The sequence below is a fragment of the Amblyomma americanum genome, chromosome 3, assembly GCF_052857255.1.
Source record: "Amblyomma americanum isolate KBUSLIRL-KWMA chromosome 3, ASM5285725v1, whole genome shotgun sequence".
Classification (NCBI taxonomy): Eukaryota; Metazoa; Arthropoda; class Arachnida; order Ixodida; family Ixodidae; genus Amblyomma; species Amblyomma americanum.
Window position 1 is genome coordinate 111227901 of NC_135499.1, and position 61556 is coordinate 111289456.

Sequence of the window (61556 nt, forward strand, 5' to 3'; positions counted from 1 at the left end):
CGCCCTTGCAGTTGAGCGTTACTCTGATATTATTTCCGAAATACCTGGCCTGGGTTATGTAGGAAAGTCTTTCCACCCCTTCAATTCACGGTAAATTTCAGCGAGTCTTGCAACGTGTATGAGCTTCATCCATTTTGCTGTAAGGTCCAGCATTACGCTCACTAGAGTATGCCCTGCTACAATGCTTGTGTGGGCGCCTAATACAAGCATATGAAACACTCTCGTGGAATAGGTGAGGGCCTGCCTCTTGCGCTTGGTGAAAGCTCGTGAATATTAACGCGATATAGTTAAAATCAGGCCCCTTTCTCCAGAAAATCTGGTATTTGCGTTGTCGGCGTCGGCGCCATGAGAGAAAAAAACTCACGGGCATGGCTCTGGCAGGTGGTCTCGAGAGAGCAATGGGTTGGAGGCTGGTGGGCCACCTAGGTGACGGTAAGGGGTACGCTATCGCATCATACCTTTAAGGCGGATATTGTGTCCCTCCAATTTTTCTTAGCGGTGAATGAATAAAATCCGCGAGTATTCAAACATGTAACATCTTTCCTGGGCTCATTTGATCATGTACAGATCACGAGAATGTCTTTCGACGTAGTTGTGTGCAGCATTCGTGTGCATGTCTTATGTTATTCGTATGTTCCCACTAATGTTTTGTGACCGCTTTAGTTCGCGATGCTCCCTGCGCGGGAAGCTGTGTTGTCAGCGTGCAAGCTGGCAATTTGAATCAGTGGCATAACTCTATGCTTGCATGTTTTTTTTTCAGGTCTTCAGCAGCAGGGCTGACTGGCAGCACCCTTTCTTTTTTTTGTGTGTGTGCAGTGAAATTCAAGAATACTTGATGCTCTTTTAAGTCCAAAATACCGCCACTGCATTCCTCGCTCCTCAACCCGGTACGGAAAGCGCACACGCCATTACTATGTACCTGCCTGTTTCAATAGCTTGCCACCTACTGTACTCCGCATGAAAACTGAATACACCCTGAAAAAAACTTTGCGGTATGTCTCCGCGCTGCTTCCTGCCCCGTAGTTATTTCATCTATTTACTGTATTAATTTAAATTACTGTAATCTCTCTTGATGTTGTAATAGTTATATATTTGTTTCACTATGTTTGGTGACCTTTTTCTTTTTTGCAAAGTTCATTGCAACGTCTCTATTTTCCTTTGTTTTGCCAACGTTCGCTGTCTGCCAGGCGCTGCCACTCAAGCCCTTTGAGGCTTTGGTAGGCCTGATTTATGTTGTCTGGCAATTGACATGAATAAAAGTTCTATCTATCTATCTATCTATCTATCTATCTATCTATCTATCTATCTATCTATCTATCTATCTATCTATCTATCTATCTATCTATCTATCTATCTATCTATCTATCTATCTATCTATCTATCTATCTATCTATCTATCTATCTATCTATCTATCTATCTATCTATCTATCTATCTATCTATCTATCTATCTATCTATCTATCTATCTATCTATCTATCTATCTATCTATCTATCTATCTATCTATCTATCTATCTATCTATCTATCTATCTATCTATCTATCTATCTATCTATCTATCTATCTATCTATCTATCTATCTATCTATCTATCTATCTATCTATCTATCTATCTATCTATCTATCTATCTATCTATCTATCTATCTATCTATCTATCTATCTATCTATCTATCTATCTATCTATCTATCTATCTATCTATCTATCTATCTATCTATCTATCTATCTATCTATCTATCTATCTATCTATCTATCTATCTATCTATCTATCTATCTATCTATCTTTGTTGTTTTTTGTTTGAACTTTCAAATAAAGTGACATCTGCTTGTTGCATCACTGCGTTGTTTTATTCTCAAATTAATGACAGTAAATGAAATGACTCCAGTTCGGGTGAGCGATAGGGACAGGGAGTAACAGTATGTAAATAATGGAGTAATCATTCAGCATCATCTGTAGCCATATGGCTGCTCTTGTGTGGATGCTAATAGGCAAATTGCCTAGCCAGCTGCAACGCCATTTCCTTTCCTCAAATCCAACCTTACTACACCGTTCCTACAAACTCCGTTCTCTTCTCCCACCCTTCCCTGCTGTCCTGGTCTAGGTTAGCTCTGAACACCGGATGTTTCTTCATAAACAGCGGGGTTCCATGGTTTCATTACTTTTTAGCCGGAAGGATGCGCTTGGGTGGATACTAATGTGCGATTAAACCTTCAAAACCTTACTCCACCTTTGGGAATTGGGCCTGCAACTATGTACAACCTCTGTCAAGGCTGTTGCTTTTCAGCAGTTTACAAAGGTCTGTTGTAGCACAAGTCCCCATACAAAAACGTCCTATGGGCGTCTATGGAAGAAGCTATGTCCGTCTATGGCCTTTTATGAACGACTATAAGCACCTACAGAGGTGCTTATTGCTAGCTGTTGAAAAATCTATGCCACTAAAGCTATAGCTTTGGAACCATACAACTGTCTTCAGCTCTCTATAGAAAAATATATCAGCCTGTATGTACAGCTATAGATAGAAATAGAAAAGGTTTAGAGCTATTTGGGCCAAATGTCTATAGCCGGCCATAGGACATTTTTGTATTGGTCCACACGTTATGTGCTGCTCCCGCTTCCTCCAGGTAAGTGATCTACGTGCACAATATTGCTACGTGGCCCGAAGTCTAGGCAGGCAGACGGACGACCGGAGCACAGGGCACAGAGAACACTGAGCGGATAGCGCGCACACACCGGGCACTTCCTCCACGTCGTCTTTACGAAGATTATCCGTTGCGCGGCCTCCCGGTCGAAAAGGCACCATCCCGGTGTACATCACGACAGTGAAAGGGATTGCGAGACATATCGAAATATCAGGCTCATGCTGAGAGGACCTGGCACCGAGGAAGGCCGCATCGATCTCATAAGTGTCTGCGGTGACTTGGCGCAGCACACGGTACGGTCTGATATAGCAGGACAGAAGTTTTTCAGAGAGCCCCACGCGGCGAGATGGCGAGGTACCCAGGGGAGAAGGAGACCACACGGTGAGGGCGGTTTTAGACTTCCTGCTGAGAGCTCTGGGAAGCGAGTAGCCGGGAAGCAAGTAGCAGTTGAAGTGGGGAGCAGCGTCTCCAGAGGCAGTAGGGGCTCGCGGCCGTACAAAAGATAAAAAGGGGAGCAGCCGGCAGTGTCATATGGCGGGAGAATTGTAGGCGAAGGTCACATAGGGTAGAGCGATATCCAAGTCGCGGTAGTCCGGAGAAACGTACATAGCCAACGTTTTGGTGAGTGCGGTTGAGGCGTTCTGTAAGGCCGTTTGTCTGCGGGTGGTAGGCAGTGGTGAGCTTATGGTTTGTAGTGCACGGCCGAAGAATGTCCGCGACAACTCTGGACATGAAGCATCCGCCTCGGTCGGTAAGAAGTTGACGGGAAGCACCATAATGTAGGATGTGGTCAGTCAAAAGAAAATCGGCAACATCATTAGCAGTACTGGTAGGAAGTGCCTGCGTGATTGCGTAACGAGTAGTGTGTCTGTGGCAACAGCTACCCATCTGTTACCCGAGGTGGATTGCGGAAACGTTCCCAAAAGGTCTAAGCCGAGGCGTTGGAATGGTTCGGGTGGGACGTCAATCGGCAGAAGCAGACCGGCCGACAGAGTGGTGGGGCGTTTCCGGCGCTGGCACTCCTCGCAGGCAGCAACATAGGGGCGTACACAGAGGTAGAGGCGGGGCCAAAAGAATCGACGACGCACGCGGTCGTAAGTACGGGAGACACCCAAGTGGCCAGCAGTGGGGAGATCATGCAGCTCTCGGAGGACAGCAGTGCGGAGGTGTTTGGGCACAACGAGGAGGAGGTCAGGGCCAGCTTGGTTAAGGCTCCTACGGTATAAAACTCCATCACGGAGCACAAAGCGGCGCTTCGGAGGGTCTAATAGGGTGGTATGGAGGTGGTCGATAATTGAGCGCAGCACGGCATCGTGGCGCTGTTCTTCGGCCATGTTGGCGAGGGCAGAGGGAGAGCACAGGGCGTCCTCGCTGTCAGTGCCAGGATTGTCACACGGGCGAACAGGGTAACGGGAAAGGCAGTTAGCATCGGCGTGCAAGCGACCAGACTTGTAGAATACACAGTAATCGTACTGCTGCAGGCTCAGTGCCCAAGGCGGAAAATCTTCAAGCGCCGACCAATCGTTAAAAAGGATGACGTTTCGGCCCCGGCTTACGGGGGCCTTGTTCATAATGAAAGAAATACAGGAGTGAAGGTAGGTTATATAGGTTTCATGGTATGACGCAAGCAGCGGGAGTATATCGTGGGTAGATTGCCTTCGTTGCGATTGAGCGTGTTTGCCGTCGTCTGAATATAAAAAGATTCTAGGTAAAGCCTTGTCGTCTTGCGCTTTTCTTTTCCTATCCGCCATGAACATACCCGACCAGACGGGTTTCCGTCGAACCCTGGATTTCAGCTCAGTGCCCAACGACCTAGCCGTCCTGTAGGGTCTTTCAAGGAAGAGACCCTGCACAACGCATGGTGGTCAGTGACAACTGTAAAGTAGCGGCCGTATAAATATGGGCGGAATTTCCCAACCGCCCAGACAAGGGCTAAGCACTCACATTCCGTAATTGAGTAATTGCGCTCCAGGGCTGAGAGGAGGCGGCTGGCGTAGGCGATGACACGGTGCTGTCTGGATTGCCTCTGAGAGAGGATTGAGCTGATGCCGTAGCCCCTAGCGTCAGTGCGGACTTCAGTGGGAGCGGTCACACCGAAGTGTGCCAGAACTTGCGTGGTAGTAAGCTTCAATATCAGGGTGGAAAACACTTGTACTTGGTCGAGACCCCAGATGAAGGTGGCGTCCTTTTTCAGGACGTCGGTGAGGCGGCTAGCGATGTCGGCGAAGCCTTCAACAATTTGACGAAAGTAGGAGCACAGCCCTAAGAGGCTTCGGACGTCGTTACAGGAACGTGGCTGGGGAAATTCTGACGGCTCGGTTCTTATCAGGGTCAGGATGGACCCCCGTGTTGTCGACCACATAACCCAAGATGGCGAGCTGACGGCGCGCGAAACGGCACTTAGACGAGTTGAGGTGCAGGCGGGAACTTGACGAAAGAGGGAAATGATTTGGGAAAGGTCAGCGAGGTGAGAGGAAAATGTGGGCGAAAAGACAATGACTCATCGAGATAGCACAGGCAGGTGGACCACTTAAAGCCTTGCAAAAGGGCATCCATCATGCGTTCGAATGTTGCTGACCCGTTGCATAATCCGAAAGGCATAACTTTAAATTGATAAATGCCATCAGGGGACACAAAGGCGGTCTTCTCACGGTCCTGGTCATCTACAACAATTTGCCAGTAGCCCGAGCGAAGATCTATGGATGAGAAGAATTTGGCACCATGGAGGCAATCAAGTGCGTCATCGATGCGCGGCGGGGGGTACACGTCCTTTATAGTGATTTTATTCAAGTGGCGATAATCAATGAGAAAACTCCAGGAGCCGTCCTTCTTCGTGACAAGTACGACGGGTGAGGCCCAGGGACAGTGTTAGGGTTCGATAATGTTTTTCCCTAGCATTTCAGTAACTCCCGCATTGATTACCTAGAGACCCGGTAGAGACCCGGTAGGGGCGGCGGCGGATGGGAGGGGCATCGCCGGTTTCAATGCGGTGCCTGACGGCGAGAGTTTGACCCAGCATGGTGTTGTTCACATGAAAATCAAAAATATCCGAAAAATACACGAGAAGGGCACGAAGCTGGGCAATTTGGTCGGGACGGAGGTCGGTAGCCATCATGGTCGTGAAGGCGTCTGTCGACAGAGGAGACTGCCGGCGCGTGGAGGCGGTGTCTTGAACAGGGGTGGCGGCCAACGTAGCGACCTGGCAAAGAGCGATAGGGGACAGCGTAGCCACGCAGATGCCGGACTGGAGCACTGAAGAAGAGACGCCGAAGTTGAGGGAATGCAGCGAGAGGGCGTTGGCTTAGACGATGGCGATGGTATGAGGTAGGGCGACGTTACGGGTCAGCAAGAGGTCAAGATTGGGAGTAACGAGATAGTCGCCATCAGTAACTCGGCGAGGTGGGGTCAGTGGAACGAAAGAGGCGGTTCGGGATGACAGGAGAGAGTATTTGGCACTGAACAGTCGCAGTGATACATCGACTGGTTCTGAATCCAGCAGTGGAAGTTCGAGGTGTAGGGCACCCTCCGAGCAGTCAATAAAGGCGGAATGTTCAGTCAAAAAAATCCAAGCCGAGGATAAGGTCATGCGCACCAGTGGTCAGCACGGTGAACTGAACCGGTACACTCTGGCCGGCAATAGTAACCTGCACGGTACACATACCGTCCACAGCAGGTATGACGCCATCTGCGATACGCACACGGGACATGCCAGGCGTGAGGACTTTGCGGAGGCGACGGCGGAGGGCAGCACTCATCACTGATACGTGGGCACCGGTTTCAGTCAGGGCGCGCACAGTAACACGGTCGATAGTGACGTCCAGGAGATTAGGTCGAGTGGTCGAGAGACGATTTGTGTATTGTATGGTATTGTAGTGTATTGGGATTCTATATGGCGCATAAGCTACTCAGGCTATCATGCGCCAAACACATGGTATAATTTATTTCAAGAATTGGGTGTCCTCAGTGAAAGTCCTTGTCCGGACAAGGACTCCGAGGAGCCCGACTAATCAAATGTATACCTCAGCCGCCTTCTCAGGCCTGATAAAATGAATGAGGTGTATCGTAAAATGCGTCAAAGCATAGGGTAAGAATTTTTAGAAATAATAGTTCTGTGATATTATATTTTGTTTAAAATCGCTGCGTCTTTCCGAAAACTCAAAACAGATGAAATTCTTACAGATGGATTATCTCCTAAAAGTAAATTGGGGTGGAAGGGAATGCGTTCATTGTAAAATACGGTAAATATTTTTTTTTCCTTTGCCGCTCGAGTAGTGTGCACGAGAATAGCACGTGATTTATTGTGAGCTCATCTCCACATTTCTCACATAAAGGTCTGTCTTGTTTTGTCATTAGAAAGATATGTTAGGTGCGTGTGTCCATTATGGAGACGGCATAAAATAACTTCGATGAAACGTTTTTGCTGTGAGCATGACTTCCATTATTCTATTAAGGGTTTTACTAAGTGTAGCTTATTATTTCTTTCAGTGTTCCATTGGGACTGTCATACCTGATTTTACACTGTACCAGCTTCATGCCATCTTTGTATGGAATGTTCACGTTCTTTATTTCTTTGTTCCGAGCTTTTGCAGCACATGCATCCGCCTTCTCCTTGCCTGTGATTCCGATGTGGCTTGACACCCAGCAAAATTTTGTGTTTTACCTGTGTTTTAGCTCTTCTTATGTTATGAATGATGTCACCGATTAGTGGTCTAACTGTATTTTTGTGGTGAAGAGAGGTGAGTACGCTCAGAGAATCAGTGTAAATGATGCTATTCACAATGTGCTCATTTATCATTTTTTCTACAGCTCAGACACTGCGTAACACTCTGCCTTGAAAATGGATGCGTACTTAGGCAGCCGTATTGTTTTTCTCAATTATTTTGAACCGCAGCACTTGCGACGTAGTGTGGAGATTTTGATCCATCAGTATAAAATGCCGTATATTCCCTGCATTATTCGTTTACGGTTAAGTATTCTTGTAATATTGCCACAGTACCAAGCAATCCAGTGGCGCCATACCGCGGCCGAACTGTTTTAGATGGGATTTTTGTCATGCCTTGCGCACTCGAATGGCTAGGAGATTCGTATTCTTCGCGCACGCCGGAAACCCCGGAAACGAGGCCGCCAACGCACAAGATCGAGTTAAAGCCGGCCGAGCAGTAGACGGTCCGAACCCGGAGGCAACCGGTGAAGCGCTAACCTCCTATCACGATCACACCACCCATTTTAGACTCGCACGTAGGCAGTTCCCGCCGCCGCCCCCCTCACTGTCAAGGGAGCAGCAGGTGGCGTAGAGAAGACTACAAACCGACTCTTTCCCCAACCCAAATGTGTACTCGCACATATTTATTACAACCTCCAGCCCTAACTGCCGCTTCTGCGGTGCAAAAGCTACTTTAGACCACATAATCTGGGACTGTAAAGCACATCCCCCACCCCCAGATCTCATGGCTGCTCCCTCACCTGACGCGTGGCTTTCAGTAAAGGTCAGCGACGACCGAGGCACTCAAGTCAAGGCTGTCGATTGGGCCTGTGCGGTACGAGACCTACATGGCCTGGACCTCACTTACTGACCACGAATCTACACTTTCTTTCAATAAAGATTTTACTCACTCATTCACTCCCAGCACGTCTAATTAAACCTGGTTTGAGTGTTTCGCCCGTTTGTCGGTGACATATTTGGTGGAACGGCTGGGTAACGGTCCATGTACGCTTACCTGGAGGACACTCTTGACGTAAGTTCTCAACGCGTGGCTACAACACCAGTCCACAAGGCCTGCCGCCGCCTGCGAGGCCTACAGCCAGAGTTCGGACAACTCGCAAGACCAGCAAGGGCCATGACGTCCGCTACGGCTAGCCAGACAAGTCAGCCTTCCGGGAATGCCCCGCCATTCGTCCTTCACACGCCTCGGTCGCCCCCATCATTCCACGGTGAGAGGTTTGAGGACGTCGAAGACTGGTTGGCCAGCTTTGACCGACTGGCGGGTTTCAATGGGTGGGACGGCGAGCGCAAGCTGCGCAACGCCTACTTTGCGCTGTAGGACTCGGCCAAAACGTGGTTTGAGAACCACGAAGCTTCCTTTACCACCTGGGAGGCTTTTCGTCGAGAGCTGCTAGCGACATTTACCAGCAGCGAAAGAAAAGAGACGGCTGAAATCGCCCTGCGCTCAAGATAACAGCAGCCGAATGAGAGCGTCGCGATGTTCATAGAGGACATGACGCGACTGTTCAATCGGGCCGACCCGGCTATGCCTGAAGCCCAGAAGCTACGCCACTTAATGCGTGGCTTAAAAGAGCAGCTATTTGCCGGAATGGTCCGTGACCCGCCACGAACAGTGTCCGACTTCACCAAGGAGGCAATGGGTATCGAGCGCTCTCTGCAGGAACGAGGCGCCCACTACGGACGTAAGGCTATACTGTAGCAGCCGCTTCCCAGTACACGCCTACGTCGCTGTCCGCCGAGGATCTTCGGGAGCTTGTAAGAAGCCTTGAGCGCGAGGAACTGGCGAAACTTCGCTTTGAAGCTCCACAGGTCAGCGTCGCTGCCGTAACGGACGTGGTCCGCGAATAAATCCGACGAGTTGTGCAGCCAACCAACAGCTCCACACCCGGCGCCCTCCGTTATGACGTAGAGCGAGGTGCTACGAAGTCCCGGGCCAGCGATGCGAGCCTTTTCCCCCGTCTCTCCTGTGCCATACCTGCAGGAGCCAGTCGCAACTGTACCATCCGTGCAGCAGGAGTTCAGGCCACCCGTGAGCAAAGCGCACGTTTGGCGTACGCCAAACAATCGGCCGCTCTGTTACCTCTGCGGGGAGCCCGGCCACATCATCCGCCACTGCCCTTACCGCAGAATGGGTTTAAAGGGTTTTTCACCTGACGCACCTCGACCACGCTACGGTGAAAGACCACGGGATATCGAACAGTACTTGGCAGATAACGTGCAATATTCGACCTCGAAGCGACGCCAGTCCCGATCGCCATCCCCTAGGCGGTTCTCTTCACCCGGCCGCCCGTCATCCTCTGGCCAGCTCAGAGGCACGTCCCCACGTGGGGAAAACTGAAGACGGCGTCCTCCGGGGGTAGGGCTGCCGCTACAGGACCGAGTCAAGAGCCTCCACCCGATGATTCGCCGCGACGCTCCGACCGACGACGACCTGAGCCGACGACCTCGACGACGCGCTCCGACCGATTGGTCTCCGCCGAAATGCCGGTATCCGCCGACAACCACGACGTTAGCGCACTCGTGGATACCGGCGCCGATTTTTCTGTAATGAGCAGACGGTTAGCCACGGCCTTGAGGAAGGTTCTGACCCCTTGGTCTGGGCCGCAGATCCGGACAGCTGGTGGCCACGTGGTAACTCCGATCGGTGTCTGCACTTCGCGAATCCAGATCCGCGGTGTTACTTCCCTGGCTGCTTTGCTGTGTTACCCGAGTGCTCCAAAGACCTCGTGCTTGGTTTGGATTTCCTTCAGGAGTACGGTGCCCTTATCAACCTCCAGGAGCTAATATAGTGTCGTTTTCCACCCAAGGCCCTGTCGACGACGATACCGAGCCACGCAGGGCTAAGTTATGCGTCTGTGACGACCACGTATTGATCCCGTCCAGAGCCAGCATGTTTGTTACCGTCGAGTGTGATAACAGCCCCAGCATTCGTGGCATCGCTGAAACCAACATCTCACTGCTTCTGGGTCGGCAGGTCTGTGTAGCTCGCGGAATTATTGAATTGAACTGTGGGCGAACCGAACTTTTAGTGACCAATTTTGGTTCTGAACCCCAGTGTTTGCCTGGCAAAACAGCTATAGCGTATTTCGAAGAACTTAGCGAGTTCGCGGGACAGCACTCGCTGTCCCGCGAATTGTCAGAGAACACGGTCTTTGAGGCACTGTTCTACAGCCCCGCCACTTACACGTATGTACAGTTTATGTAATTAGTAACCAGAATACATGGTTTGCCTCTTAGTTGAACATTTGAGAACTTCTCTCAACCCGAAAGCTCTAAATCGCTGTAAGGTAAGGACAGCCCTGGTCTTCACCTTTTAAGACTTGATCTTTACGGAAGCTGTAAGAGCTCTAATATATAGGAGCGAGAACAAGAACATGCAGCCTAGTTATTTTGGCAGAGACTGTACGTACTATCGCGCCCCTTGGAGAGGAAAGAGAATACCAAACGGAAAAACTTCCATGTTAAACTCGCTTGTTCCCCTTGGTTATAAGCTTCTAATCGCAGCTTATGAAGTCGTTTCCCTTCTCCACCCGCCGTGACGCCATGAGCGAAAGTGCGGAGCCACACGGGACCGCGCCGGCCGGCCACTACGTTTGCAAGACTGTTAACCGCGGTCCGAGCGCTAACCGTTGCAACCTCACTTCTTCTTGACCAAATTATACCTGCGAGACGAAGACGACGAAGCGCATACCGCGAGCTGGTGGCACGACCACGCGCGGTCGGCCCTGCACCGCTCCCTCCCTCGTCTGTGATGTCATCAGCACGGGTTCTACTCTGGCTCGCTCCCCCATTGGCCCGGCCCTGCGGCCGCGCCTATCCGGGCCGGAGGTTAGGCACGAGGCACGTTCCGCCGAGCTCGGGCCCGAAAGAGCTGCTTCATCGGCCGGCCGGTCGCTGCGACATCGCTGCTCGAGTGCCCTGTCCCCCCGTCCAGGAGTCCGGCTTGACGTCGCAAACCGGGCCTCCCTCAAACGCTCCTTGAGGCCAATGGAGTCCACCCCGCGGTCGCAACGACGAAGCTGCGGAACAGGTGAGCGCTTTCCTTGGCCCGCCATTGCCTGTGATAGAGCGCAGCGCTCCGGCGGAGCCTATCGCGGAGGCGCTTTCCATGGCTCGCCGTGCCCTCCGTGGTAGAGCACAGCGCCCCGCCGCGGCCTACCGCGGAGGTCACGGGTCAGCCATCCGAATCGCTGGCTGTAGGGCCACCGCTCTGACTGGGTGGCTTAGGATGACGCCACGACCGCAGACTGTCACCACGCCGCCCGGTTCGTTTGGTACGGCGCGGCGGGCTCTGGGCGTGGCGAAGTCATGATGTCCCGCGCGCGATGCCGCTTTTAGCTTGAGTGGCGATTCGCTTTAGACCGAAGCTGATTAGGTCTTCGGTTTTCGCGATGCCGATGTTCTTCCGCGAGATTTCTTCAGCGGAAATGAAAATTGCAGATGGCGTTTTTTCTTTCGCCACTAATTCTAGGTCGGCTTGCGGGAACGCACTACGCCTAACCCCTAGGTTTGTGCTACTGGCCTGTCACACGACGCTTACGCGATTACATCTTGCCTAGAGGCGCGCGATCCTTGTTTGGTCGCGGTGAAGCGACGAGCTTTGCCGTGCACTTTTTCGTTTAAATTCGCGTCTTTGCCGCTGCTCCTGTGCGAGCCCGCTACAATGGGTGAAAAGGGAGTAGCAAGTCATGTTATTTGCGCTCGAGTGTAGCCGAGGTAGCAGTTATTCCGACGCGTCGGATGGTGTTAATTGACGCATATTGGTTTTTGGATACAGAGCGTCTCGAATCCCCGAGTGGGTTGGTTCACAATGGCTGTGTCGACTAGTCTTGCCTCCTTGCCATACATTAACCACTGCGGGGCGTGTCGCCCGATACTTCCGATCAGGACCCTGCTACCTTGCTCTCAAAGCCATAATTCGTTCGATAGGCTTACCTCATGGATGATCTCAATCATTTTCAACAACCTTCTCTCGCCTTTCCCCGATTTTTATTTGGTTTTCAGAACATAATTAATCTGAAGCCAAAGTGCGCTTTGACCGAATGCAAGATCTAGTGTATTTCCGATGTGTCTCTTCAAGCCCACAGTGACAGGATTTGAGGGCGTAGGCTCCTTTGTCAAGCCATGCAACCTAGCAATCCGAGCACCCTGCCGGGGCATAGCTTCTACTTATTTTGAGAAACGGCTGAGTAATCATCCTACAGCGGGAGTCGAACCCACCACCTCCAAATCCAAGGCGGGTGCTCTACAGAAGGCGGGATTATCATGGCTTCAGCGACGTAACATATACATAGCCCATTCTTGCAGGTGCGCAATAGTGGATCGCCTGTTAGTGCTCGGAGCTGTTCGGTCATGCCATGTTGGCAAAACTGGTCACGCATCGGTAAGCCTTGTCGATATCGTTGATGCTAACTTCTTCCCTTTGGTCTAGGGCGGCCTACTGGACGCTCGCCGGGCGCCCCATCGGCGCTTTCGTTCGCGCAAGCCCTGCAGCAGCGAGTGGTCAGAGCGGCCCCACCCCAGATTCTCTCCAGCACTGCCGTCGGAACAGCCGTCATCACCCGCGCAGAGGGAACCAACGGCAACGGGGCTCACACTGTGGCGCCCACCGAAGGCGTGCCCACCACCTCGACTTCGCCGACGGCCGCGCCCGTGCAGGCCCGCAATGGTGCCGGCAACACCAAGTCGCAGAATGACGAGCTCAGCTTTCAGGTGAGCGGCGGCTGCTGCTGCGTGCCCCCACGGACGTGTCTGAACCCTGTGGATGGGTGTGGGCGGCAATGCCGTCGTAGCATGCCAGCAGATAGTTTGCCAGACCGCGTACCGCTACCGCGCATGCGCAGTTCGCCCTGAGTTCGCCAGATGGCGCCACATTCTCGTCAACAGCGCGCCTGCCTGGGCACGTTTGCGGCTCTTGATAGTTGCCAGACTGCAAACCATGGCTTGGTGAGCGGTGTTTTCAGTGACCGTGCATGCACCGTACTGCATCGAGGTTCCATAGATTCCATCTCAGGTTGCATAGATTGCGCCGAAGGCGCGTCTCAAAAAAATTTCAAGCGCAGGCGTTACGCTGCGCAGCAAGCGAAAGTGAAACTTTGTTAGCAGCTACCGCTGCCTTTTCACGTGGGTGCATTTCCCATGAGGTTTTCCATTATACGTTTTATGACTAGGCTTCAGAAATGTCACGTGATGCTAACTCTACTAACGCCCCTCAGCGGACAAAGGTAGCGCACAATCCCCTCTTCTGATGCAGATTGCTGGTCACTGGCCAAAGTCAAAAGATGAAAAGACGTTTCGGGAGCACTACGGCTCCCTTGTTCACTATGAAGCAATCGGCGCACGGATACGTTCTTTTGTAGCACCCAGTAGCGTTTTTAAGTATTTAGCATAGATAGGATGTAGAGTTACGTCGTTCCTGTTTAATGTGTTAGACGATGTCTGTATGTTAAGGGACTCAAGATTCTGCCGTGCTGATGTGTTCTTTTCTGTTGTGAATATCTTTACTTGATCCCAGTCAGCTCGTGGCCGGATTCTTGCACGTGCTCGGCGATGGCGTTAGATGCTGCTTTCTTGTTTAGGACGTCGTTCTGGTGCTCTCACAGGCGTCTCCTGAAGTCCTTTGTTTCACGGATATATATTGATGAGCAATCGGCGCAGTCAATCTCATACACAACACCTGGAAATCTTTCACGAGGGAGCTTGTCCTTCCCATTCACCAGTTCTATTCGCACCTTGCCAGCGGGGACGTGCGCGATGTTGACGCCATGCTTGCGGAAAATACGAGCAAGCTCTTCGCTAATTCCCGCTACGTATGGGACAGCAGCTCGTTTTTCTTTTGGTTTTTCTGTGCTCTCGCGTCTGTGTCTACCTCCGAAGAACGCGATAGCAAAAAACCAAAAGAAAAACGAGCTGCTGTCCCATATGTAGCGTGAGCGAAGCGCTTGCTCGTATTTTCCGCAAGCATGGCGTCAACATCGCGCACGTCCCCGCTGGCAAGGTGCGAACAGAACTGGTGAATGTGAAGGACAAGCTCCCTCGTGAATGATTTCCAGGTGTTGTACGTGTATGAGATTGACTGCGCCGATTGCTCATCAATATATATACCGGTCAAACAAAGGACTTCAGGAGACGCCTGAGAGAGCACCAGAACGACGTCCGATGTGTTCCAAAACGGGGACCACAGGATAGTAACAAAATTTTAAGGCACCCAAATTCATCATCATCATGAATATTATCAGCCTAACTATGCCCAGTGCAGGGAAAAGGCCTCTCCTATGTCTCTACAGTTACCCTGTCCTTTGACAGCTGCGGCCACCGTATCCTGGCAAACTTGCCAATCTCATCCGCCCACCTACCTTCTGCCGCCCCTTGCTACGCCTCCCTTTTCTTGGAATCAACTCCGTAGCCCTTAAGGACCAGCGGTTGTCTTCCAATTCGCATTACATACCCAGCCCAAGCCCATCTCTTCCTCTTGATTCCTAAGTTAAGACTGCCTAAGTGTTGGCGGGGATGTGACGCGAGGTCTGTCGTCTACAACCAGGAGATCATGCTGCGATTCCGTGGGTTGAACCGGCCCCGTTGTGTCTGTGGTGCAGGGCACGAGCAGGCCGTCGCACTACTACATTTTGTGGGACGACTCGAGCTTTACGGCGGACGACGTGCAGAATCTGAGCTACTACCTCTGCCACACATACGCCCGCTGCGCGCGCAGCGTTAGCATACCGGCGCCCGTTTACTATGCTCATCTGGCCGCATGCCGGGCCAAGAACCACGTGATGAGCAAGGTGGACGTGTCAAGCTCGAGCAGCGACTCGTCTTGGGGCAGCGCCGACTCCGTCTCAACCAGTCAGTATGTGGAGGCTGTCAAGGTGCTCGAGTCCCTCAAGACCGCCATGTACTTCGTGTGAGGACCAACACTGCTGGGTGAGCGATGTTCAGTACACTGAGCTGTCATGACGTCATTGTACCATACTAAAGTATGGCATGGTGGGTGTGTAGCGTACCAAAGCGGCTCATGGGATATGGGGTAGTGTTGTGAAGGGCTCCGCATTGGGCTTGAACACCTGCTAGTTCCATAGCGTGCACTGCGATCGCATGGCACACGGCGGTCTTCCCATAGCCACTGTGCCACCACGGCGGGTCAGTTATAGGAGCTATGTAGGCTATGTGCATAAGAGCAAACGTCTCGCCATGAGGGCTCATTGACAAAAAACTGCGCTATACAGTGCCGCTAAGGAACTTGTCTCTGGCAAAAAAAAAACGCGGAACCTAAGGCATGGTCAGGCTGGTTGCCCAAAGTTAATGCCATCAAAGCTCCTCCATATCCCTAGCATTCTGGCCCATGCGCCTCAAAAAACCGGTCGCGCCATTTCGCGACAGCCGGCGGCGCGTAACTCAATGGCGATGAAAAAATAAAAATTAATACCTCGTCGCGCATAAAAGTTGGAGAATAGCTGTCTCGCCAAGATGTTAAATGCTTCTTAAAGTTTCTTTTAGTAGAGTTTCATCATTATAGCTTACATGCTGCGTTTACCATGCGCAATAAGCTACGATAGCATGGAGTCTATGACGAAGTCCTGAAAAGTACCCCACTTCACTTTATCGTTCACCACAGTTCTAATTTACAATATATCGACAAGCTCTTTGGAGCTTCAGGAAGCGTAATGTCCTACCTTGAAATAAGTATAAAGTATTTTACATTTGAATGAAGCAAAAGATTTCCTACGCTGTTTCTCTATTTGTCATGCAACCTTAGCATTGGCAAGAAACGTGTGGCGCCCTCTCTTGGTGTGTTGGCAATTCGCACGTCACCGCTGCAGTGTCCCTGCTTTGGTAGTTTGCTTTGGGAGGTTGAGCCGTGCTGTACGCATGCGCACTTTCAAAAGTGCCCCCATCGGAGTGAGGCTATGGCCATGGGCTGCTAAATAAAATGCTACAAGAAAGCGCGTGCCTTCTATGAGGTATACAGAGAAAATTATAAGGAGAATCTTTTGCTTGACAGGTACATTTTTTATTAAGCACGTACAGTGACCACACGGGCATAGGTGATAGTGGAATTGCGTGCGCATTAACAGTGCAAAGCAATGAAAATTCAAGGTACTTTGTTCAAGCAGTGAAATGCGTAATTCCCAGACGCTAATACTTAGAGCTCACTCACCGCTACTTGTACATGGGTCTTGCATTGTGCGTTGAAAATATTAAAATAGTGAATTAATGACTACATTTTAACAATTATATTATTAGGCTCAATAGCAGATAGCTCTTCGAAAGTTTTGTCGATGTGGTGAAAGAGCAGCACGGATGCGTTGAAGTGAATGTCGTAAGTGAGAGGCGGCAAACCTGATGCTGCGTTTTATGGCAGTAGGTGATTTGTCCAATGTAACAATTAGTATTGTGGTAGTTCGCAACATTTTTTTCTAGGTTGGTAAAGTGCATCTCGTGATTCGATCGTTCGCCGTCGATAAGGGCTTTGCCACTGCTGTAATCGATGCTAGTTTCGGCATTTATGTAAACCGCTAACGAACACTTCATAGAATGGCATGCTGGGAACTATTCTGAAGAGTGTGCCATCTGTTCGGGATGCAAGTAAATACTCCGTTACCCAGAGGAGCCATCAAGAGTAAAACGTGAACTATATGTTCTTGATTATAATTTAAATTTGGTGAAGAATGAACGGAAGTTATTGTCGGATAACACGAGGTTTCAATGCTTATACTGCGTTTCTCCAGCGGGGCGGCTGGGCGCTCCATCCAGACTGCTTGTGCAATGTGGCGGTCACATCATTAATTAGCTGACAGGGCGTTACGTGCGTGCGGCCCTGAATATGCAGTGAATTTACCGTGTTGCGAATGTGTGTAACAGCACCTATAGGCACTCTCGGACGAGTGGCGCGAACATATATTTTTTTTTGCGTATGAGGTGCAAACCAACCCCCGTCTTTTTTTTTTTTTTGCTGTCGCTCTCCTGTGTACTCCTCGGTATCCTCTCTCTTTGCCTTTAATTCTGCGGGTTGCAGTTCCGGTACTTGAGAGATTAGATAGCAATCGCCGGGCCAGCAACATTTTTAGCTTTCTTTTTGTATTTTCGTCGGTTGTTGCCTCTTAAGCGATTGGCAAACTACTAATTCTTCGACGTGTGGCTCCAGGGGAGTTGCACAGACCGCGGGTGTAAGAAGAGGGTGCCGTTTTCAGGGGACGATTAACATCTTCCCGCGACTTTTAAATTTGCCTTGATTAGTTTCCACAGCCTACGACAGCAAGCACTCGAACATGGTATTTTCCATACCACGCCTTAGGCCTTTTTTGTAGGATGACTATCTTTGAAGGGGCAGAGGAGGCGTCCGATAATGGTGGCCGTCTTGTGTGTAGTTTGCATCCCTTCCTTTCTGAGCATACTGGCCAAGGTTTCACTGACACCTTTTGCGTACGAACTGCATGCGCGTTTTTGCCACTGGCGTGTCCTTAGCGTAAGCATATAGAGTTGTTTGCGTTGCTTCCTTTTCGGTTTTGGATGATATATGGAGTAAAGAATCTTGGGTGTCCATATCTTAGAAATGTTTTCTTTTGTTAATAGTGCAGTGTTTTCTTCAACACTAGGTTAGGTGAAAGACCATTTTCCGAGCACTTCAACTAAAAAAAAACCAGGCGCCAGGCTTTGAGCAATCTTGTGCCCATTGGAAACCAGTGGGTACACGGCGGCACTGGGGAACGAATCACACACCCTCCTCGAGCAGCATGCTTAAAGCGATAAGTCATTGCTGTTGTCGCGGATTTTAAAACAAATAAGCAAGAATTGGGAATCGTCCCAACCAAAACTTGCTTGAATTTCACCCTACCCTTCAGACACAATTTTTTGGCAGTGTTTCTCCCACAAAGGCTACGAGAACAAGACCCACTGCTCGCAGCATTAAAACGGATGATGAGAAGGAAGGGGGGGGGGGGGGACGGTAACATGAAGGGCCAAAGATGTGAGCAGATGCATAGGTAGGAAAAAAAAATTTTTTTCAGGAGGTACACTGGCAGCCGGTTGCAGGGTGGTAAGGGGGAGGAAGAAAAGAACAGTGGAGAGGGGTCTCCTGCTGTGCCTTTGCCTGACTTTCTTTTTTTTCCTCCTTTTACTTTTCCGCGAATCGCGGAGCGCAGACTGTGGTTGCTTGTTGAATGAAAACTAAACATTTCGGCAGATTTCCTGTTTGGTTGGGTTTAAATACTTATATAAACTGCTAGCCTCCAACGAAAACCTTTACATTTAACCCAGCGTTTCGAAGCCGACTCTGCTCCTTCATCAGGGGTGACTGAGGGCAGTAGCTAGCGTCTTTAAGTATGGAGGCGAGGAGGGGGTCAAAGGAACGAAAGCTGTGATGCGAAAGACGTGGGGGAGTGGGGAAGGGGGTTCAGGCAACACCCTCTTGAGTTCTTTAGAGGGTGTTGCCAGTATCCCCCTCCACCCCCTCCCCTTCATAGCAACAACCACCACCGTCTCTCTTTCAAACCAGGGAGGAAGAATGTAAGAAAAGGAGGAGGAAGAGCTCAACTTATGAGGCACCGTGGTGGTGGCTTTGTGAACTAGCGGCGCATGAACCAGAATCCTGGCCATATGATAATTATGCGATGTTTGGACGGAATTTCGAAAATTCCTGGAAGTAAGGTGACGCGTCTTTGGAGAGGCGTTGCAATCCCTGCGGCGGCCCTTTTCGAATAGTCTACGCTATTTTACCGCGGTAGCAATTACTTTAGCTTCGTACTTCTCCAAAACGACGGCCACGTAGCTGGTTTCCACTTAGTTTTCTCGCTGCGCAATAGCGCAGATGGTTCGAATTGAACGCCGTAGAGATTGTAGCGCCTCGCCAGCTGACGTCGCATTTGCACTGTACTTCCCAGGCACATCGTGTGCTCTTGCGGTTTAGCTGGAAGTATTCGTCACTCTGCAGGGCATCCCCTCTTGCCCTTGGCTAGGAACTCGCCGTTGGCAGCAACCACCAGACTTTACTAAGAAATTTTTATTAGCTAGACAATTGATTTGGAGACTGATTCTCGCGGCTGAGTTCTCTCTGGTTAACATCTAGTATAACGACATCTTAAGGTATAAAAATTCCTTCATTTATTGCCCTCAGTTAAATCATGGTTGAGACATTCACTTAAACAATTCCGTAAACAACATCAAGTAATGGTCACGGAACGAAATTTTATTGGGTTTTATACTCGCGTAGAATACTGTAAACAAATTTCCGCGAGTTTTTATATTTCTTAAAAATTAGGCCAAAATGTCGACTTGAAATTGTCTTCAAAAAAGCGCATTGTTCCTACCTTCGGTTCCTGCCTTCGTAGGAAACACATTGAACGCCCTTGCAGTTGAGCGTTACTCTGATTTTATTTCCGAAATACCTGGCCTGGGTTATGTAGGAAAGTCTTTCCACCCCTTCAATTCACGGTAAATTTCAGCGAGTCTTGCAACGTGTATGAGCTTCATCCATTTTGCTGTAAGGTCCAGCATTACGCTCACTAGAGTATGCCCTGCTACAATGCTTGTGTGGGCGCTTAATACAAGCATATGAAACACTCTCGTGGAATAGGTGAGGGCCTGCCTCTTGCGCTTGGTGAAAGCTCGTGAATATTAACGCGATATAGTTAAAATCAGGCCCCTTTCTCCAGAAAATCTGGTATTTGCGTTGTCGGCGTCGGCGCCATGAGAGAAAAAAACTCACGGGCATGGCTCTGGCAGGTGGTCTCGAGAGAGCAATGGGTTGGAGGCTGGTGGGCCACCTAGGTGACGGTAAGGGGTACGCTATCGCGTCATACCTTTAAGGCGGATATTGTGTCCCTCCAATTTTTCCTAGCGGTGAATGAATAAAATCCGCGAGTATTGAAACATGTAACATCTTTCCTGGGCTCATTTGATCATGTACAGATCACGAGAATATCTTTCGACGTAGTTGTGTGCAGCATTCGTGTGCATGTCTTATGTTATTCGTATGTTCGCACTAATGTTTTGTGACCGCTTTAGTTGGCGATGCTCCCTGCGCGGGAAGCTGTGTTGTCAGCGTGCAAGCTGGCAATTTGAATCAGTGGCATAACTCTATGCTTGCATGTTTTTTTTTTCAGGTCTTCAGCAGCAGGGCTGACTGGCCGCACCCTTTCTTTTTTTCGTGTGTGTGCAGTGACATTCAAGAATACTTGATGCTCTTTTAAGACCAAAATACCGCTACTGCATTCCTCGCTCCTCAACCCGGTACGGAAAGCGCACACGCCATTACTATGTACCTGCCTGTTTCAATAGCTTGCCACCTACTGTACTCCGCATGAAAACTAAATACACCCTGAAAAAAACTTTGCGGTATGTCTCCGCGCTGCTTCCTGCCCCGTAGTTATTTCATCTATTTACTGTATTAATTTAAATTACTGTAATCTCTCTTCATGTTGTAATAGTTATATATTTGTTTCACTATGTTTGGTGACCTTTTTCTTTTTTGCAAAGTTCATTGCAACGTCTCTATTTTTCTTTGTTTTGCCAACGTTCGCTGTCTGCCAGGCGCTGCCACTCAAGCCCTTTGAGGCTTTGGTAGGCCTGATTTATGTTGTCTGGCAATTGACATGAATAAAAGTTCTATCTATCTTTGTTGTTTTTGTTTGAACTTTCAAATAAAGTGACATCTGCTTGTTGCATCACTGCGTTGTTTTATTCTCAAATTAATGACAGTAAATGAAATGACTTCAGTTCGGGTGAGCGATAGGGACAGGGAGTAACAGTATGTAAATAATGGAGTAATCATTCAGCATCATCTGTAGCCATATGGCTGCTCTTGTGTGGATGCTAATAGGCAAATTGCCTAGACAGCTGCTACGCCATTTCCTTTCCTCAAAACCAACCTTACTACACCGTTCCTACAAACTCCGTTCTCTTCCCCCCACCCTTCCCTGCTGTCCTGGTCTAGGTTAGCTCTGAACACCGGATGTTTCTTCATAAACAGCGGGGTTCCATGGTTTCATTACTTTTTAGCCGGAAGGATGCGCTTGGGTGGATACTAATGTGCGATTAAACCTTCAAAACCTTACTCCACCTTTGGGAATTGGGCCTGCAACTATGTACAACCTCTGTCAAGACTGTTGCTTTTCAGCAGTTTACAAAGGTCTGTTGTAGCACAAGTCCCCATACAAAAACGTCCTATGGGCGTCTATGGAAGAAGCTATGTCCGTCTATGGCCTTTTATGAACGACTATAAGCACCTACAGAGGTGCTTATTGCTAGCTGTTGAAAAATCTATGCCACTAAAGCTATAGCTTTGGAACCATACAACTGTCTTCAGCTCTCTATAGAAAAATATATCAGCCTGTATGTACAGCTATAGATAGAAATAGAAAAGGTTTAGAGCTATTTGGGCCAAATGTCTATAGCCGGCCATAGGACATTTTTGTATGGGTCCACACGTTATGTGCTGCTCCCGCTTCCTCCAGGTAAGTGATCTACGTGCACAATATTGCTACGTGGCCCGAAGTCTAGGCAGGCAGACGGACGACCGGAGCACAGGGCACAGAGAACACTGAGCGGATTGCGCGCACACACCGGGCACTTCCTCCACGTCGTCTTTACAAAGATTATCCGTTGCGCGGCCTCCCGGTCGAAAAGGCACCGTCCCGGTGTACATCAGGGCAGTGAATGGGATTGCGAGACATATCGCAATATCAGGCTCATGCTGAGAAGACCTGGCACCGAGGAAGGCCGGAGCGATCTCATAAGTGTCTGCGGTGACTTGGCGCAGCACACGGTACGGTCTGATATAGCAGGACAGAAGTTTTTCAGAGAGCCCCACGCGGCGAGATGGCGAGGTAGCCAGGGGAGAAGGAGACCACACGGTGAGGGCGGGTTTAGACTTCCTGCTGAGAGCTCTGGGAAGCGAGTAGCCGGGAAGCAAGTAGCAGTAGAAGTGGGGAGCAGCGTCTCCAGAGGCAGTAGGGGCTCGCGGCCGTACAAAAGATAAAAAGGGGAGCAGCCGGCAGTATCATGTGGCGGGAGAATTGTAGGCGAAGGTCACATAGGGTAGAGCGATGTCCAAGTCGCGGTAGTCCGGAGAAACGTACATAGCCAACGTTTTGGTGAGTGCGGTTGAGGCGTTCTGTGAGGCCGTTTGTCTGCGGGTGGTAGGCAGTGGTGAGCTTATGGTTTGTTGTGCACGGCCGAAGAATGTCCGCGACAACTCTGGACATGAAGCATCCGCCTCGGTCGGTAAGAAGTTGACGGGAAGCACCATAATGTAGGATGCGGTCAGTCAAAAGAAAATCGGCAACATCAATAGCAGTACTGGTAGGAAGTGCCTGCGTGATTGCGTAACGAGTAGTGTGTCTGTGGCAACAGCTACCCATCTGTAACCCGAGGTGGATTGCGGAAACGTTCCCAAAAGGTCTAAGCCGAGGCGTTGGAATGGTTCGGGTGGGACGTCAATCGGCAGAAGCAGACCGGCCGACAGAGTGGTGGGGCGTTTCCGGCGCTGGCACTCCTCGCAGGCAGCAACATAGGGGCGTACACAGAGGTAGAGGCGGGGCCAAAAGAATCGACGACGCACGCGGTCGTAAGTACGGGAGACACCCAAGTGGCCAGCAGTGGGGAGATCATGCAGCTCTCGGAGGACAGCAGTGCGGAGGTGTTTGGGCACAACGAGGAGGAGGTCAGGGCCAGCTTGGTTAAGGCTCCTACGGTATAAAACTCCATCACGGAGCACAAAGCGGCGCTTCGGAGGGTCTAATAGGGTGGTATGGAGGTGGTCAATAATTGAGCGCAGCACGGCATCGTGGCGCTGTTCTTCGGCCATGTTGGCGAGGGCAGAGGGAGAGCACAGGGCGTCCTCGCTGTCAGTGCCAGGATTGTCACACGGGCGAACAGGGTAACGGGAAAGGCAGTCAGCATCGGCGTGCAAGCGACCAGACTTGTAGAATACACAGTAATCGTACTGCTGCAGGCTCAGTGCCCAAGGCGGAAAATCTTCAAGCGCCGACCAATCGTTAAAAAGGATGACGTTTCGGCCCCGGCTTACGGGGGCCTTGTTCATAATGAAAGAAAGACAGGAGTGAAAGTAGGTTATATAGGTTTCATGGTATGACGCAAGCAGCGGGAGTATATCGTGGGTAGATTGCCTTCGTTGCGATTGAGCGTGTTTGCCGTCGTCTGAATATAAAAAGATTCTAGGTAAAGCCTTGTCGTCTTGCGCTTTTCTTTTCCGATCCGCCATGAACATACCCGACCAGACGGGTTTCCGTCGAACCCTGGATTTCAGCTCAGTGCCCAACGACCTAGCCGTCCTGTAGGGTCTTTCAAGGAAGAGACCCTGCACAACGCATGGTGGTCAGTGACAACTGTAAAGTAGCGGCCGTATAAATATGGGCGGAATTTCCCAACCGCCCAGACAAGGGCTAAGCACTCACGTTCCGTAATTGAGTAATTGCGCTCCAGGGCTGAGAGGAGGCGGCTGGCGTAGGCGATGACACGGTGCTGTCTGGATTGCCTCTGAGAGAGGATTGAGCTGATGCCGTAGCCCCTAGCGTCAGTGCGGACTTCAGTGGGAGCGGTCACACCGAAGTGTGCCAGAACTTGCGTGGTAGTAAGCTTCAATATCAGGGTGGAAAACACTTGTACTTGGTCGGGACCCCAGATGAAGGTGGCGTCCTTTTTCAGGACGTCGGTGAGGCGGCTAGCGATGTCGGCGAAGCCTTCAACAATTTGACGAAAGTAGGAGCACAGCCCTAAGAGGCTTCGGACGTCGTTACAGGAACGTGGCTGGGGAAATTCTGACGGCTCGGTTCTTATCAGGGTCAGGGTGGACCCCCGTGTTGTCGACCACATAACCCAAGATGGCGAGCTGACGGCGCGCGAAACGGCACTTAGACGAGTTGAGGTGCAGGCCGGAACTTGACGAAAGAGGGAAATGATTTGGGAAAGGTCAGCGAGGTGAGAGGAAAACGTGGGCGAAAAGACAATGACTCATCGAGATAGCACAGGCAGGTGGACCACTTAAAGCCTTGCAAAAGGGCATCCATCATGCGTTCGAATGTTGCTGACCCGTTGCATAATCCGAAAGGCATAACTTTAAATTGATAAATGCCATCAGGGGTCACAAAGGCGGTCTTCTCACGGTCCTGGTCATCTACAACAATTTGCCAGTAGCCCGAGCGAAGATCTATGGATGAGAAGAATTTGGCACCATGGAGGCAATCAAGTGCGTCATCGATGCGCGGCGGGGGGTACACGTCCTTTATAGTGATTTTATTCAAGTGGCGATAATCAATGAGAAAACTCCAGGAGCCGTCCTTCTTCGTGACAAGTACGACGGGTGAGGCCCAGGGACAGTGTTAGGCTTCGATAATGTTTTTCCCTAGCATTTCAGTAACTCCCGCATTGATTACCTAGAGACCCGGTAGAGACCCGGTAGGGGCGGCGGCGGATGGGAGGGGCATCGCCGGTTTCAATGCGGTGCCTGACGGCGAGAGTTTGACCCAGCATGGTGTTGTTCACACGAAAATCAAAAATATCCGAAAAATACACGAGAAGGGCACAAAGCTGGGCAATTTGGTCGGGACGGAGGTCGGTAGCCATCATGGTCGTTAAGGCGTCTGTCGACAGAGGAGACTGCCGGCGCGTGGAGGCGGTGTCTTGAACAGGGGTGGCGGCCAACGTAGCGACCTGGCAAAGAGCGATAGGGGATAGCGTAGCCACGCAGATGCCGGACTGGAGCACATAAGAAGAGACGCCGAAGTTGAGGGAATGCAGCGAGAGGGCGTTGGCTTAGACGATGACGATGGTATGAGGTAGGGCGACGTTACGGGTCAGCAAGAGGTCAAGATTGCGAGTAACGAGATAGTCGCCATCAGTAACTGGGCGAGGTGGGGTCAGTGGAACGAAAGAGGCGGTTCGGGATGACAGGCGAGAGTATTTGGCACTGAACAGTCGCAGTGATACATCGACTGGTTCTGAATCCAGCAGTGGAAGTTCGAGGTGTAGGACACCCTCCGAGCAGTCAATAAAGGCGGAATGTTCAGTAAAAAAAATCCAAGCCGAGGATAAGGTCATGCGCACCAGTGGTCAGCACGGTGAACTGTACCGGTATACTCTGGCCGGCAATAGTAACCTGCACGGTACACATACCGTCCACAGCAGGTGTGACGCCATCTGCGATACGCACACGGGACATGCCAGGCGTGAGGACTTTGCGGAGGCGACGGCGGAGGGCAGCACTCATCACTGATACATGGGCACCGGTTTCAGTCAGGGCGCGCACAGTAACACGGTCAATAGTGACGTCCAGGAGATTAGGTCGAGTGGTCGAGAGACGATTTGTGTATTGTATGGTATTGTAGTGTATTGGGATTCTATATGGCGCATAAGCTACTCAGGCTATCATGCGCCAAACACATGGTATAATTTATTTCAAGAATTGGGTGTCCTCAGTGAAAGTCCTTGTCCGGACAAGGACTCCGAGGAGCCCAACTAATCAAATGTATACCTCAGCCGCCTTCTCAGGCCTGATAAAATGAATGAGGTGTATCGTAAAATGCGTCAAAGCATAGGGTAAGAATTTTTAGAAATAATAGTTCTGTATAATATATTTTGTTTAAAATCGATGCGTCTTTCAGAAAACTCAAAACAGATGAAATTCTTACAGATGGATTATCTCCTAAAAGTAAATTTGGGTGGAAGGGAATGCGTTCGTTGTAAAATACGGTAAATATTTTTTTTCCTTTGCCGTTCGAGTAGTGTGCACGAGAGTAGCACGTGATTTATTGTGAGCTCATCTCCACATTTCTCACATAAGGGTCTGTCTTGTTTTGTCATTAGAAAGTTATGTTAGGTGTGTGTGTCCATTATGGAGACGGCATATAATAACTTCGATGAAACGTTTTTGCTGTGAGCATGACTTCCATTATTCTATTAAGGGTTTTACTAAGTGTAGCTTATTATTTCTTTCAGTGTTCCATTGGGACTGTCATACCTGATTTTACACTGTACCAGCTTCATGCCATCTTTGTATGGAATGTTCACGTTCTTTATTTCTTTGTTCCGAGCTTTTGCAGCACATGCATCCGCCTTCTCATTGCCTGTGATTCCGATGTGGCTTGACACCCAGCAAAATTTTGTCTTTTACCTGTGTTTTAGCTCTTCTTATGTTATGAATGATGTCACCGATTAGTGGTCTAACTGTATTTTTATGGTGAAGAGAGGTGAGTACGCTCAGAGAATCAGTGTAAATGATGCTATTCACAATGTGCTCATTTATAATTTTTTCTACAGCTCAGACACTGCGTAACACTCTGCCTTGAAAATGGATGCGTACTTAGGCAGCCGTATTGTTTTTCTCAATTATTTTGAACCGCAGCACTTGCGACGTAGTGTGGAGATTTTGATTCATCAGTATAAAATGCCGTATATTCCCTGCATTATTCGTTTACGGTTAAGTATTCTTGTAATATTGCCACAGTACCAAGCAATCCAGTGGCGCCATACCGCGGCCGAACTGTTTTAGATGGGATTTTTGTCATGCCTTGCGCACTCGAAAGGCTAGGAGATTCGTATTCATCGCGCACGCCGGAAACCCCGGAAACGAGGCCGCCAACGCACAAGATCGAGTTAAAGCCGGCCGAGCAGTAGACGGTCCGAACCCGGAGGCAACCGGTGAAGCGCTAACCTCCTATCACGATCACACCACCCATTTTAGACTCGCACGTAGGCAGTTCCCGCCGCCGCCCCCCTCACTGTCAAGGGAGCAGCAGGTGGCGTGGAGAAGACTCAAACCGACTCTTTCCCCAACCCAAATGTGTACTCGCACATATTTATTACAACCTCCAGCCCTAACTGCCGCTTCTGCGGTGCAAAAGCTACTTTAGACCACATAATCTGGGACTGTAAAGCACATCCCCCACCCCCAGATCTCATGGCTGCTCCCTCACCTGACGCGTGGCTTTCAGTAAAGGTCAGCGACGACCGAGGCACTCAAGTCAAGGCTGTCGAATGGGCCTGTGCGGTACGAGACCTACATGGCCTGGACCTCACTTACTGACCACGAATCTACACTTTCTTTCAATAAAGTTTTTACTCACTCATTCACTTCCAGCACGTCTAATTAAACCTGGTTTGAGTGTTTCGCCCGTTTGTCGGTGACATATTTGGTGGAACGGCTGGGCAACGGTCCATGTACGCTTACCTGGAGGACACTCTTGACGTAAGTTCTCAACGCGTGGCTACAACACCAGTCCACAAGGCCTGCCGCCGCCTGCGAGGCCTACAGCCAGAGTTCGGACAACTCGCAAGACCAGCAAGGGCCATGACGTCCGCTACGGCTAGCCAGACAAGTCAGCCTTCCGGGAATGCCCCGCCATTCGTCCTTCACACGCCTCGGTCGCCCCCATCATTCCACGGTGAGAGGTTTGAGGACGTCGAAGACTGGTTGGCCAGCTTTGACCGACTGGCGGGTTTCAATGGGTGGGACGGCGAGCGCAAGCTGCGCAACGCCTACTTTGCGCTGTAGGACTCGGCCAAAACGTGGTTTGAGAACCACGAAGCTTCCTTTACCACCTGGGAGGCTTTTCGTCGAGAGCTGCTAGCGACATTTACCAGCAGCGAAAGAAAAGAGACGGCTGAAATCGCCCTGCGCTCAAGATAACAGCAGCCGAATGAGAGCGTCGCGATGTTCATAGAGGACATGACGCGACTGTTCAATCGGGCCGACCCGGCTATGCCTGAAGCCCAGAAGCTACGCCACTTAATGCGTGGCTTAAAAGAGCAGCTATTTGCCGGAATGGTCTGTGACCCGCCACGAACAGTGTCCGACTTCACGAAGGAGGCAATGGGTATCGAGCGCTCTCTGCAGGAACGATGCGCCCACTACGGACGTAAGGCTATACTGTAGCAGCCGCTTCCCAGTACACGCCTACGTCGCTGCCCGCCGAGGATCTTCGGGAGCTTGTAAGAAGCCTTGTGCGCGAGGAACTGGCGAAACTTCGCTTTGAAGCTCCACAGGTCAGCGTCGCTGCCGTAACGGACGTGGTCCGCGAATAAATCCGACGAGTTGTGCAGCCAACCAACAGCTTCACACCCGGCGCCCTCCGTTATGACGTAGGGCGAGGTGCTACGAAGTCCCGGGCCAGCGATGCGAGCCTTTTCCCCCGTCTCTCCTGTGCCATACCTGCTGGAGCCAGTCGCAACTGTACCATCCGTGCAGCAGGAGTTCAGGCCACCCGTGAGCAAAGCGCACGTTTGGCGTACGCCAAACAATCGGCCGCTCTGTTACCTCTGCGGGAAGCCCGGCCAAATCCTCCGCCACTGCCCTTACCGCAGAATGGGTTTAAAGGGTTTTTCACCTGACGCACCTCGACCACGCTACGGTGAAAGACCACGGGATATCGAACAGTACTTGGCAGATAACGTGCAATATTCGACCTCGAAGCGACGCCAGTCCCGATCGCCATCCCCTAGGCGGTTCTCTTCACCCGGCCGCCCGTCATCCTCTGGCCAGCTCAGAGGCACGTCCCCACGTGGGGAAAACTGAAGACGGCGTCCTCCGGGGGTAGGGCTGCCGCTACAGGACCGAGTCAAGAGCCTTCACCCGATGATTCGCCGCGACGCTCCGACCGACGACGACCTGACCGACGACCTCGACGACGCGCTCCGACCGATTGGTCTCCGCCGAAATGCCGGTATCCGCCGACAACCACGACGTTAGCGCACTCGTGGATACCGGCGCCGATTTTTCTGTAATGAGCAGACGGTTAGCCACGGCCTTGAGGAAGGTTCTGACCCCTTGGTCTGGGCCGCAGATCCGGACAGCTGGTGGCCACGTGGTAACTCCGATCGGTGTCTGCACTTCGCGAATCCAGATCCGCGGTGTTACTTTCCTGGCTGCTTTGCTGTGTTACCCGAGTGCTCCAAAGACCTCGTGCTCGGTTTGGATTTCCTTCAGGAGTACGGTGCCCTTATCAACCTCCAGGAGCTAATATAGTGTCGTTTTCCACCCAAGGCCCTGTCGACGACGATACCGAGCCACGCAGGGCTAAGTTATGCGTCTGTGACGACCACGTATTTATCCCGTCCAGAGCCAGCATGTTTGTTACCGTCGAGTGTGATAACAGCCCCAGCATTCGTGGCATCGCTGAAACCAACATCTCACTGCTTCTGGGTCGGCAAGTCTGTTTAGCTCGCGGAATTATTGAATTGAACTGTGGGCGAACCGAACTTTTAGTGACCAATTTTGGTTCTGAACCCCAGTGTTTGCCTGGCAAAACAGCAATAGCGTATTTCGAAGAACTTAGCGAATTCGCGGGACAGCACTCGCTGTCCCGCGAATTCTCAGAGAACACGGTCTTTGAGGCACTGTTCTACAGCCCCGCCACTTACACGTATGTACAGTTTATGTAATTAGTAACCAGAATACATGGTTTGCCTCTTAGTTGAACATTTGAGAACTTCTCTCAACCCGAAAGCTCTAAATCGCTGTAAGGTAAGGATAGCCCTGGTCTTCACCTTTTAAGACTTGATCTTTACGGAAGCTGTAAGAGCTCTAATATATAGGAGCGAGAACAAGACCATGCAGCCTAGTTATTTTGGCAGAGACTATACGTACTATCGCGCCCCTTGGAGAGGAAAGAGAATACCAAACGGAAAAACTTCCATGTTAAACTCGCTTGTTCCCCTTGGTTATAAGCTTCTAATCGCAGCTTATGAAGTCGTTTCCCTTCTCCACCCGCCGTGACGCCATGAGCGAAAGTGCGGAGCCACACGGGACCGCGCCGGCCGGCCACTACGTTTGCAAGACTGTTAACCGCGGTCCGAGCGCTAACCGTTGCAACCTCACTTCTTCTTGACCAAATTATACCTCCGAGACGAAGACGACGAAGCGCATACCGCGAGCTGGTGGCACGACCACGCGCGGTCGGCCCTGCACCGCTCCCTCCCTCGTCTGTGATGTCATCAGCACGGGTTCTACTCTGGCTCGCTCCCCCATTGGCCCGGCCCTGCGGCCGCGCCTATCCGGGCCGGAGGTTAGGCGCGAGGCACGTTCCGCCGAGCTCGGGCCCGAAAGAGCTGCTTCATCGGCCGGCCGGCCGCTGCGACATCGCTGCTCGAGTGCCCTGTCCCCCCGTCCAGGAGTCCGCCTTCACGTCGCAAACCGGGCCTCCCTCAAACGCTCCTTGAGGCCAATGGAGTCCACCCCGCGGTCGCAACGACGAAGCTGCGGAACAGGTGAGCGCTTTCCTTGGCCCGCCATTGCCTGTGATAGAGCGCAGCGCTCCGGCGGAGCCTATCGCGGAGGCGCTTTCCATGGCTCGCCGTGCCCTCCGCGGTAGAGCACAGCGCCCCGCCGGGGCCTACCGCGGAGGTCACGGGTCAGCCATCAGAATCGCTGGCTGTAGGGCCACCGCTCTGACTGGGTGGCTTAGGATGACGCCACGACCGCAGACTGTCACCATGCCGCCCGGTTCGTTTGGTACGGCGCGGCGGGCTCTGGGCGAGGCGAAGTCATGATGTCCCGCGCGCGATGCCGCTTTTAGCTTGAGTGGCGATTCGCTTTAGACCGAAGCTGATTAGGTCTTCGGTTTTCGCGATGCCGATGTTCTTCCGCGAGATTTCTTCAGCGGAAATGAAAATTGCAGATGGCGTTTTTTCTTTAGCCACTAATTCTAGGTCGGCTTGCGGGAACGCACTAGGCCTAACCCCTAGGTTTGTGCTACTGGCCTGTCCCGCGACGCGTACGCGATTACATCTTGCCTAGAGGCGCGCGATCCTTGTTTGGTCGCAGTGAAGCGACGAGCTTTGCCGTGCACTTTTTCGTTTAAATTCGCGTCTTTGCCGCTGCTCCTGTGCGAGCCCGCTACAATGGGTGTAAAGGGAGTAGCAAGTCATGTTATTTGCGCTCGAGTGTAGCCGAGGTAGCAGTTATTCCGACGCGTCGGATGGTGTTAATTGACGCATATTGGTTTTTGGATACAGAGCGTCTCGAATCCCCGAGTGGGTTGGTTCACAATGGCTGTGTCGACTAGTCTTGCCTCCTTGCCATACATTAACCACTGCGGGGCGTGTCGCCCGATACTTCCGATCAGGACCCTGCTACCTTGCTCTCAAAGCCATAATTCGTTCGATAGGCTTACCTCATGGATGATCTCAATCATTTTCAACAACCTTCTCTCGCCTTTCCCCGATTTTTATTTGGTTTTCAGAATATAATTAATCTGAAGCCAAATTGCGCTTTGACAGAATGCAAGATCTAGTGTATTTTCGATGTGTCTCTTCAAGCCCACAGTGACAGGATTTGAGGGCGTAGGCTCCTTTGTCAAGCCATGCAACCTAGCAATCCGAGCACCCTGCTGGGGCATAGCTTCTACTTATTTTGAGAAACGGCTGAGTAATCATCCTACAGCGGGAGTCGAACCCACCACCTCCAAATCCAAGGCGGGTGCTCTACAGAAGGCGGGATTATCATGGCTTCAGCGACGTAACATATACATAGCCCATTCTTGCAGGTGCGCAATAGTGGATCGCCTGTTAGTGCTCGGAGCTGTTCGGTCATGCCATGTTGGCAAAACTGGTCACGCATCGGTAAGCCTTGTCGATATCGTTGATGCTAACTTCTTCCCTTTGGTCTAGGGCGGCCTACTGGACGCTCGCCGGGCGCCCCATCGGCGCTTTCGTTCGCGCAAGCCCTGCAGCAGCGAGTGGTCAGAGCGGCCCCACCCCAGATTCTCTCCAGCACTGCCGTCGGAACAGCCGTCATCACCCGCGCAGAGGGAACCAACGGCAACGGGGCTCACACTGTGGCGCCCACCGAAGGCGTGCCCACCACCTCGACTTCGCCGACGGCCGCGCCCGTGCAGGCCCGCAATGGTGCCGGCAACACCAAGTCGCAGAATGACGAGCTCAGCTTTCAGGTGAGCGGCGGCTGCTGCTGCGTGCCCCCACGGACGAGTCTGAACCCTGTGGATGGGTGTGGGGGGCAATGCCGTCGTAGCATGCCAGCAGATAGTTTGCCAGACCGCGTACCGCTACCGCGCATGCGCAATTCGCCCTGAGTTCGCCAGATGGCGCCACATTCTCGTCAACCGCGCGCCTGCCTGGGCACGTTTGCGGCTCTTGATAGTTGCCAGACTGCAAACCATGGCTTGGTGAGCGGTGTTTTCAGTGACCGTGCATGCACCGTACTGCATCGAGGTTCCATAGATTCCATCTCAGGTTGCATAGATTGCGCCGAAGGCGCGTCTCAAAAAAATTTCAAGCGCAGGCGTTACGCTGCGCAGCAAGCGAAAGTGAAACTTTGTTAGCAGCTACCGCTGCCTTTTCACGTGGGTGCATTTCCCATGAGGTTTTCCATTATACGTTTTATGACTAGGCTTCAGAAATGTCACGTGATGCTAACTCTACTAACGCCCCTCAGCGGACAAAGGTAGCGCACAATCCCCTCTCTTCTGATGCAGATTGCTGGTCACTGGCCAAAGTCAAAAGATGAAAAGACGTTTCGGGAGCACTACGGCTCCCTTGTTCACTATGAAGCAATCGGCGCACGGATACGTTCTTTTGTAGCACCCAGTAGCGTTTTTAAGGATTTAGCATAGATAGGATGTACAGTTACGTCGTTCCTGTTTAATGTGTTAGACGATGTCTGTATGTTAAGGGACTCAAGATTCTGCCGTGCTGATGTGTTCTTTTCTGTTGTCAATATCTTTACTTGATCCCAGTTAAGCTCGTGGCCGGATTCTTGCACGTGCTCGGCGATGGCGTTAGATGCTGCTTTCTTGTTTAGGACGTCGTTCTGGTGCTCTCACAGGCGTCTCCTGAAGTCCTTTGTTTCACGGATATATATTGATGAGCAATCGGCGCAGTCAATCTCATACACAACACCTGGAAATCTTTCACGAGGGAGCTTGTCCTTCCCATTCACCAGTTCTATTCGCACCTTGCCAGCGGGGACGTGCGCGATGTTGACGCCATGCTTGCGGAAAATACGAGCAAGCGCTTCGCTAATTCCCGCTACGTATGGGACAGCAGCTCGTTTTTCTTTTGGTTTTTCTGTGCTCTCGCGTCTGTGTCTACCTCCGAAGAACGCGATAGCAAGAAACCAAAAGAAAAACGAGCTGCTGTCCCATATGTAGCGTGAGCGAAGCGCTTGCTCGTATTTTCCGCAAGCATGGCGTCAACATCGCGCACGTCCCCGCTGGCAAGGTGCGAACAGAACTGGTGAATGTGAAGGACAAGCTCCCTCGTGAAAGATTTCCAGGTGTTGTACGTGTATGAGATTGACTGCGCCGATTGCTCATCAATATATATCGGTGAAACAAAGGACTTCAGGAGACGCCTGAGAGAGCACCAGAACGACGTCCGATGTGTTCCAAAACGGGATGTGTTCCAAAACGGGGACCACAGGATAGTAACAAAATTTTAAGGCACCCAAATTCATCATCATCATGAATATTATCAGCCTAACTATGCCCAGTGCAGGGAAAAGGCCTCTCCTATGTCTCTACAGTTACCCTGTCCTTTGACAGCTGCGGCCACCGTATCCTGGCAAACTTGCCAATCTCATCCGCCCACCTACCTTCTGCCGCCCCTTGCTACGCCTCCCTTTTCTTGGAATCAACTCCGTAGCCCTTAAGGACCAGCGGTTGTCTTCCAATTCGCATTACATACCCAGCCCAAGCCCATCTCTTCCTCTTGATTCCTAAGTTAAGACTGCCTAAGTGTTGGCGGGGATATGACGCGAGGTCTGTCGTCTACAACCAGGAGATCATGCTGCGATTCCGTGGGTTGAACCGGCCCCGTTGTGTCTGTGGTGCAGGGCACGAGCAGGCCGTCGCACTACTACATTTTGTGGGACGACTCGAGCTTTACGGCGGACGACGTGCAGAATCTGAGCTACTACCTCTGCCACACATACGCCCGCTGCGCGCGCAGCGTTAGCATCCCGGCGCCCGTTTACTATGCTCATCTGGCCGCATGCCGGGCCAAGAACCACGTGATGGGCAAAGTGGACGTGTCAAGCTCGAGCAGCGACTCGTCTTGGGGCAGCGCCGACTCCGTCTCAACCAGTCAGTATGTGGAGGCTGTCAAGGTGCTCGAGTCCCTCAAGACCGCCATGTACTTCGTGTGAGGACCAACACTGCTGGGTGAGCGATGTTCAGTACACTGAGCTGTCATGACGTCATTGTACCATACGAAAGTATGGCATGGTGGGTGTGTAGCGTACCAAAGCGGCTCATGGGATATGGGGTAGTGTTGTGAAGGGCTCCGCATTGGGCTTGAACACCTGCTGGTTCCATAGCGTGCACTGCGATCGCATGGCACACGGCGGTCTTCCCATAGCCACTGTGCCACCACGGCGGGTCAGTTATAGGAGCTATGTAGGCTATGTGCATAAGAGCAAACGTCTCGCCATGAGGGCTCATTGACAAAAAACTGCGCTATACAGTGCCGCTAAGGAACTTGTCTCTGGCAAAAAAAAACGCGGAACCTAAGGCATGGTCAGGCTGGTTGCCCAAAGTTAATGCCATCAAAGCTCCTCCATATCCCTAGCATTCTGGCCCATGCGCCTCAAAAAACCGGTCGCGCCATTTCGCGACAGCCGGCGGCACGTAACTCAATGGCGATGAAAAAATAAAAATTAATACCTCGTCGCGCATAAAAGTTGGAGAATAGCTGTCTCGCCAAGATGTTAAATGCTTCTTAGTTTCTTTTAGTAGAGTTTCATCATTATAGCTTACATGCTGCGTTTACCATGCGCAATAAGCTACGATAGCATGGAGTCTATGACGAAGTCCTGAAAAGTACCCCACTTCACTTTATCGTTCACCACAGTTCTAATTTACAATATATCGACAAGCTCTTTGGAGCTTCAGGAAGCGTAATGTCCTACCTTGAAATAAGTATAAAGTATTTTACATTTGAATGAAGCAAAAGATTTCCTACGCTGTTTCTCTATTTGTCATGCAACCTTAGCATTGGCAAGAAACGTGTGGCGCCCTCTCTTGGTGTGTTGGCAATTCGCACGTCACCGCTGCAGTGTCCCTGCTTTGGTAGTTTGCTTTGGGAGGTTGAGCCGTGCTGTACGCATGCGCACTTTCAAAAGTGCCCCCATCGGAGTGAGGCTATGGCCATGGGCTGCTACATAAAATGCTACAAGAAAGCGCGTGCCTTCTATGAGGTATACAGAGAAAATTATAAGGAGAATCTTTTGCTTGACAGGTACATTTTTTATTAAGCGCGTACAGTGACCACACGTGCATAGGTGATAGTGGAATTGCGTGCGCATTAACAGTGCAAAGCAATGAAAATTCAAGGTACTTTGTTCAAGCAGTGAAATGCGTAATTCCCAGACGCTAATACTTAGAGCTCACTCACCGCGACTTGTACATGGGTCTTGCATTGTGCGTTGAAAATATTAAAATAGTGAATTAATGACTACATTTTAACAATTATATTATTAGGCTCAATAGCAGATAGCTCTTCGAAAGTTTTGTCGATGTGGTGAAAGAGCAGCACGGATGCGTTGAAGTGAATGTCGTGAGAGGCGGCAAACCTGATGCTGCGTTTTATGGCAGTAGGTGATTTGTCCAATGTAACAATTAGTATTGTGGTAGTTCGCAACATTTTTTTCTATGTTGGTAAAGTGCATCTCGTGATTCGATCGTTCGCCGTCGATAAGGGCTTTGCCACTGCTGTAATCGATGCTAGTTTCAGCAATTATGCAAACCGCTAACGAACACTTCATAGAATGGCATGCTGGGAACTATTCTGAAGAGTGTGCCATCTGTTCGGGATGCAAGTAAATACTCCGTTACCCAGATGAGCCATCAAGAGTAAAACGTGAACTATATGTTCTTGATTATAATTTAAATTTGGTGAAGAATGAACGGAAGTTATTGTCAGATAACACGAGGTTTCAATGCTTATACTGCGTTTCTCCAGCGGGGCGGCTGGGCGCTCCATCCAGACTGCTTGTGCAATGTGGCGGTCACATCATTAATTAGCTGACAGGGCGTTACGTGCGTGCGGCCCTGAATATGCAGTGAATTTACCGTGTTGCGAATGTGTGTAACAGCAGCTATAGGCACTCTCGGACGAGTGGCGCGAACATATATTTTTTTTGCGTATGAGGTGCAAACCAACCCCCGTCTTTTTTTTTTTTTTGCTGTCGCTCTCCTGTGTACTCCTCGGTATCCTCTCTCTTTGCCTTTAATTCTGCGGGTTACAGTTCCGGTACTTGAGAGATTAGATAGCAATCGCCGGGCCAGCAACATTTTTAGCTTTCTTTTTGTATTTTCGTCGGTTGTTGCCTCTTAAGCGATTGGCAAACTACTAATTCTTCGACGTGTGGCTCCAGGGGAGTTGCACAGACCGCGGGTGTAAGAAGAGGGTGCCGTTTTCAGGGGACAATTAACATCCTCCCGCGACTTTTAAATTTGCCTTGATTAGTTTCCACAGCCTACGACAGCAAGCACTCGAACAGGGTATTTTCCATACCACGCCTTAGGCCTTTTTTGTAGGATGACTATCTTTGAAGGGGCAGAGGAGGCGTCCGATAATGGTGGCCGTCTTGTGTGTAGTTTGCATCCCTTCCTTTCTGAGCATACTGGCCAAGGTTTCACTGACACCTTTTGCGTACGAACTGCATGCGCGTTTTTGCCACTGGCGTGTCCTTAGCGTAAGCATATAGAGTTGTTTGCGTTGCTTCCTTTTCGGTTTTGGATGATATATCGAGTAAAGAATCTTGGGTGTCCATATCTTAGAAATGTTTTCTTTTGTTAATAGTGCAGTGTTTTCTTCAACACTAGGTTAGGTGAAAGACCATTTTCCCAACACTTCAACTAAAAAAAAACCAGGCGCCAGGCTTTGAGCAATCTTGTGCCCATTGGAAACCAGTGGGTACACGGCGGCACTGGGGAACGAATCACACACCCTCCTCGAGCAGCATGCTTAAAGCGATAAGTCATTGCTGTTGTCGCGGATTTTAAAACAAATAAGCAAGAATTGGGAATCGTCCCAACCAAAACTTGCTTGAATTTCACCCTACCCTTCAGACACAATTTTTTGGCAGTGTTTCTCCCACAAAGGCTACGAGAACAAGACCCACTGCTCGCAGCATTAAAACGGATGATGAGAAGGAAGGGGGGGGGGGGACGGTAACATGAAGGGCCAAAGATGTGAGCAGATGCATAGGTAGGAAAAAAAAAATTTTTTTCAGGAGGTACACTGGCAGCCGGTTGCAGGGTGGTAAGGGGGAGGAAGAAAAGGACAGTGGAGAGGGGTCTCCTGCTGTGCCTTTGCCTTTCTTTTTTTTCCTCCTTTTACTTTTTCCGCGAATCGCGGAGCGCAGACTGTGGTTGCTTGTTGAATGAAAACTAAACATTTCGGCAGATTTCCTGTTTGGTTGGGTTTAAATACTTATATAAACTGTTAGCCTCCAACGAAAAACTTTACATTTAACCCAGCGTTTCGAAGCCGACTCTGCTCCTTCATCAGGGGTGACTGAGGGCAGTAGCTAGCGTCTTTAAGTATGGAAGGGAGGAGGGGGTCAAAGGAACGAAAGCTGTGATGCGAAAGGCGTGGGGGAGTGGGGAAGGGGGTTCAGGCAACACCCTCTTGAGTTCTTTAGAGGATGTTGCCAGTATCCCCCTCCACCCCCTCCCCTTCATAGCAACAACCACCACCGTCTCTCTTTCAAACCAGGGAGGAAGAATGTTAGAAAAGGAGGAGGAGGAGCTCAACTTATGAGGCACCGTGGTGGTGGCTTTGTGAACTAGCGGCGCATGAACCAGAATCCTGGCCATATGATAATTATGCGATGTTTCGACGGAATTTCGAAAATTCCTGGAAGTAAGGGGACGCGTCTTTGGAGAGGCGTTGCAATCCCTGCGGCGGCCCTTTTCGAATAGTCTACGCTATTTTACCGCGGTAGCAATTACTTTAGCTTCGTACTTCTCCAAAACGACGGCCACGTAGCTGGTTTCCACTTAGTTTTCTCGCTGCGCAATAGCGCAGATGGTTCGAATTGAACGCCGTAGAGATTGTAGCGCCTCGCCAGCTGACGTTGCATTTGCACTGTACTTCCCAGGCACATCGTGTGCTCTTGCGGTTTAGCTGGAAGTATTCGTCACTCTGCAGGGCATCCCCTCTTGCCCTTGGCTAGGAACTCGCCGTTGGCAGCAACCACCAGACTTTACTAAGAAATTTTTATTAGCTAGACAATTGATTTTGAGACTGATTCTCGCGGCTGAGTTCTCTCTGGTTAACATTATTAGCTAGACAATTGATTTTGAGACTGATTCTCGCGGCTGAGTTCTCTCTGGTTAACATCTAGTATAACGACATCTTAAGGTATAAAAATTCCTTCATTTATTGCCCTCAGTTAAATCATGGTTGAGACATTCACTTAAACAATTCCGTAAACAACATCAAGTAATGGTCACGGAACGAAATTTTATTGGGTTTTATACTCGCGTAGAATACTGTAAACAAATTTCCGCGAGTTTTTATATTTCTTAAAAATTAGGCCAAAATGTCGACTTGAAATTGTCTTCAAAAAAGCGCATTGTTCCTACCTTCGGTTCCTGCCTTCGTAGGAAACACATTGAACGCCCTTGCAGTTGAGCGTTACTCTGATTTTATTTCCGAAATACCTGGCCTGGGTTATGTAGGAAAGTCTTTCCACCCCTTCATCACGGTAAATTTCAGCGAGTCTTGCAACGTGTATGAGCTTCATCCATTTTGCTGTAAGGTCCAGCATTACGCTCACTAGAGTATGCCCTGCTACAATGCTTGTGTGGGCGCTTAATACAAGCATATGAAACACTCTCGTGGAATAGGTGAGGGCCTGCCTCTTGCGCTTGGTGAAAGCTCGTGAATATTAACGCGATATAGTTAAAATCAGGCCCCTTTCTCCAGAAAATCTGGTATTTGCGTTGTCGGCGTCGGCGCCATGAGAGAAAAAAACTCACGGGCATGGCTCTGGCAGGTGGTCTCGAGGGAGCAATGGGTTGGAGGCTGGTGGGCCACCTAGGTGACGGTAAGGGGTACGCTATCGCGTCATACCTTTAAGGCGGATATTGTGTCCCTCCAATTTTTCCTAGCGGTGAATGAATAAAATCCGCGAGTATTGAAACATGTAACATCTTTCCTGGGCTCATTTGATCATGTACAGATCACGAGAATGTCTTTCGACGTAGTTGTGTGCAGCATTCGTGTGCATGTCTTATGTTATTCGTATGTTCGCACTAATGTTATGTGACCGCTTTAGTTGGCGATGCTCCCTGCGCGGGAAGCTGTGTTGTCAGCGTGCAAGCTGGCAATTTGAATCAGTGGCATAACTCTATGCTTGCATGTTTTTTTTTCAGGTCTTCAGCAGCAGGGCTGACTGGCCGCACCCTTTCTTTTTTTTGTGTGTGTGCAGTGACATTCAAGAATACTTGATGCTCTTTTAAGACCAAAATACCGCTACTGCATTCCTCGCTCCTCAACCCGGTACGGAAAGCGCACACGCCATTACTATGTACCTGCCTGTTTCAATAGCTTGCCACCTACTGTACTCCGCATGAAAACTAAATACACCCTGAAAAAAACTTTGCGGTATGTCTCCGCGCTGCTTCCTGCCCCGTAGTTATTTCATCTATTTACTGTATTAATTTAAATTACTGTAATCTCTCTTCATGTTGTAATAGTTATATATTTGTTTCACTATGTTTGGTGACCTTTTTCTTTTTGCAAAGTTCATTGCAACGTCTCTATTTTCCTTTGTTTTGCCAACGTTCGCTGTCTGCCAGGCGCTGCCACTCAAGCCCTTTGAGGCTTTGGTAGGCCTGATTTATGTTGTCTGGCAATTGACATGAATAAAAGTTCTATCTATCTTTGTTGTTTTTGTTTGAACTTTCAAATAAAGTGACATCTGCTTGTTGCATCACTGCGTTGTTTTATTCTCAAATTAATGACAGTAAATGAAATGACTCCAGTTCGGGTGAGCGATAGGGACAGGGAGTAACAGTATGTAAATAATGGAGTAATCAGCATCATCTGTAGCCATATGGCTGCTCTTGTGTGGATGCTAATAGGCAAATTGCCTAGACAGCTGCTACGCCATTTCCTTTCCTCAAAACCAACCTTACTACACCGTTCCTACAAACTCCGTTCTCTTCCCCCCACCCTTCCCTGCTGTCCTGGTCTAGGTTAGCTCTGAACACCGGATGTTTCTTCATAAACAGCGGGGTTCCATGGTTCAATTACTTTTTAGCCGGAAGGATGCGCTTGGGTGGATACTAATGTGCGATTAAACCTTCAAAACCTTACTCCACCTTTGGGAATTGGGCCTGCAACTATGTACAACCTCTGTCAAGACTGTTGCTTTTCAGCAGTTTACAAAGGTCTGTTGTAGCACAAGTCCCCATACAAAAACGTCCTATGGGCGTCTATGGAAAAAGCTATGTCCGTCTATGGCCTTTTATGAACGACTATAAGCACCTACAGAGGTGCTTATTGCTAGCTGTTGAAAAATCTATGCCACTAAAGCTATAGCTTTGGAACCATACAACTGTCTTCAGCTCTCTATAGAAAAATAAATCAGCCTGTATATACAGCTATAGATAGAAATAGAAAAGGTTTAGAGCTATTTGGGCCAAATGTCTATAGCCGGCCATAGGACATTTTTGTATGGGTCCACACGTTATGTGCTGCTCCCGCTTCCTCCAGGTAAGTGATCTACGTGCACAATATTGCTACGTGGCCCGAAGTCTAGGCAGGCAGACGGACGACCGGAGCACAGGGCACAGAGAACACTGAGCGGATAGCGCGCACACACCGGGCACTTCCTCCACGTCGTCTTTACGAAGATTATCCGTTGCGCGGCCTCCCGGTCGAAAAGGCACCGTCCCGGTGTACATCAGGGCAGTGAATGGGATTGCGAGACATATCGCAATATCAGGCTCATGCTGAGAGGACCTGGCACCGAGGAAGGCCGGAGCGATCTCATAAGTGTCTGCGGTGACTTGGCGCAGCACACGGTACGGTCTGATATAGCAGGACAGAAGTTTTTCAGAGAGCCCCACGCGGCGAGATGGCGAGGTAGCCAGGGGAGAAGGAGACCACACGGTGAGGGCGGTTTTAGACTTCCTGCTGAGAGCTCTGGGAAGCGAGTAGCCGGGAAGCAAGTAGCAGTAGAAGTGGGGAGCAGCGTCTCCAGAGGCAGTAGGGGCTCGCGGCCGTACAAAAGATAAAAAGGGGAGCAGCCGGCAGTGTCATATGGCGGGAGAATTGTAGGCGAAGGTCACATAGGGTAGAGCGATATCCAAGTCGCGGTAGTCCGGAGAAACGTACATAGCCAACGTTTTGGTGAGTGCGGTTGAGGCGTTCTGTGAGGCCGTTTGTCTGCGGGTGGTAGGCAGTGGTGAGCTTATGGTTTGTAGTGCACGGCCGAAGAATGTCCGCGACAACTCTGGACATGAAGCATCCGCCTCGGTCGGTAAGAAGTTGACGGGAAGCACCATAATGTAGGATGTGATCAGTCAAAAGAAAATCAGCAACATCAATAGCAGTACTGGTAGGAAGTGCCTGCGTGATTGCGTAACGAGTAGTGTGTCTGTGGCAACAGCTACCCATCTGGTACCCGAGGTGGATTGCGGAAACGTTCCCAAAAGGTCTAAGCCGAGGCGTTGGAATGGTTCGGGTGGGACGTCAATCGGCAGAAGCAGACCGGCCGACAGAGTGGTGGGGCGTTTCCGGCGCTGGCACTCCTCGCAGGCAGCAACATAGGGGCGTACACAGAGGTAGAGGCGGGGCCAAAAGAATCGACGACGCACGCGGTCGTAAGTACGGGAGACACCCAAGTGGCCAGCAGTGGGGAGATCATGCAGCTCTCGGAGGACAGCAGTGCGGAGGTGTTTGGGCACAACGAGGAGGAGGTCAGGGCCAGCTTGGTTAAGGCTCCTACGGTATAAAACTCCATCACGGAGCACAAAGCTGCGCTTCGGAGGGCCTAATAGGGTGGTATGGAGGTGGTCGATAATTGAGCGCAGCACGGCATCGTGGCGCTGTTCTTCGGCCATGTTGGCGAGGGCAGAGGGAGAGCACAGGGCGTCCTCGCTGTCAGTGCCAGGATTGTCACACGGGCGAACAGGGTAACGGGAAAGGCAGTCAGCATCGGCGTGCAAGCGACCAGACTTGTAGAATACACAGTAATCGTACTGCTGCAGGCTCAGTGCCCAAGGCTTAAAATCTTCAAGCGCCGACCAATCGTTAAAAAGGATGACGCTTCGGCCCCGGCTTACGGGGGCCTTGTTCATAATGAAAGAAAGACAGGAGTGAAGGTAGGTTATATAGGTTTCATGGTATGACGCAAGCAGCGGGAGTATATCGTGGGTAGATTGCCTTCGTTGCGATTGAGCGTGTTTGCCGTCGTCTGAATATAAAAAGATTCTAGGTAAAGCCTTGTCGTCTTGCGCTTTTCTTTTCCGATCCGCCATGAACATACCCGACCAGACGGGTTTCCGTCGAACCCTGGATTTCAGCTCAGTGCCCAACGACCTAGCCGTCCTGTAGGGTCTTTCAAGGAAGAGACCCTGCGCAACGCATGGTGGTCAGTGACAACTGTAAAGTAGCGGCCGTATAAATATGGGCGGAATTTCCCAACCGCCCAGACAAGGGCTAAGCACTCACGTTCCGTAATTGAGTAATTGCGCTCCAGGGCTGAGAGGAGGCGGCTGGCGTAGGCGATGACACGGTGCTGTCTGGATTGCCTCTGAGAGAGGATTGAGCTGATGCCGTAGCCCCTAGCGTCAGTGCGGACTTCAGTGGGAGCGGTCACACCGAAGTGTGCCAGAACTTGAGTGGTAGTAAGCTTCAATATCAGGGTGGAAAACACTTGTACTTGGTCGGGACCCCAGATGAAGGTGGCGTCCTTTTTCAGGACGTCGGTGAGGCGGCTAGCGATGTCGGCGAAGCCTTCAACAATTTGACGAAAGTAGGAGCACAGCCCTAAGAGGCTTCGGACGTCGTTACAGGAACGTGGCTGGGGAAATTCTGACGGCTCGGTTCTTATCAGGGTCAGGGTGGACCCCCGTGTTGTCGACCACATAACCCAAGATGGCGAGCTGACGGCGCGCGAAACGGCACTTAGACGAGTTGAGGTGCACGCCGGAACTTGACGAAAGAGGGAAATGATTTGGGAAAGGTCAGCGAGGTGAGAGGAAAACGTGGGTGAAAAGACAATGACTCATCGAGATAGCACAGGCAGGTGGACCACTTAAAGCCTTGCAAAAGGGCATCCATCATGCGTTCGAATGTTGCTGACCCGTTGCATAATCCGAAAGGCATAACTTTAAATTGATAAATGCCATCAGGGGTCACAAAGGCGGTCTTCTCACGGTCCTGGTCATCTACAACAATTTGCCAGTAGCCCGAGCGAAGATCTATGGATGAGAAGAATTTGGCACCATGGAGGCAATCAAGTGCGTCATCGATGCGCGGCGGGGGGTACACGTCCTTTATAGTGATTTTATTCAAGTGGCGATAATCAATGAGAAAACTCCAGGAGCCGTCCTTCTTCGTGACAAGTACGACGGGTGAGGCCCAGGGACAGTGTTAGGGTTCGATAATGTTTTTCCCTAGCATTTCAGTAACTCCGGCATTGATTACCTAGAGACCCGGGGCGGCGGCGGATGGGAGGGGCATCGCCGGTTTCAATGCGGTGCCTGACGGCGAGAGTTTGACCCAGCATGGTGTTGTTCACATGAAAATCAAAAATATCCGAAAAATACACGAGAAGGGCACGAAGCTGGGCAATTTGGTCGAAACGGAGGTCGGTAGCCATCATGGTCGTGAAGGCGTCTGTCGACAGAGGAGACTGCCGGCGCGTGGAGGCGGTGTCTTGAACAGGGGTGGCGGCCAACGTAGCGACCTGGCAAAGAGCGATGGGGGATAGCGTAGCCACGCAGATGCCGGACTGGAGCACTTAAGAAGAGACGCCGAAGTTGAGGGAATGCAGCGAGAGGGCGTTGGCTTAGACGATGGCGATGGTATGAGGTAGGGCGACGTTACGGGTCAGCAAGAGGTCAAGATTGGGAGTAACGAGATAGTCGCCATCAGTAACTGGGCGAGGTGGGGTCAGTGGATCGAAAGAGGCGGTTCGGGATGACAGGCGAGAGTATTTGGCACTGAACAGTCGCAGTGATACATCGACTGGTTCTGAATCCAGCAGTGGAAGTTCGAGGTGTAGGACACCCTCCGAGCAGTCAATAAAGGCGGAATGTTCAGTCAAAAAAAACCAAGCCGAGGATAAGGTCATGCGCACCAGTGGTCAGCACGGTGAACTGAACCGGTACACTCTGGCCGGCAATAGTAACCTGCACGGTACACATACCGTCCACAGCAGGTGTGACGCCATCTGCGATACGCACACGGGACATGCCAGGCGTGAGGACTTTGCGGAGGCGACGGCGGAGGGCAGCACTCATCACTGATACATGGGCACCGGTTTCAGTCAGGGCGCGCACAGTAACACGGTCGATAGTGACGTCCAGGAGATTAGGTCGAGTGGTCGAGAGACGATTTGTGTATTGTATGGTATTGTAGTGTATTGGGATTCTGTATGGCGCATAAGCTACTCAGGCTATCATGCGCCAAACACATGGTATAATTTATTTCAAGAATTGGGTGTCCTCAGTGAAATTCCTTGTCCGGACAAGGACTCCGAGGAGCCCAACTAATCAAATGTATACCTCAGCCGCCTTCTCAGGCCTGATAAAATGAATGAGGTGTATCGTAAAATGCGTCAAAGCATAGGGTAAGAATTTTTAGAAATAATAGTTCTGTGATATTATATTTTGTTTAAAATCGCTGCGTCTTTCAAAAAACTCAAAACAGATGAAATTCTTACAGATGGATTATCTCCTAAACATAAATTGGGGTGGAAGGGAATGCGTTCATTGTAAAATACGGTAAATATTTTTTTTTTCCTTTGCCGCTCGAGTAGTGTGCACGAGAATAGCACGTGATTTATTGTGAGCTCATCTCCACATTTCTCACATAAAGGTCTGTCTTGTTTTGTCATTAGAAAGTTATGTTAGGTGTGTGTGTCCATTATGGAGACGGCATAAAATAACTTCGATGAAACGTTTTTGCTGTGAGCATGACTTCCATTATTCTATTAAGGGTTTTACTAAGTGTAGCTTATTATTTCTTTCAGGGTTCTATTGGGACTGTCATACCTGATTTTACACGGTACCAGCTTCATGCCATCTTTGTATGGAATGTTCACGTTCTTTATTTCTTTGTTCCGAGCTTTTGCAGCACATGCATCCGCCTTCTCACTGCCTGTGATTCCGATGTGGCTTGACACCCAGCAAAATTTTGTCTTTTACCTGTGTTTTAGCTCTTCTTATGTTATGAATGATGTCACCGATTAGTGGTCTAACTGTATTTTTATGGTGAAGAGAGGTGAGTACGCTCAGAGAATCAGTGTAAATGATGCTATTCACAATGTGCTCATTTATAATTTTTTCTACAGCTCAGAGACTGCGTAACACTCTGCCTTGAAAATGGATGCGTACTTAGGCAGCCGTATTGTTTTTCTCAATTATTTTGAACCGCAGCACTTGCGACGTAGTGTGGAGATTTTGATCCATCAGTATAAAATGCCGTATATTCCCTGCATTATTCGTTTACGGTTAAGTATTCTTGTAATATTGCCACAGTACCAAGCAATCCAGTGGCGCCATACCGCGGCCGAACTGTTTTAGATGGGATTTTTGTCATGCCTTGCGCACTCGAATGGCTAGGAGATTCGTATTCTTCGCGCACGCCGGAAACCCCGGAAACGAGGCCACCAACGCACAAGCTCGAGTTAAAGCCGGCCGAGCAGTAGACGGTCCGAACCCGGAGGCAACCGGTGAAGCGCTAACCTCCTATCACGATCACACCACCCATTTTAGACTCGCACGTAGACAGTTCCCGCCGCCGCCCCCCTCACTGTCAAGGGAGCAGCAGGTGGCGTGGAGAAGACTACAAACCGACTCTTTCCCCAACCCAAATGTGTACTCGCACTTATTTATTACAACCTCCAGCCCTAACTGCCACTTCTGCGGTGCAAAAGCTACTTTAGACCACATAATCTGGGACTGTAAAGCACATCCCCCACCCCCAGATCTCATGGCTGCTCCCTCACCTGACGCGTGGCTTTCAGTAAAGGTCAGCGACGACCGAGGCACTCAAGTCAAGGCTGTCGAATGGGCCTGTGCGGTACGAGACCTACATGGCCTGGACCTCACTTACTGACCACGAATCTACACTTTCTTTCAATAAAGTTTTTACTCACTCATTCACTCCCAGCACGTCTAATTAAACCTGGTTTGAGTGTTTCGCCCGTTTGTCGGTGACATATTTGGTGAAACCGCTGGGTAACGGTCCATGTACGCTTACCTGGAGGACACTCTTGACGTCAGTTCTCAACGCGTGGCTACAACACCAGTCCACAAGGCCGGCCGCCGCCTGCGAGGCCTACAGCCAGAGTTCGGACAACTCGCAAGACCAGCAAGGGCCATGACGTCCGCTACGGCTAGCCAGACAAGTCAGCCTTCCGGGAATGCCCCGCCATTCGTCCTTCACACGCCTCGGTCGCCCCCATCATTCCGCGCCGAGTGGTTTGAGGACGTCGAAGACTGGTTGACCAGCTTTGACCGAGTGGCGGGTTTCAATGGGTGGGACGGCGAGCGCAAGCTGCGCAACGTCTACTTTGCGCTGTAGGACTCGGCCAAAACGTGGTTTGAGAACCACGAAGCTTCCTTTACCACCTGGGAGGCTTTTCGTCGAGAGCTGCTAGCGACATTTACTAGCAGCGAAAGAAGAGAGATGGCTGAAGTCGCCCTGCGCTCAAGATAACAGCAGCCGAATGAGAGCGTCACGATGTTCATAGAGGACATGACGCGACTGTTCAATCGGGCAGACCCGGCTATGCCTGAAGCCCAGAAGCTACGCCACTTAATGCGTGGCGTAAAAGAGCAGCTATTTGCCGGAATGGTCCGTGACCCGCCACGAACAGTGTCCGACTTCACGAAGGAGGCAATGGGTATCGAGCGCTCTCTGCAGGAACGAGGCGCCCACTACGGACGTAAGGCTATACTGTAGCAGCCGCTTGCAGTACACGCCTACGTCGCTGCCCGCCGAGGATCTTCGGGAGCTTGTAAGAAGCCTTGTGCGCGAGGAACTGGCGAAACTTCGCTTTGAAGCTCCACAGGTCAGCGTCGCTGCCGTAACGGACGTGGTCCGCGAATAAATCCGACCAGTTGTGCAGCCAACCAACAGCTCCACACCCGGCGCCCTCCATTATGACGTAGAGCGAGGTGCTACGAAGTCCCGGGCCAGCGATGCGAGCCTTTTCCCCCGTCTCTCCTGTGCCATACCTGCAGGCGCCAGTCGCAACTGTACCATCCGTGCAGCAGGAGTTCAGGCCACCCGTGAGCAAAGCGCACGTTTGGCGTACGCCAAACAATCGGCCGCTCTGTTACCTCTGCGGGGAGCCCGGCCACATCCTCCGCCACTGCCCTTACCGCAGAATGGGTTTAAAGGGTTTTTCACCTGACGCACCTCGACCACGCTACGGTGAAAGACCACGGGATATCGAACAGTACTTGGCTGAAAACGTGCAATATTCGACCTCGAAGCGACGCCAGTCCCGATCGCCATCCCCTAGGCGGTTCTCTTCACCCGGCCGCCCGTCATCCTCTGGCCAGCTCAGAGGCACGTCCCCACGTGGGGAAAACTGAAGACGGCGTCCTCCGGGGGTAGGGCTGCCGCTACAGGACCGAGTCAAGAGCCTCCACCCGATGATTCGCCGCGACGCTCCGACCGACGACGACCTGAACCGACGACCTCGACGACGCGCTCCGACCGACTGGTCTCCGCCGAAATGCCGGTATCCGCCGACAACCACGACGTTAGCGCACTCGTGGATACCGGCGCCGATTTTTCTGTAATGAGCAGACGGTTAGCCACGGCCTTGAGGAAGGTTCTGACCCCTTGGTCTGGGCCGCAGATCTGGACAGCTGGTGGCCACGTGGTAACTCCGATCGGTGTCTGCACTTCGCGAATCCAGATCCGCGGTGTTACTTCCCTGGCTGCTTTGCTGTGTTACCCGAGTGCTCCAAAGACCTCGTGCTCGGTTTGGATTTCCTTCAGGAGTACGGTGCCCTTATCAACCTCCAGGAGCTAATATAGTGTCGTTTTCCACCCAAGGCCCTGTCGACGACGATACCGAGCCACGCAGGGCTAAGTTATGCGTCTGTGACGACCACGTATTGATCCCGTCCAGAGCCAGCATGTTTGTTACCGTCGAGTGTGACAACAGCCGCAGCATTCGTGGCATCGCTGAAACCAACATCTCACTGCTTCTGGGTCGGCAAGTCTGTGTAGCTCGCGGAATTATTGAATTGAACTGTGGGCGAACCGAACTTTTAGTGACCAATTTTGGTTCTGAACCCCAGTGTTTGCCTGGCAAAACAGCTATAGCGTATTTCGAAGAACTTAGCGAATTCGCGGGACAGCGAGTGCTGTCCCGCGAATTCTCAGAGAACACGGTCTTTGAGGCACTGTTCTACAGCCCCGCCGCTTACACGTATGTACAGTTTATGTAATTAGTAACCAGAATACATGGTTTGCCTCTTAGTTGAACATTTGAGAACTTCTCTCATCCCGAAAGCTCTAAATCGCTGTAAGGTAAGGACAGCCCTGGTCTTCACCTTTTAAGACTTGATCTTTACGGAAGCTGCAAGAGCTCTAATATATAGGAGCGAGAAGAAGACCATGCAGCCTAGTTATTTTGGCAGAAACTATACGTACTATCGCGCCCCTTGGAGAGGAAAGAGAATACCAAACGGACAAACTTCCAAGTTAAACTCGCTTGTTCCCCTTGGTTATAAGCTTCTAATCGCAGCTTATGAAGTCGTTTCCCTTCTCCTCCCGCCGTGACGCCATAAGCGAAAGTGCGGAGCCACACGGGACCGCGCCGGCAGGCCACTACGTTTGCAAGACTGTTAACCGCGGTCCGAGCGCTAACCGTTGCAACCTCACTTCTTCTTGACCTAATTATACCTCCGAGACGAAGACGACGAAGCGCATACCGCGAGCAGTCTTCTGACGTTTCCTTCCCCGCGCAAATGCTTCATTGGCATTCTACCCTATACCTTCGCCAATCCCCCCCCACGTGGGTATGTGCCATATTACTTGAGGAGAAGAAGAAGAAGAAGAGCTGGCGGCACGACCACGCGCGGTCGGCCCTGCACCGCTCCCTCCCTCGTCTGTGATGTCATCTGCACGGGTTCTACTCTGGCTCGCTCCCCCATTGGCCCGGCCCTGCGGCCGCGCCTACCCGGGCCGGAGGTTAGGCGCGAGGCACGTTCCGCCGAGCTCGGGCCCGAAAGAGCTGCTTCATCGGCCGGCCGGTCGCTGCGACATCGCTGTTCGAGTGCCCTGTCCCCCCCCCCCCCCCCCGGCCAGCTGTCCAGGAGTCCGCCTTCACGTCGCAAACCGGGCCTCCCTCAAACGCTCCCTTGAGGCCAATGGAGTCCACCCCGCGGTCGCAACGACGAAGCTGCGGAACAGGTGAGCGCTTTCCTTGGCCCGCCATTGCCTGTGATAGAGCGCAGCGCTCCGGCGGAGCCTATCGCGGAGGCGCTTTCCATGGCTCGCCGTGCCCTCCGTGGTAGAGCACAGCGCCCCGCCGGGGCCTACCGCGGAGGTCACGGGTCAGCCATCCGAATCGCTGGCTGTAGGGCCACCGCTCTGACTGGGTGGCTTAGGATGACGCCACGACCGCAGACTGTCACCACGCCGCCCGGTCCGTTTGGTACGGCGCGGCGGGCTCTGGGCGTGGCGAAGTCATGATGTCCCGCGCGCGATGCCGCTTTTAGCTTGAGTGGCGATTCGCTTTAGACCGAAGCTGATTAGGTCTTCGGTTTTCGCGATGCCGATGTTCTTCCGCGAGATTTCTTCAGCGGAAATGAAAATTGCAGATGGCGTTTTTTCTTTCGGCACTAATTCTACGTCGGCTTGCGGGAACGCACTAGGCCTAACCCCTAGGTTTGTGCTACTGGCCTGTCACGCGACGCGTACGCGATTACATCTTGCCTAGAGGCGCGCGATCCTTGTTTGGTCGCGGTGAAGCGACGAGCTTTGCCGTGCACTTTTTCGTTTAAATTCGCGTCTTTGCCGCTGCTCCTGTGCGAGCCCGCTACAATGGGTGTAAAGGGAGTAGCAAGTCCTGTTATTTGCGCTCGAGTGTAACCGAGGTAGCAGTTATTCCGACGCGTCGGATGGTGTTAATTGACGCATATTGGTTTTTGGATACAGAGCGTCTCGAATCCCCGAGTGGGTTGGTTTACAATGGCTGTGTCGACTAGTCTTGTCTCCTTGCCATACATTAACCACTGCGGGGCGTGTCGCCCGATACTTCCGATCAGGACCCTGCTACCTTGCTCTCAAAGCCATAATTCGTTCCATAGGCTTACCTCATGGATGATCTCAATCATTTTCAACAACCTTCTCTCGCCTTTCCCCGATTTTTATTTGGTTTTCAGAATATAATTCATCTGAAGCCAAAGTGCGCTTTGACCTAATGCAAGATCTAGTGTATTTCCGATGTGTCTCTTCAAGCCCACAGTGACAGGATTTGAGGGCGTAGGCTCCTTTGTCAAGCCATGCAGCCTAGCAATCCGAGCACCCTGCCGGGGCATAGCTTCTACTTATTTTGAGAAACGGCTGGGTAATCATCCTACAGCGGGAGTCGAACCCACCACCTCCAAATCCAAGGCGGGTGCTCTACAGAAGGCGGGATTATCATAGCTTCAGCGACGTAACATATACATAGCCCATTCTTGCAGGTGCGCAATAGTGGATCGCCTGTTAGTGCTCGGAGCTGTTCGGTCATGCCATGTTGGCAAAACTGGTCACGCATCGGTAAGCCTTGTCGATATCGTTGATGCTAACTTCTTCCCTTTGGTCTAGGGCGGCCTACTGGACGCTCGCCGGGCGCCCCATCGGCGCTTTCGTTCGCGCAAGCCCTGCAGCAGCGAGTGGTCAGAGCGGCCCCACCCCAGATTCTCTCCAGCACTGCCGTCGGAACAGCCGTCATCACCCGCGCAGAGGGAACCAACGGCAACGGGGCTCACACTGTGGCGCCCACCGAAGGCGTGCCCACCACCTCGACTTCGCCGACGGCCGCGCCCGTGCAGGCCCGCAATGGTGCCGGCAACACCAAGTCGCAGAATGACGAGCTCAGCTTTCAGGTGAGCGGCGGCTGCTGCTGCGTGCCCCCACGGACGAGTCTGAACCCTGTGGATGGGTGTGGGGGGCAATGCCGTCGTAGCATGCCAGCAGATAGTTTGCCAGACCGCGTACCGCTACCGCGCATGCGCAGTTCGCCCTGAGTTCGCCAGATGGCGCCACATTCTCGTCAACAGCGCGCCTGCCTGGGCACGTTTGCGGCTCTTGATAGTTGCCAGACTGCAAACCATGGCTTGGTGAGCGATGTTTTCAGTGACCGTGCATGCACCGTACTGCATCGAGGTTCCATAGATTCCATCTCAGGTTGCATAGATTGCGCCGAAGGCGCGTCTCAAAAAAATTTCAAGCGCAGGCGTTACGCTGCGCAGCAAGCGAAAGTGAAACTTTGTTAGCAGCTACCGCTGCCTTTTCACGTGGGTGCATTTCCCATGAGGTTTTCCATTATACGTTTTATGACTAGGCTTCAGAAATGTCACGTGATGCTAACTCTACTAACGCCCCTCAGCGGACAAAGGTAGCGCACAATCCCCTCTCTTCTGATGCAGATTGCTGGTCACTGGCCAAAGTCAAAAGATGAAAAGACGTTTCGGGAGCACTACGGCTCCCTTGTTCACTATGAAGCAATCGGCGCACGGATACGTTCTTTTGTAGCACCCAGTAGCGTTTTTAAGGATTTAGCATAGATAGGATGTAGAGTTACGTCGTTCCTGTTTAATGTGTTAGACGATGTCTGTATGTTAAGGGACTCAAGATTCTGCCGTGCTGATGTGTTCTTTTCTGTTGTCAATATCTTTACTTGATCCCAGTTAAGCTCGTGGCCGGATTCTTGCACGTGCTCGGCGATGGCGTTAGATGCTGCTTTCTTGTTTAGGACGTCGTTCTGGTGCTCTCTCAGGCGTCTCCTGAAGTCCTTTGTTTCACGGATATATATTGATGAGCAATCGGCGCATTCAATCTCATACACAACACCTGGAAATCTTTCACGAGGGAGCTTGTCCTTCCCATTCACCAGTTCTATTCGCACCTTGCCAGCGGGGACGTGCGCGATGTTGACGCCATGCTTGCGGAAAATACGAGCAAGCGCTTCGCTAATTCCCGCTACGTATGGGACAGCAGCTCGTTTTTCTTTTGGTTTTTCTGTGCTCTCGCGTCTGTGTCTACCTCCGAAGAACGCGATAGCAAAAACCGAAACTTGCCAATCTCATCCGCCCACCTAGCTTTCTGCCGCCCCTTGCTACGCCTCCCTTTTCTTGGAATCAACTCCGTAGCCCTTAAGGACCAGCGGTTGTCTTCCAATTCGCATTACATACCCAGCCCAAGCCCATCTCTTCCTCTTGATTCCTATGTTAAGACTGCCTAAGTGTTGGCGGGGATGTGACGCGAGGTCTGTCGTCTACAACCAGGAGATCATGCTGCAATTCCGTGGGTTGAACCGGCCCCGTTGTGTCTGTGGTGCAGGGCACGAGCAGGCCGTCGCACTACTACATTTTGTGGGACGACTCGAGAATTACGGCGGACGACGTGCAGAATCTGAGCTACTACCTCTGCCACACATACGCCCGCTGCGCGCGCAGCGTTAGCATCCCGGCGCCCGTTTACTATGCTCATCTGGCCGCGTACCGGGCCAAGTACCACGTGATGAGCAAGGTGGACGTGTCAAGCTCGAGCAGCGACTCGTCTGGGGGCAGCGCCGACTCCGTCTCAACCAGTCAGTATGTGGAGGCTGTCAAGGTGCTCGAGTCCCTCAATACCGCCATGTACTTCGTGTGAGGATCAACACTGCTGGGTGAGCGATGTTCAGTACACTGAGCTGTCATGACGTCATTGTACCATACTAAAGTATGGCATGGTGGGTGTGTAGCGTACCAAAGCGGCTCATGGGATATGGGGTATTGTTGTGAAGGGCTCCGCATTGGGCTTGAACACCTGCTGGTTCCATAGCGTGCACTGCGATCGCATGGCACACGGCGGTCTTCCCATAGCCACTGTGCCACCACGGCGGGTCAGTTATAGGAGCTATTTAGGCTATGTGCATAAGAGCAAACGTCTCGCCATGAGGGCTCATTGACAAAAAACTGCGCTATACAGTGCCGCTAAGGAACTTGTCTCTGGCAAAAAAAAACGCGGAACCTAAGGCATGGACAGGCTGGTTGCCCAAAGTTAATGCCATCAAAGCTCCTCCATATCCCTAGCATTCTGGCCCATGCGCCTCAAAAAACCGGTCGCGCCATTTCGCGACAGCCGGCGGCGCGTAACTCAATGGCGATGAAAAAATAAAAATTAGTACCTCATCGCGCATAAAAGTTGGAGAATAGCTGTCTCGCCAAGATGTTAAATGCTTCTTAAAGTTTCTTTTAGTAGAGTTTCATCATTATAGCTTACATGCTGCGTTTACCATGCGCAATAAGCTACGATAGCATGGAGTCTATGACGAAGTCCTGAAAAGTACCCCACTTCACTTTATCGTTCACCACAGTTCTAATTTACAATATATCGACAAGCTCTTTGGAGCTTCAGGAAGCGTAATGTCCTACCTTGAAATAAGTATAAAGTATTTTACATTTGAATGAAGCAAAAGATTTCCTACGCTGTTTCTCTATTTGTCATGCAACCTTAGCATTGGCAAGAAACGTGTGGCGCCCTCTCTTGGTGTGTTGGCAAGGCGCACGTCACCGCTGCAGTGTCCCTGCTTTGGTAGTTTGCTTTGGGAGGTTGAGCCGTGCTGTACGCATGCGCACTTTCAAAAGTGCTCCCATCGGAGTGAGGCTATGACCATGGGCTGCTACATAAAATGCTACAATAAAGCGCGTGCCTTCTATGAGGTATACAGAGAAAATTATAAGGAGAATATTTTGCTTGACAGGTACATTTTTTATTAAGCGCGTACAGTGACCACACGGGCATAGCTGATAGTGGAATTGCGTGCGCATTAACAGTGCAAAGCAATGAAACTTCAAGGTACTTTGTTCAAGCAATGAAATGCGTAATTCCCAGACGCTAATACTTAGAGCTCACTCACCGCTACTTGTATATGGGTCTTGCATTGTGCGTTGAAAATATTAAAATAGTGAATTAATGACTACATTTTAACAATTATATTATTAGGCTCAATAGCAGATAGCTCTTCGAAAGTTTTGTCGATGTGGTGAAAGAGCAGCACGGATGCGTTGAAGTGAATGTCGTAAGTGAGAGGCGGCAAACCTGATGCTGCGTTTTATGGCAGTAGGTGATTTGTCCAATGTAACAATTAGTATTGTGGTAGTTCGCAACATTTTTTTCTATGTTGGTAAAGTGCATCTCGTGATTCGATCGTTCGCCGTCGATAAGGGCTTTGCCACTGCTGTAATCGATGCTAGTTTCGGCAATTATGTAAACCGCTAACGAACACTTCATAGAATGGCATGCTGGGAACTATTCTGAAGAGTGTGCCATCTGTTCGGGATGCAAGTAAATACTCCGTTACCCAGAGGAGCCATCAAGAGTAAAACGTGAACTATATGTTCTTGATTATAATTTAAATTTGGTGAAGAATGAACGGAAGTTATTGTCGGATAACACGAGGTTTCAATGCTTATACTGCGTTTCTCAGCGGGGCGGCTGGGCGCTCCATCCAGACTGCTTGTGCAATGTGGCGGTCACATCATTTATTAGCTGACAGGGCGTTACGTGCGTGCGGCCCTGAATATGCAGTGAATTTACCGTGTTGCGAATGTGTGTAATAGCACCTATAGGCACTCTCGGACGAGTGGCGCGAACATATATTTTTTTGCGTATGAGGTGCAAACCAACCCCCGTCTTTTTTTTTTTTTTTGCTCTCGCTCTCCTGTGTACTCCTCGGTATCCTCTCTCTTTGCCTTTAATTCTGCGGGTTGCAGTTCCGGTACTTGAGAGATTAGATAGCAATCGCCGGGCCAGCAACATTTTTAGCTTTCTTTTTGTATTTTCGTCGGTTGTTGCCTCTTAAGCGATTGGCAAACTACTAATTCTTCGACGTGTGGCTCCAGGGGAGTTGCACAGACCGCGGGTGTAAGAAGAGGGTGCCGTTTTCAGGGGACGATTAACATCCTCCCGCGACTTTTAAATTTGCCTTGATTAGTTTCCACAGCCTACGACAGCAAGCACTCGAACAGGGTATTTTCCATACCACGCCTTAGGCCTTTTTTGTAGGATGACTATCTTTGAAGGGGCAGAGGAGGCGTCCGATAATGGTGGCCGTCTTGTGTGTAGTTTGCATCCCTTCCTTTCTGAGCATACTGTCCAAGGTTTCACTGACACCTTTTGCGTACGAACTGCATGCGCGTTTTTGCCACTGGCGTGTCCTTAGCGTAAGCATATAGAGTTGTTTCCGTTGCTTCCTTTTCGGTTTTGGATAATATATCGAGTAAAGAATCTTGGGTGTCCATATCTTAGAAATGTTTTCTTTTGTTAATAGTGCAGTGTTTTCTTCAACACTAGGTTAGGTGAAAGACCATTTTCCGAGCACTTCAACTAAAAAAAAGCAGGCGCCAGGCTTTGAGCAGTCTTGTGCCCATTGGAAACCAGTGGGTACACGGCGGCACTGGGGAACGAATCACACACCCTCCTCGAGCAGCATGCTTAAAGCGATAAGTCATTGCTGTTGTCGCGGATTTTAAAACAAATAAGCAAGAATTGGGAATCGTCCCAACCAAAACTTGCTTGAATTTCACCCTACCCTTCAGACACAATTTTTTGGCAGTGTTTCTCCCACAAAGGCTATGAGAACAAGACCCACTGCTCGCAGCATTAAAACGGATGAAGAGAAGGGGGGGGGGGGGGGGGGGACGGTAACATGAAGGGCCAAAGATGTGAGCAGATGCATAGGTAGGAAAAAAAAAAACTTTTCAGGAGCTACACTGGCAGCCGGTTGCAGGGTGGTAAGGGGGAGTAAGAAAAGGACAGTGGAGAGGGGTCTCCTGCTGTGCCTTTGCCTGACTTTTTTTTTTCCTCCTTTTACTTTACCGCGAATCGCGGAGCCCAGACTGTGGTTGCTTGTTGAATGAAAACTAAACATTTCGGCATATTTCCTGTTTGGTTGGGTTTAAATACTTATATAAACTGCTAGCCTCCAACGAAAAACTTTACATTTAACCCAGCGTTTCGAAGCCGACTCTGCTCCTTCATCAGGGGTGACTGAGGGCAGTAGCTAGCGTCTTTAAGTATGGAGTGGAGGAGGGGGTCAAAGGAACGAAAGCTGTGATGCGAAAGGCGTGGGGGAGTGGGGAAGGGGGTTCAGGCAACACCCTCTTGAGTTCTTTAGAGGGTGTTGCCAGTATCCCCCTTCACCCCCTCCCCTTCATAGCAACAACCACCACCGTCTCTCTTTCAAACCAGGGAGGAAGAATGTAAGAAAAGGAGGAGGAGGAGCTCAACTTATGCGGCACCGTGGTGGTGGCTTTGTGAACTAGCGGCGCATGAACCAGAATCCTGGCCATATGATAATTATGCGATATTTCGACGGAATCTCGAAAATTCCTGGAAGTAAGGTGACGCGTCTTTGGAGAGGCGTTGCAATCCCTGCGGCGGCCCTTTTCGAATAGTCTACGCTATTTTACCGCGGTAGCAATTACTTTAGCTTCGTACTTCTCCAAAACGACGGCCACGTAGCTGGTTTCCACTTAGTTTTCTCGCTGCGCAATAGCGCAGATGGTTCGAATTGAACGCCGTAGAGATTGTAGCGCCTCGCCAGCTGACGTTGCATTTGCACTGTACTTCCCAGGCACATCGTGTGCTCTTGCGGTTTAGCTGGAAGTATTCGTCACTCTGCAGGGCATCCCCTCTTGCCCTTGGCTAGGAACTCGCCGTTGGCAGCAACCACCAGACTTTACTAAGAAATTTTTATTAGCTAGACAATTGAATTTGAGACTGATTCTCGCGGCTGAGTTCTCTCTGGTTAACATCTAGTATAACGACATCTTAAGGTATAAAAATTTCTGCATTTATTGCCCTCAGTTAAATCATGGTGGAGACATTCACTTAAACAATTCCATAAACAACATCAAGTAATGGTCACGTAACGAAATTTTATTGGGTTTTATAGTCGCGTAGAATACTGTAAACAAATTTCCGCGAGTTTTTATATTTCTTAAAAATTAGGCCAAAATGTCGACTTGAAATTGTCTTCAAAAAAGCGCATTGTTCCTACCTTCGGTTCCTGCCTTCGTAGGAAACACATTGAACGCCCTTGCAGTTGAGCGTTACTCTGATTTTATTTCCGAAATACCTGGCCTGGGTTATGTAGGAAAGTCTTTCCACCCCTTCAATTCACGGTAAATTTCAGCGAGACTTGCAACGTGTATGAGCTTCATCCATTTTGCTGTAAGGTCCAGCATTACGCTCACTAGAGTATGCCCTGCTACAATGCTTGTGTGGGCGCATAATACAAGCATATGAAACACTCTCGTGGAATAGGTGAGGGCCTGCCTCTTGCGCTTGGTGAAAGCTCGTAAATATTAACGCGATATAGTTAAAATCAGGCCCCTTTCTCCAGAAAATCTGGTATTTGCGTTGTCGGCGTCGGCGCCATGAGAGAAAAAACTCACGGGCATGGCTCTGGCAGGTGGTCTCGAGAGAGCAATGGGTTGGAGGCTGGTGGGCCACCTAGGTGACGGTAAGGGGTACGCTATCGCGTCATACCTTTAAGGCAGATATTGTGTCCCTCCAAATTTTCTTAGCGGTGAATGAATAAAATCCACGAGTATTGAAACATGTAACATCTTTCCTGGGCTCATTTGATCATGTACAGATCACGAGAATGTCTTTCGACGTAGTTGTGTGCAGCATTCGTGTGCATGTCTTATGTTATTCGTATGTTCGCACTAATGTTTTGTGACCGCTTTAGTTGGCGATGCTCCCTGCGCGGGAAGCTGTGTTGTCAGCGTGCAAGCTGGCAATTCGAATCAGTGGCATAACTCTATGCTTGCATGTTTTTTTTTCAGGTCTTCAGCAGCAGGGCTGACTGGCCGCACCCTTTCTTTTTTTGTGTGTGTGTGCAGTGACATTCAAGAATACTTGATGCTCTTTTAAGACCAAAATACCGCTACTGCATTCCTCGCTCCTCAACCCGGTACGGAAAGCGCACACGCCATTACTATGTACCTGCCTGTTTCAATAGCTTGCCACCTACTGTACTCCGCATGAAAACTAATTACACCCTGAAAAAAACTTTGCGGTATGTCTCCGCGCTGCTTCCTGCCCCGTAGTTATTTCATCTATCTACTGTAGTAATTTAAATTACTGTAATCTATCTTGATGTTGTAATAGTTATATATTTGTTTCACTATGTTTGGTGCCCTTTTTCTTTTTTGCAAAGTTCATTGCAACGTCTCTATTTTCCTTTGTTTTGCCAACGTTCGCTGTCTGCCAGGCGCTGCCACTCAAGCCCTTTGAGGCTTTGGTAGGCCTGATTTATGTTGTCTGGCAATTGACATGAATAAAAGTTCTATCTATCTATCAATCTTTGTTGTTTTTGTTTGAACTTTCAAATAAAGCGACATCTGCTTGTTGCATCACTGCGTTGTTTTATTCTCAAATTAATGACAGTAAATGAAATGACTCCAGTTCGGGTGAGCGATAGCGACAGGGAGTAACAGTATGTAAATAATGGAGTAATCATTCAGCATCATCCGTAGCCATATGGCTGCTCTTGTGTGGATGCTAATAGGCAAATTGCCTAGACAGCTGCTACGCCATTTCCTTTCCTCAAAACCAACCTTACTACACCGTTCCTACAAACTCCGTTCTCTTCCCCCCACCCTTCCCTACTGTCCTGGTCTAGGTTAGCTCTGAACACCGGATGTTTCTTCATAAACAGCGGGGTTCCATGGTTTCATTACTTTTTAGCCGGAAGGATGCGCTTGGGTGGATACTAATGTGCGATTAAACCTTCAAAACCTTACTCCACCTTTGGGAATTGGGCCTGCAACTGTGTACAACCTCTGTCAAGACTGTTGCTTTTCAGCAGTTTACGAAGGTCTGTTGTAGCACAAGTCCCCATACAAAAACGTCCTATGGGCGTCTATGGAAAAAGCTATGTCCGTCTATGGCCTTTTATGAACGACTATAAGCACCTACAGAGGTGCTTATTGCTAGCTGTTGAAAAATCTATGCCACTGAAGCTATAGCTTTGGAACCATACAACTGTCTTAAGCTCTCTATAGAAAAATATATCAGCCTGTATATACAGCTATAGATAGAAATAGAAAAGGTTTAGAGCTATTTGGGCCAAATGTCTATAGCCGGCCATAGGACATTTTTGTATGGGTCCACACGTTATGTGCTGCTCCCGCTTCCTCCAGGTAAGTGATCTACGTGCACAATATTGCTACGTGGCCCGAAGTCTAGGCAGGCAGACGGACGACCGGAGCACAGGGCACAGAGAACACTGAGCGGATAGCGCGCACACACCGGGCACTTCCTCCACGTCGTCTTTACGAAGATTATCCGTTGCGCGGCCTCCCGGTCGAAAAGGCACCGTCCCGGTGTACATCAGGGCAGTGAATGGGATTGCGAGACATATCGCAATATCAGGCTCATGCTGAGAGGACCTGGCACCGAGGAAGGCCGGAGCGATCTCATAAGTGTCTGCGGTGACTTGGCGCAGCACACGGTACGGTCTGATATAGCAGGACAGAAGTTTTCAGAGAGCCCCACGCGGCGAGATGGCGAGGGAGTCAGGGGAGGAGACAACACGGTGAGGTCGCCTGCTGAGAGCTCTGAGAAGCAGGTAGCCGGGAAGCGTATTTCCGTTTGCTAGCCGCTGCAGACAAGCCCAATGTTGCCCATGCCAACGCGCGCGCGGAGCAGCTGTTGCCATGACAACTTTGTACATGCCATGGTTGCCTACGCCAACGCGCACGCGGAGCAGGTGTTCCCATGGCAAAATGTGGAAAATAGACGCGACGCCGGTAATTGCAAATGGCGGCGCCCTGCCGCCTCTGGGTGTTCATGCTTTTCGATGACAGCAACGATGACTGCCGCTTGCGGCGACTATCAGACTATGTGAGTGCCGTTTCGACAAGCTTAATTCAAGGTGGGTATTTTCTTCGCTTTCATTCTTTGCATCGACGCCGGTGAGGCGGTGAAGCAACGATGTCTTCCGTAGGGGTGGTATGGGATAAGATTAATTAAGGTGAGTAATTTATCTGGGACAACTGTACTGTCCCAGTTTTTTTTTTTTTTTGGGGGGGGGTGCGTAAGAGACTACATGAATACATGGCGTAAAAGAGTGCCGTGTGGCCAATTTATCTGGGACATTGGGCTGTCCCAGTTTCTTTTTTTTAGTGCGTAAGAGACTGCATGAATACATGGCGTAAAAGAGTGCCGTTTGGGCAAGCTTAATTCAATGTATGTGCAAATGGCTGCGTTCCACGACCACAGAACAGTTTACCCTGTGGACCTTCTTCTTAGAGCGGAACAGAAAGAAGTTGTGAAGAACAAGGTACCGTGAATGGTACAGGTAAATATTCTAGGTAATGCTTTCTTTATTAGAAATTTTCCACAACTTGGGCTATTTTCACCTTGTTCAATCATGCGAATGATTTAGAACCTCCTGGCATTTTCTGGCTTTAAAAGCCGTGAATGGTACAGGTAAATGTTCTAGGTAATGGTTTTTTTTTGTTAGAAATTTTCCACAACTTGGGCTATTTTCATCTTGTTCAATCATGCAAATGTTTTAGAACCTCCTGGTATTTGCTGGCTTTTTTTGGATATGCCCAAAATTTGGTGCCTACGCACGCACGCAGTTTACTTGCAAAATCAGCTGGTGATGACAACACCTGTAGTTCACCTTTTGGTGTTTTCTGTCTTATTAAAGCTCAGTTTTCGGTGACAGCACTTCCTTTCACATTAGAATATCATAGTCTGTCGAGTAGCAGGTCAACTTTAATTTATCCTCAATGTTCTTT

General features: G+C 50.4%; 1 protein-coding gene across 1 annotated transcript; it reads left to right on the forward strand.

The window, feature by feature from the left end:
• The first annotated feature begins 49873 nt into the window (after positions 1–49873).
• On the forward strand, positions 49874–53403 carry LOC144124005 (uncharacterized). The gene is made up of 3 exons (XM_077656687.1): positions 49874–49953; positions 51355–51635; positions 53092–53403. The coding sequence occupies exons 1-3, from the start codon at positions 49911–49913 to the stop codon at positions 53401–53403; spliced, it is 636 nt and encodes a 211-aa protein (XP_077512813.1). The 5' UTR covers positions 49874–49910.
• The last annotated feature ends 8153 nt before the right edge of the window (positions 53404–61556 follow it).

Coding starts and splice junctions, on each gene's coding strand:
- LOC144124005 (XM_077656687.1), top strand. CDS start 49,911: ATGGAGTCCACCCCGCGGTCGCAACGACGAAGCTGCGGAACAG. Junction 49,954..51,354: donor ACGACGAAGCTGCGGAACAG/GTGAGCGCTTTC, acceptor CCTTTGGTCTAG/GGCGGCCTACTGGACGCTCG. Junction 51,636..53,091: donor ATGACGAGCTCAGCTTTCAG/GTGAGCGGCGGC, acceptor TCTGTGGTGCAG/GGCACGAGCAGGCCGTCGCA.